This window comes from Lottia gigantea, assembly GCF_000327385.1.
Source record: "Lottia gigantea unplaced genomic scaffold LOTGIsca_7, whole genome shotgun sequence".
Taxonomy (NCBI): Eukaryota; Metazoa; Mollusca; class Gastropoda; family Lottiidae; genus Lottia; species Lottia gigantea.
In genome coordinates, this window is record NW_008710370.1 from 535,713 (window position 1) to 597,844 (window position 62,132).

The 62,132-nt window shown below is 32.8% G+C and overlaps 6 protein-coding genes across 6 annotated transcripts; 3 read left to right on the forward strand and 3 right to left on the reverse strand.

Annotated features, from left to right (window-relative positions):
- Window positions 1-1,610: 1,610 nt before the first annotated feature.
- On the reverse strand, window positions 1,611-6,049 carry LOTGIDRAFT_183801 (hypothetical protein; the record flags this gene model as incomplete). Its single annotated transcript, XM_009065398.1, has 2 exons — window positions 5,929-6,049; window positions 1,611-2,938 (listed from the first exon to the last, which is right to left on the reverse strand). A coding segment is annotated over exon 2 (1,185 nt), but the record flags the coding sequence as incomplete, so codon positions are not given.
- Window positions 6,050-7,548: 1,499 nt separating this feature from the next.
- On the forward strand, window positions 7,549-18,382 carry LOTGIDRAFT_229422 (hypothetical protein; the record flags this gene model as incomplete). Its single annotated transcript, XM_009065399.1, has 21 exons — window positions 7,549-7,714; window positions 8,236-8,384; window positions 8,761-9,201; window positions 9,404-9,493; window positions 9,771-9,868; window positions 10,088-10,218; window positions 10,515-10,629; window positions 11,379-11,481; window positions 11,769-11,798; window positions 12,079-12,147; window positions 12,593-12,625; window positions 12,759-12,803; window positions 12,936-12,980; window positions 13,115-13,273; window positions 13,622-13,711; window positions 14,279-14,349; window positions 14,782-14,904; window positions 15,597-15,690; window positions 16,102-16,292; window positions 16,876-16,980; window positions 17,986-18,382. The coding sequence occupies 21 exons, from the start codon at window positions 7,549-7,551 to the stop codon at window positions 18,128-18,130; spliced, it is 2,493 nt and encodes an 830-aa protein (XP_009063647.1). The 3' UTR covers window positions 18,131-18,382.
- A 100-nt stretch (window positions 18,383-18,482) lies between these two features.
- LOTGIDRAFT_183804 (hypothetical protein) lies at window positions 18,483-19,452 on the forward strand. The gene has a single exon (XM_009065400.1). The coding sequence runs from the start codon at window positions 18,529-18,531 to the stop codon at window positions 19,024-19,026; it is 498 nt and encodes a 165-aa protein (XP_009063648.1). The 5' UTR covers window positions 18,483-18,528; the 3' UTR covers window positions 19,027-19,452.
- A 5,417-nt stretch (window positions 19,453-24,869) lies between these two features.
- LOTGIDRAFT_229424 (hypothetical protein) lies at window positions 24,870-26,160 on the reverse strand. The gene is made up of 2 exons (XM_009065401.1): window positions 25,796-26,160; window positions 24,870-25,671 (listed from the first exon to the last, which is right to left on the reverse strand). Exons 1-2 carry the CDS (start codon window positions 26,121-26,123, stop codon window positions 25,142-25,144), a joined length of 858 nt encoding a protein of 285 aa, XP_009063649.1. The 5' UTR covers window positions 26,124-26,160; the 3' UTR covers window positions 24,870-25,141.
- A 12,744-nt stretch (window positions 26,161-38,904) lies between these two features.
- LOTGIDRAFT_229425 (hypothetical protein) lies at window positions 38,905-39,747 on the reverse strand. The gene has a single exon (XM_009065402.1). It carries the CDS (start codon window positions 39,547-39,549, stop codon window positions 39,016-39,018), a length of 534 nt encoding a protein of 177 aa, XP_009063650.1. The 5' UTR covers window positions 39,550-39,747; the 3' UTR covers window positions 38,905-39,015.
- A 4,319-nt stretch (window positions 39,748-44,066) lies between these two features.
- Window positions 44,067-60,545, forward strand: LOTGIDRAFT_107567 (hypothetical protein; the record flags this gene model as incomplete). Its single annotated transcript, XM_009065403.1, has 29 exons — window positions 44,067-44,221; window positions 44,619-44,917; window positions 45,239-45,359; window positions 45,719-45,851; window positions 46,163-46,322; window positions 46,880-47,133; window positions 48,188-48,267; window positions 48,501-48,609; window positions 48,917-48,987; window positions 49,197-49,323; window positions 49,690-49,767; window positions 50,565-50,702; window positions 50,935-51,003; window positions 51,233-51,412; window positions 52,034-52,110; window positions 52,749-52,847; window positions 52,969-53,055; window positions 53,330-53,586; window positions 54,315-54,430; window positions 54,871-55,044; window positions 55,486-55,534; window positions 55,813-55,982; window positions 56,408-56,531; window positions 56,772-56,848; window positions 57,304-57,408; window positions 58,229-58,332; window positions 58,805-58,895; window positions 59,360-59,419; window positions 60,405-60,545. The coding sequence occupies 29 exons, from the start codon at window positions 44,067-44,069 to the stop codon at window positions 60,543-60,545; spliced, it is 3,705 nt and encodes a 1,234-aa protein (XP_009063651.1).
- Window positions 60,546-62,132: the final 1,587 nt, after the last annotated feature.

Consider the following 62,132-nt stretch of genomic DNA (forward strand, 5'->3'; position numbering starts at 1 on the left):
CACAACAGTAATGCACAGTGTAGGTCTCGTTATTGCGTAAGAGTGTCTCCACCGAACTTTATTTTCAATAAATTTACAAAAAATGCGTGTCAGAATGCACTAATGCCGACTATGCCGCTAACACAGCATTTTTTAACTCAGCCCCGAAATTCGTCGGACAAAACACAATATATTCACATCACAATAACATTCTGAGGATCTACACCCGTCATGGTTATGTTAGGTTTCATGATTACCAATTATTTCACAAGTGACTTCCACATAATATGAACATATTTGAAGTTTGAACATCGACTTCTGAGTTTTGTAATTGAATTAAGGTTATTACTGTACTGTGCTTAAATTTTACTGTAGATGATCACTTATTGATAGATGAAACACAACCGGAAGTAGACGCCAAACAATGATCTATTATGCTCTATTGGTGATGATAAAGGTTATCTGAAATATAAAACCGAAACAGTTTAATGGCAAATAACGGACTAAGGCCATCTTCACAATGTTAAGCTATTACGATTTTCGTATTCTACCTTGCCTACAATAGCCACCGTTCTTGTATTACAGAAGTTTGTAACTGCAGCGATTTGATTAGACTTGTACGTTAGCGAAGGTGAATACAACCAATCAGAGGCCTCAACAGAAAGTCTGAAAGCAAGAAACTATAACTTTTACATTCTTTCTGTTGAGGGTGCTGTATTCTCTGACGTACAATCAAATCAAATCATAATACAGGAATAGTGGCTATTACATTCAAGGTATAAGACAATGTTTCCAATAACTTGACATTGTCAAGATGGACAAGAGCCAGCTGGTACAAAAATTATTATGGCCCTACATGCAATGTAAGAGTATTCTGTTTTACTAAATTTTTATAGATAAATTTTAAAGATAGAAAAAGTACGTTTAATTCGACTCATCAGAGACCTTGACATACAAGTCATTGTAGATTGTAGTCTGTAGACTTATTTAGTAATGATATTTTCTAGTCAAAGTTAACAATAGTACAAAAACATCAATTATTAAAAAAGTTCTAGTTTCGAATTTTGTGAATCGAATTCAATAGAAAAATACGGTTCAACAAATATTTAAAAAAAAACCTTTTGTTTTCAAATCCAATATTTGCATTATTAGATCAACAGCAATAAAAATAGTTTGTTTAAGGAAAAAAAACCAACAAAGATCTCTAAATTTAGTATTTCAGGACACACTTAGGATTCACCTTGTATTGATAAAAAGAACTCTATTAGGGTAACAGTCCCTAAAAATAGGGAGTGCAAAACCAATAATTTATACCAGATTCTCCATCTTTCGGTTTGTGAATAAAATAACTACGGAAAACCCCTCACAGATATCCTTAATCAATTGACCCCGAGTTAAAAATTCTTACCATGTTGATCGAAGTCGTAGACAGACGGATAGTCGTGGTGAATTGGGTCATCACCATTCTCAAGTATTCTTGTTACAGGTTGTTTCACAAGGCTAGGGAATAGCGTATTCGGATTCACGTTCGGCATCGTTAAGAAATGTCTGTACAACTTGGCACCGGAACTAGGAAGTATAGCAGGCGCCATCTTTGTTTTGGTATGGTAGACACCCGGAGCATACATCCTACTGTTGGTTCTTGATAAATCATGGCTGGATTCCTGAAATATACTCGTCTCCGATCCAGTACTGGAACGTCGTTCAGACGGCACACAACTTCTATAAAAACAACTTTGTCTTATAATCTTTTTGAAAGCTGCTCTAAATTCACTATTCTTAAAGGCATACACCCAAGGATTCAAACCACTATTCAGAAAGGCTAGCAAAGCCAGATAGTTTCTCAACCACTCATTCATTTGCTGCTCAACACATATGTCAATGACTAATAAAGCTAGGTAAGGCAACCACAAGCAAAGAAATACACCTATCACCAGTCCTAAAGTTTTAGCACATTTCGTGTCTTTAACAATGTACCTCATTTCTAGGTTGTGTCGTACTGATTGTTCAACAGCTGCGATGGCACGTGCGTGATGTTTGGCAACGGTGTAAATTCGTGAATAGCAGTAAAATATAACAAAGCATGCAGGACCAAACACCACACTTAAAAACAAAACGTGCGCAGTACTGTATAAAAGATTAAATGAACAAACACTAAACTTGTCTAAACCATCATGCCAGCGTAAAAATAAGGGCAACCAAGAAATGACAGCCGAATATACCCAGGATAGGAACACCAGAAACGCTACTTTGCCTTCTGTCATAATATTGACATATTCGAGGGGATACAGAAGAGCCGAGTATCTGTCGTACGCGATGATTGCTAGAGTTAAAATAGACACTCCACACACCATAACCAAGACTCTACTTGGTGCTAAACACACGTAAATATTTGGAATTTCATTCTTCAAGACTTCGACAGCCATGAAAAATGGTATGATTAGACCAATGAATATGTCCGCAGCGGACAGTGAAACGAGAAAATAATTTGTTGGAATTTGTAAACGTTTGAATCTTTTCACCGACAATATGACCAATATATTACTGATCAGAATAAATGGTACCATAACAGCAGTCAAGGCGATACCGAAGATTTGTTCAGGACCTATATCCTTGTCATGGTTCGACTGTGGATTGTCATAATCAAAATTAGAATATTCTGATAGAAATGAAATTTCTTCCAAAATTTCATTGTCAGTAATTATCTCCGAATAATCAGCTAATACGACCATATTACAATTGAAAAAGAACGCAATCAATAACAACCTTATATTTATCAAGGTTGAAGACCAATTTGAATTTTCGAAATACGCCATATTGAAATGAATTTTGCCGCGAATACCTGATGTGCCCCTGACCACATCGTTAGTAATATAAAGTAAACAGAACAGAGTTATGTCTTTGTGTTGGATTAGTTACTGTTCAAATCTTGTAGTTTCCTCTTCGCTGATTGGTGAATCTGAAATAAATAATACAATAAATCAATTTTTAGAATTATACACATAATATAACACGGAAATCATGTACCTAAGAGAGCATTTGAGGCCAGATTAGATGCAAAATAAGTTCCTCAGATCATGGCCAGTTACTCACTAAAGAAACATGACATGAACAATTAACTAAAGTGATGTCAAGTACAACCAATCTGAATGAACAATTAACTAAAGTGATGTCAAATACAATACAACCAATCTGAATGAACAATAAACTAAAGTGATGTCAAATACAACCAGTCTGAATAAGCACGTAGATAAACTACTGCCAAATACAACCAATCTGAACAAACAGGTAACTAAACTGATGTCAAATACAACCAATATAAATGAACAAGTAACTAAACTGATGCCAAATACAACCAATCTAAATGAGTAAGTAACTTAACTGATGCCAAAATACAACCAATCTGAATGAACAAATTACTAAACTGATGTCAAATACAACCAATATAAATGAACAAGTAACTAAACTGATGCCAAATACAACCAATCTAAATAAGTAAGTAACTAAACTGATGTCAAATACAACCAATCTGAACGAACAAGTAGCTAAAATAATGCCAAATACAACTAATCTGAATGAACAAGTAACTAAACTGAAGTAAAATACAACCAATCTGAATAAGTAAGTAAATAAATTGATGCCAAATACAACTAATCTGAATGAACAGGTAACTAAACTGGTGCCAAATACAACCAATCTTAATGAACAAGTTACTAAACTGATGTCAAATACAACCAATCTGAATGAACAAGTAGCTAAAATAATGCCAAATACAACTAATCTGAATGAACAAGTAACTAAACTGATGTCAAATACAACCAATTTGAACGAACAAGTAGATAAAATAATGCCAAATACAACTAATCTGAACGAACAAAACAAGTAGCTAAAATAATGCCAAATACAACTAATCAGGAAAAAATTAAAAAGAACGTAATTTGCCACCGAATCACCTGAGGAATGTCAGCAAAAACATGTACATGTATATTAAAAAATTAATAATAAACACACTTTTTCATCAAGAATATGAAAGCTCAAGGTTAAGTTTATAGAATTTTAAATGGAACAACCGTTGATTTAAAAATTTAAAATCTTTTTAGGTTAGGTCTACTGAGAGGTTGTTGACCTCCTTGGTAGCATATTCTAAAAGAAAACGATCACATCAGCTGATAATTCACCGGAATTATAAATCTTGAAAGTTCGAGTTATGTGACTTTCGAACTAATTCTGAAACACTTTTGGTCATATCATAATAAAATTTCTTTGATGTTTGTCCACATGCAGTTTTAGCACAAGTGAAGACATACAAATGCAAGTAATCACATTTTGCTAACATCCAAATTAACCAATAATCCAACTCTTGTGATTCTCGCACTATGAAAACTGCACAGAAAAGGTCTTACAGAGCGCCATTTTTCCAAAAATATTTGAAATTCCCCATGACATATATCTGATACCGCGTTCTAAGAGTGATAATTTTCACAAGATAATAGCAAAAATTAGAAATCACACTTTACGTGCACAACCTTGAAGACCTCTTTCCATAGGAGGAGAAGATCCGTAATCCAAAATAGGTGAACAGCGAAACATCTACCGTTATGATTCTGTCCAAAACCTCTATATGAAATGGAACAAAGAATTATATAATGGCCTTGTAAGGAAATATATCACGTGAACACAGTGAAGACCTAAATATTAACCATGACGATATATAGTCGTTCTATTTATTACTGACACATGTGTCCCATACATTCCCACCTGCTTTTTATTACGTGGATAATTTCCAAGACATTTTGCCAAAATAACTTCAGGAAAAACAGAAATGTATTTAATTTTAACTCTCTCAAACAGAAACGGGTCGTTTCGCAAACATAGCAAAAAATGTTTATAGCCAAAATAATTCACATCAATATTCTTTTTAGGTTCAGATCAAATAAAATGCGATCAAAATAGAAGTAACGGTTTACATTCGATATTAGTTTTAAATATTTACTATTGGAATATTGAAAAGCTAGTTGACCAAAAAGATTGTTGATTCATTCAACAGCATACCCGTATCGTATGAAATAATCGTAATGTTAGGCTTGTGCGATTGCATTGAAGAGTCGGAATTTAGATTGCAAGGCCAGGGTCTGAGTACATTGCAGTTTTGCCAATTTCTTGCATCGCAAGGTCGGAGTTTGATTGTATTGCATGGTTGTGAACTGGTTGTAATGTAATGCTACAGTTTTGTTGTATATCTGGGTCGGAGGTTGATGGCATTTAATTGCCTTGGTTGTTGTTTTGCTTCTATGGAATGTGGATGTACTGTACAATAGCAATGGGATTGATGTACATGAAAGGGTCAAATTTTGTTTGAATTTTATTATCGGGGGATGGTTGTATTGAATTGACACGTTTAGCATTGGTGATTTTGCAGAAATGGAACGTGTTTGTGCTGCATTGTTTGCTGTAATGCTCGTCAATATTTGGTTGTAATGTAGAGCTGGGGTTTGAAGTGGGTTGTTTTGATGATCAGAATATGCAGTTAAGAAGTTCCGGAAGTTGGTTGTATTGCACGTACAGAAGTAAATAGATGTATAGCGCAGTCGGAATATGGTTGTATTTGTGCCATATTTGGATTCTGGCTATATATTGCATATTACACTGACTGACTGACTTATACTGAAGTTAAAACCTTGCTTGCCGATATTAAAAGCTTAAACTATCATTTACGTCAGAAATGAAATCTCCCAAATAACAGTCTGTTTCGCCTGTAACACTCAAAGTATAACATAGTGATTTGTACTCGATGTCACTCGGCATGCAAGTCGGAATCCCTATTGGACAGCCCAGATCAGTTCCATATCTAAAGTTATAAGTAATATGTACACCACAATAAGGATAAAATTAGAATCAAGGAATATAGCGCTGACTGACACTTCCTCATAGAAAATTCGTTTCACTTACCTGTTTCGCTAATTTACATCCAAATAAACTGGTCTGAATAGGCTTTGGTGTCACGAGAAATGTAGAACGTGGCTAGAAGTTGGCAAAGAAATCCTTCAATGGTCCTAAAATAATCTTTGATTTGTTGTGGACGATGTCTGAATTTGAAATGTAAAGATTTTGCTGGCGAGATGAAGGAAGGTGTGTTTAGGAGATTGGCGTTTGTTTAAACCAAATAAAAGAAGAGAAAACATGGAGACTTAATGGATTTGGTGGGGAGAACATTAGCCGATAGTCAACAATAACATTACCTAACATTAAACATTAACACGTTGTTTCTAAAGCCCAAATCACACTATCTTCATACTGAGATTCGATTGACGTGAGACCTGAAGAGCAAGCATTATGTTTCTTGCTCATTTTAATCCTATCCATTTTGGAACCTCTTGACTTCCGGGGTGTTTTCACCCCTGGGGTGTGGGACTAGGGTGTCAGGGGTACGGCCAACTGGTATTGGAGAAGAATTTATTTTGAGTTGAGAGAGCACCTCACATCAACACATGCAGAAAATGTGGATGAAACAAATTTTTGGGGTGTGAAAGGTCCAGGTGATTGCTCCAGGGGTGTGAAAGCTGAGAAAAGTTGGGGAACCACTGCTCTTGACGAAGTACATAAACAACGACGTTAACATGTTAGCTACGTGGATTCTCTGAAATAGATTAAATCCACAAGCTGACAAAACCATTGGGTGTTTTGGAAACCTGTCCTGGCTCCCGAGAACATAGATCTTTGAAAGTGGTGCTCAAAAGCAAAAGCTTCAAAACATATTGCCGAGGTTGTAAGAGGTTGGTTTGTTTGTATCCATTGACTAAACTGAAGTAAAAAAATAATCTCTGACCTCTTTTGTGAGATTTGTGACGTCACAAAATACAACGTAACGTATATTACATAAGGAGTATTCCATGTATATGCATAATACAAGATCGATACAGTAGCAAATATTTACCTTATTTTTCTGTACAAAAAATTGTCCAATCATATTTGAATGGGACTAAAGATCACGAAAATAAAATTTGTGAAACCGTCTTTCTGGAAATGTGGGTTAAAGGTTTTTGATCGACTATACAATTTGTCTGTGTTTACTGAGATGGTCAAACATTTCTTTTTAATCAATGGTATTATCGGAAAAAGACCAGAGGAACATTCCTTAGGCACTAACTGGACGACTGTTCTATTTATTCTCAAAATTACAGCGGACTATCTCAAATAATAGTACATGAGACAATTTCCTAGGAGCAATTTTTCCATAAAAGAGCTGAGATGGAGTACAAATATCATGTGATATCATACAAATATCAAACTGAAAAACAAACTACATCCGATATGGCGTGGTGAGCAATTCAGAATTGCAACATGTTCTCATCAAAAGTTAAAGAATTGCATACAACCACAATAAACAGTTAATAATTTCGGAGCAAAAATAACCCATGGTTGTGTCTTTCGCGGCATACACACTTCCATTTTAAATTCAGAAAGTAAGTAAAAAAATTTACACTAAGTGGTCATAGCTAAAAGTGAAAGAAAAGTGCAATAAACGAACGCACCAATTGACCAAACGAAAGTTTCATTTCCGGTGATAAAATGGCAGACGTAAACAAAGAATGTCCCCAAACATTTCTCTCTTCTAGAGTGAAAAATATGATATGTCATGAAGGTGTCATTGCTAGAATAGAGCATACATCACTCACTAATCACTACACAATAGATTGGGTGCATTTAGAATCCATGATTAAAGACTTATTGCAAGGTATTAGAGGTGGACAATTTCGTCTGATTCCAATTGGTCATACATACAATCTAACACAGCACTAAATACTAGACACAGGCAATCATATCTAAGTAGGCCTAGAGCTATACTGTACTAGGCCTACTTAGATAAGAGTGCCTGTAATACAAGAGCAGCCTATTTTTTTTTTCCCACATCAACCCTTCCCATATTGCATATTACCTTTCCCAATCCGATGCAATCCATTCCTATTTTGCCCCAACCCATTTTGTCCCATCCATTTTTCCAAGTTGCCCATTTACCATAACTTATGACACCTTTTTCAGATTCAGACCTCTTCTCTTAGGCCTCTTATTCCCAATTCATCCCTTTCAAATTCGCCTGTTTCTTTGCAGATTTTTTTATGTGGTTAGGATATTTTGAGCAAAGATTTTGAAAACAATGTGGTCAGAAAGTTGTAGTGTTATATGGCTTGATATTTAAGTTATTTTAACATAAAGCGTATTTGGTATAACAGAAAAAATATTATTTTATTTTTTTAGCAGATGAAAACGAAGAAGAATTGCTGTTAGAAAATACAAGACAAATGTCATCATTGTTTTTGGAATGTGAACAGTTGCTTGAGAACCAAACATGTGAACAGTACAGAGTTACATACAATAATTTGTTAGATTGGATTGCCAATAAACAGGTTTGTAAATTTGATATTTAGCAGATCTCAACTTGAGTCTTAATCTTTATTATGTACTCCTGTACCTTATACCATATGGTTAAAAGAAATGAGGAAAGAAACATCTATTTTTACTACTCAGATTCACAAGGATCTTGAGGACCAACTGGTCCTAAGGCAAACCTCAATGGCATTGATTTATCCTAGACTATCCATGCCATGCCCTTTTTCAGCTGGTAGAACTGAAATAATGAGGAAAGATATTGACTTATTCAGGGTCACATTCTAATGCTTTTACCAACAGCTAAAGCCTGTTCTCAGGATGATAAGAATGGGGCTTAGTCTGCTACATTTGAAAAGACAATGGTTTTCATTCAGTTTAAAATTTTCATTTCAGATATTTTTTGAATGCCTTTCTTTGGTTTTGAAAACAAATATTGAATCTCAAACTAGGGAGCATTGTGATATGAGCCATCATGAACAGAAAAGACAAAATTGTTGTACAACTAACAGTGATACTTATTTTAGTCATGACGTAAAATTCAATCAAAAAGACTTAATGAGACTAAAAGATTTGGATAAATTGTGTGATAATGCTTGTGGTATTAATACTGACAATGATAAGTTGTATGATAATGTCAATGGTACCAGTAGTAGTAATGTGACAAGTGGTGATCAAGCTGACAAAATTGAGTTCAATGATAATGTTAGTGGTAATGATAATGATAATTTGAGTGAGAATGGTAAAGATGATAATGAATGTTCTGATAATGATAATGCTGATGAATTGCTATCACTCTTAGTGATAACATCATGTTTGGAAAGAAGTTTAGGAGATGTAAGTCATTCCACATATTATAATTACCATAATTTTCAAGATAAATATTCCATTTTGATTTCTTTTATGTAATGATTTTCATTTACTAGATTTGGTCCGTGAATGTATACTTTTTGGGATTCTAAAACAATATTTAACTTTGTTCTATTCTGGAAACCTCTTTTGAATCTCTTTAAAGGTAACATTATACATTCTTTTATAGGTTTACTTAATGAAAGGAAGACAATGTCCATCAATATTAAAAGATTTATTGAATACTGAGGAACTTAAACATATTCTAGGTCCTGTAGTGGTGAGTGAGTTTTCCAGTTTGTGTAAGTCACAAGAGAACATGGCCCCTGTCTCCCAATTAAGAAATAATAAACATTTGTCTTCTTATAAAAACTCCAAAATTTTCTTTTTTTAAACTGTGAATATATGCTGTTGTTTCAATTCCCCTGTGCCTCTCAATCATTAAGTGTGTCATAAATTTTTCAGCATCTATTGAGTCATAATGATGCTTTGTTTTGCTAAATGGACTAGAACTAGATCAGTACTTAAAACTGACATAACCTTTTTTTCTTATTTAGGTAAATGTATTGAAGGTTATAATTGGTTCACCTAAATCTTTAAATATCAGAAATATTGCATGGCATGGATTTTTCTCACCTGGGGAATTACCAAAAAGGTACCGGTAACTTGTATAATATGACTTTTCTGAACAATGATTAGAAATCAAATCAATGGTTAGATATTGAAGACTTATAATGCTATTAGATATAGATGCTTGACTTGAATAGCTAAAACCACTGAATAGATACGGAATACATGTATATGAATTTCTTAATATTTATTACTTTGTCATAATGGTTTTATTCAATAAGATTGCTGCTCATTTATTTTGTAGGTATGTATATTTTTTATTGGTACTTATTCCTAGTATTGGTGAAATTCTTAAGTATAAAAATGTTAAGCCAGAGACCATTCCACATAGACCACCAATACAACTACCTCAAGACATGTATGCTATATCAGTTAGTAAGTTGTTTTCTTTAGATTCCTATAATTTAGTCATGATATTAATGTGTGAAATGTTGAAGACTAGTTTTCTGATAACTGATTAGAGGCAATTGACAATGGTACTTTCATTATGTAAATACCATTTCAACTTCTTTTCTAGATTGGTTTGATGGAATTAGAATTAATGATATGAATTGTTTTTCTTAAAATAACGTAAAATATTATCTATAAAAGACCTTCTGACAACTAAGTGTGGTGGGTTCTCTGAATATGTTCAAATTTGTTAACTTTTTGATTGAATCTTTTCTCTTCAGATTTCACACAGATATATGAATGTTTGAATAGTGTGATTGGAGAAGATAATATATTTATACTTCACTGTATGATGCCATATTTACAACGATCTTTATTTTATTATGAAAGACAAAGGTAAATCAACTAAATTTCTCTATCAACCTCCTTCCAAATTGTTTGTCAGCTGATCATCTTGATGTCAAATTGTTTGTCAGTTCATCTTGAAGTCAAAATTTGTCAGCTTATCATTTGGATGTCAAATTGCTTGCAGCTGATCATCTTGAAGGCAAATTGTTTGTCAGCTGATCATTTGGATGTCAAATAGTTTGTCAGCTGATCGTTTTGATGTCAAATTGCTTGTTCTTATCTTAGATCATAACGAAATACTTGTACCTTTCTGTGTTGAAAAGTTTGTCAGCAGATGTCAAATTGTTTGTCAGCTGATCTGTTTGACTTCAAATTGCTTGTCCTTATTTTAGATCATAAAGAAATACTTGTATCTTTCTATGTTGAAAAGTTTGTCAGTAGATGTCAAATTGTTTGTCAGCTGATCGTTTTGATGTCAAATTGTTTGTCCTTATCTTAGATCATAACGGAATACTTGTACCTTTCTGTGTTGAAAAGTTTGTAAGCAGATGTCAAATTGATTGTCAGCTGATTCATCTTCATGTTAAATTCATTGTCAGCAGTTCATCATAATGTTAATTTGTTTGTGGATAGCATATGAATTTCAAATTGTTTGTCAGTAAATCATTAAATCATATTGGTAGGTATAATTTTTATAAACTCAGATGATGCTCTTTATGCAATGTTGTTCGTAATATAGATGTCGAATTGTTTGAATTGTTGTCATAATCTGACATTCAATTTTTATCCTAATTTAGATATGGTTACAGTCTGTGTTTATTGTGGCCATTATTAGAACACAGTTTAAGATGTGTGTTTGCTGATGCTAATAATTGTCAGTATAGAGTTTTAACTGCTGAGGTATGTCCTTTTCTAGAATCATTTTTTGTGTGACTGCTTTAATCTAGCAAATGCAGCTATTTAAACAATACTTCTCTGATGTTTGATAACACCTTGTTAATTTAATGATTTATTTTTACCACAATGCTGTGTCTTAAACCATATATGGTAGTGATAATGTTGTATTTGCCAAAGTAAATTTTTGTCGCAAGTCACAACTACTTGCTTAAATTCAGAATTGATTGAAGATAAGAATTAAACATTTCACATGATTAATCTCCTTAAATATCTTTATATTTTTCTTATAGTCAACAAGTTTTTACACTACATTTGAAGAGGTAAGTCATCTTTTAGACTTTTAACTATTTTTTGCAAAAGAGTGAAAAGTGTATTTGAAATGAATTTTGTGGCTGTAGCATGAATTTATTTTTTTAACTTCATTTACTTGGTTCGACTTGAAATAAAGTGGTCATGAGTTCTAATCTTTGTCAGTGCATGGCCTTGATTAAGAGATCTTTCCTCACTGTTCCAGTATACCTTGCTGTAATGGATACAGATACCAAAAACTATTGAGAGTTTATCTTTTTTAATAAACAATTTTAATTTGCATTATTTCAGATTTTGTGTAAACATATAAAATCAGATGAAGACAATAAACTAGTAAAGATAATTGGAGAACCATGTATGGTAAGGTTTTATTGTTAAAGATGGGTTCCCTTATTTTCATTTATAAAAATGAAAATGCTAAAACTTATATGAATAGAAAGTAGAGGAGTTCTAATGACTGGAAAATACAAGTTTGTCTCACATGTCCATTATTAATTCATAATTAGAAAAGAAGTACCAGCAGAATTCCAAGGAGTGACCGATCAAGAAAAGTAAAAAAGTCTTTTTTTGTTTATCCAGATTGTACTTACATGGACATTTATGAGAGATGACAAGGTGACTTACCCATATTTCATATGATATCCAGAATATTCTTAGGAACACTGCCATGACATTAATATCTCAGAGCTTGAGCCTCTTTAAAGGGAATTCTTGTCCGTGAACATGTCTGTGGACAGACTGCATCTTTGCTTCAACTTCAGGATTTATTATATGATGTATTAATGTATCTTGATGTATATTTCAGGATTTATTATATGATGTATTAATGTATCTTAATGTATATTTCAGGATTTATTATATGATGTATTAGTGTATCTTGATATTTATATTTCAGGATGTATTAATTTATCTTGATGTATATTTCAGGGTTTATTATATGATGTATTAGTGTATCTTTATTTATATTTCAGGATTTATTTTATGATGTATTAATGTATCTTTATTTATATTTCAAGGTTTGATTATATGATATATTAATGTATCTTTATTTATATTTCAGTATTTATTATATGATGTATTAATGTATCTTTATTTACATTTCAGGATTTATTATATGATATATTAATGTATCTTTATTTATATTTCAGGATTTATTATATGATATATTAATGTATCTTTATTTATATTTCAAGGTTTGATTATATGATATATTAATGTATCTTTATTTATATTTCAGGATTTATTATATGATATATTAATGTATCTTTATTTATATTTCAGGATTTATTATATGATGTATTAATGTACCTTGATATTTATATTTCAGGATTTATTATATGATGTATTAGTATATCCTGAAGGTCCTAGATTAAGGGATAGATTAAGTCATGGTGAAACTGACTTATCTGATGTATCTAAAGACTGGATAGATAAGACATGGTATATATTGATATATTTAATATATGAATTTCAATATAAAGACAAGGTAAATTGTTAACTTTTCATCTATATACAAGTTTTTTTTAAACTATCCAATTAATCTCAATGTTTATTTTTTCATAAAATTTTACCAAATACCTTTTTTTTTCGTTCATTTTTGAACTATATGAAAGGGACAGGTTTGCCATTTGTTTGACCATTGTACCTTAGTCTCATAAACAGGATTTTTTTCAGCTAAGCTTATCAGTTATCGTGCTCACAGCTCACCATTATGATTTAAGCCATCAAATCCATGTGTCTCCAGAATTACCTGTGTTAGACAAAATTTAACTGGCCTTGATGCAGTACACATTTCATGATATATGACAATTAAACATCTGTTAATTTTCTTTAGCATAAAGTTCCTGAAACTGTTACTAAGTTTAAAGATACAATAGAGAAATATGAATCTCAATATCATCCTATTGCTTTACTCAAGAAAAAGGTATGCATAATTTCTACATTTGCATATTTCCATGATTTTACTTACTGGAAAGTTTGTTCTGTTGTCTAAAATAGCTGTCCTGGACGTCTCTATTGTTAGTATTAGTTCATTAACGTTATGTTAAAATCTTAGGTGATACACGTATTCGAGTTAATTAATTAAGGAATAGCCTGAACATTTTTTCAGTTCATTGATGTATAAACAGAAAAAACCTGTGTACACTTGCGTATAAACAGCTACGCGGATACAGTGTACACAGGTTTTTTCTGTTTAAACATCAATAAACTGAAAAAATGTTCAGGCCATTCCTTAAATAATTTCTTAATTCTGTAGTCGTTTTGTTTTATTAGTATGTGTCCTTCTGTGAAATTAAGCCAATTTCTTGGTGCCATTGTTAAATGTTGTGTTTTACAATTTCTATAATCAAAATGATCAAATTAAAACCACATCTTTTAAAATTATAAAGTGTAAAGATATTCTATCTTCATTTGTTCGTTAAAATGTATCCTTCTATTGTTTTTCTGTTCCTGAACATTTTATGATCAACATGTTTTATATGATTTTAAGATCCTGTGTGTAGTTAATTTAACTTGTAATATGATAGAATGGATAAAGATAGATCCAACACTCAAATCTTGGTAAGATCCTAGATTTTTTTTTTATACTGTAAACTGATGGGTCGACTGTATCCTTTCTTATGTTTGACTTGGATGACAATATGCTATTTTTCTGATATTTTTTTTTACATTGTAATCTAACAAGTTTTCTACCACATACAGTTCTAATAATGTTATTTTTATCCAATCAAAGCATCTCATTATGATCTGTTTCTTGATAACAATGACAAGTTGTGGGAATTGACAACCATGATAGGCCTTGATTGGATAAAAATAACATCATTAAAAGGCAATTGCATTAGAAATCTTGTTAGATTACAATGGTGATGAAAAATATCAGAATAAAAATGAAACTATGTTGTAATCTAATTTTGATTAGATTTAAATAATCCATATGTTTTTGAAATTTTCATCATAATTGAATTTAGAATTACATTTGCTCTCAAATTTCAGGAAATCAACAGCTGATGGTTTTGAAATATTTATAAATGATAACCCAAGCTATAAAAAACTAGAAACTGGAATCAAGCAATTTATTGAACATCAAATATCTGATGGTTTTGATGCTCATGTCTGGTAAATATTTATCTATGTATCACAGGGATTGATTTCCATTCGTTCAAAAACTGCTGATTGTATCTGGTTTCTGATAGTTGTTGATTGGCCATGAGTCCACAAACGTCTTATTCAGATATTCTTAAAGGGACAGATGCACCATTCATATTTGATCAATCATATGTTTGTCTCAGAAACAGGAATTTTTAAGCTAAGCTGATTGGTTATAGTATTCACAGCTCACTGTCGAAATTTGAATTCAAATCAATTGTGTGTCCAGAATTATCTGTGTTTGAATGTTAAGATTTTAAGATACTCTGTGATATATAGAAAAGACATATATAGAAATAGTGAGTAAAATTCATAGTTTGAAGTACTTTTAAAGGAATTATGCGATTTTCGTACATTTCTAGTACTTTGAAAACTATTAACATATATTCAAGACTCAAAAAATTGCGCATCTGTCCCTTTTAAATCTGTTAGTCTTTTAACTTTCAAATTGGAAGAACTGCAAAAAAAAATTGTTAAATGTAAAGGTAGCATCTATAGAAGAATGCATAGTAACTGACTTTATGAAAATCCAAACTTAGCTACTACTGTTACAATTTATTTAGCTATGTGTCAGTGACCCCAATGAAATTATCAGGGGTTCTGTTAGGCAAATTATATATTGAAAAAGCTGACGACCACAAAATATTTTGTATTTGTTCTAGGTATTGTGAAATATTCAATAATAACAAAGATATAATAGATCAACTATTATCAAGAAAAATATCAACACTATATAGATTTGATGATGTCATACAGGTACACTATGTTTTATTTATCACTTTATTACAGCTCAGCACCATTTTCATAATGTCAAGGTATTATGAACTCTGTCTAGTACCTTGACATCCTATGTACTTTTCTTCTAAATATTGCATGCATTTTGATTGGGTTGTTTACTAGCAAATGTAGAAAATTCTACAAGGTTCTTATATGTTTTTAGATAATGTCTTTTTGTGATTTTCTTGATTCAAAAGTCATTTCTGTCCTGTGATACAGTATATACTGATGGACTTATAATGTGTAATATGAGGCCCCCTTTTACCAGTCATATACAAAATAAAACCAAAAGCAAGGATGTACACAATATATATTTTATTATGCCACAAGATAATGACACAAATGTAGAGTGGCATTCAAAGTTTCCATAATGTAGTATTGTAATTTCAGGATGAAGAAGTTCAAAGTTCAAGGAATACGATCAAGGAATCAGAAATAGTTACTTTATTACTAAGAATAAATATAGAGCTAGAGACAGTGTTGATACAGTTACAATCTATAACATTATCAAGACAAGAGAAATTATACAGTAAACAACTACGTTCCAGACAGAGAGATAACACACAGAAACTTCTATACTGGTAAGCACTTTCTCAAATAAAAATATATTAATAAGAATGTTGAGTTCTGAAAAGTGTTACAGGTAGCTGAAGTTGATCTATTATTAGCTGTTGAATCATATATTTAGACAAGGCAGACCCGTAGCGCCAATTGTTCAGGGGGGTAAGTAATATATGGAGGGGCAATGGTGTATGGTGTTTAGTTGCAGTAACAGCTATCCATTTTTTCTGCTTACCCCTCTGTAGTTGTGTCAAAAAAGTTCTGATCTAGACTTGTATAGGAAGTTAACCTATCAGTTTGTCCTCCCATTTGAATTTTGCAAGTAAGGCATCAGAACGGGTCAATCTCAATAGTTGATAAATTCGCTTATCATTGCATTTTCATTATTCATCTCATTGTTAGTTTATATTCAAGATAATATTACAAGTTTTTAATCAAGAATCATCTCTATTCAACCAAGCTGTGAGTGGTTCTGTTTGCTTAAGTCAGAAAAGATCTTTTTCAAACTGTTTGGCATTGGAAGACAGGATCCCCACATTCTGTTATGCTTTACAAATAACTATTGGTATAGTAAAAATGTTTCTTTCTTTTTGAATATTTCAGTTTGCCAGTGATTCATGTATCAATACATTTTATATGTATATTTACTGTGTATCAATTATATAAACTACAGAGCTATACGCAGAGTCATCTGAAACTATTACAGAGGTAAGATTGTTATAATACTCAATAACCATACGTCTTTAAACAAACGTTCCGAATGCATCTCGAAACATAGACATGAGAATAAGTTCTACTTGTCCAACTTCATTATGGTGGAAAAAGGTCAGTTGTCTGAAGATCACATAGTGTGAAACTCTGAGCAAAAACAACATGTTTTTTAGGTTCTGTTTTAATATTTCAATACTCAATTATACATAGTTGTACATAAACCTTTATAGATATCACAAAATTGCCTAAGAACCCTTAACAGTAAGAAAGCAGACAAATGTGGCTGTCCTGGCAAAATGTCCTGTGCAGCCTGGTGCTGCCTTTAAGTTTAATCCAATGGTTCCAAATTAGGACATGAAACTATATTTCAATTCTGCAGACACCAATATAAAATGAAATTTATTTTCAATAAACATAAAGTCATACAGATCTATTCATCATATTATTGCTGATTGAAGAGTTTCATTCACACTATAATATTTTTTGGACACCTTGTATATACCATAAAACAACATTTTAGCGAAATATTGATAGCAGTTTATGAATTTTTCACAGGAGTTCCTCATGAGCTGATAAATGTTAATAAATCAATATGACCTTATTCATACCAGAGGGTATTGTGATAAAAGATATTTTGCGATTAGTTATGTTATCAAACTCTTAGTTTAAGTTTAAGGAACCACAGACATCTGATTAAAAATTGGAATGGTGCAAATTGATTATATCACTGTCCCTGATGCACATAAAATATTTAGAAAACCTCTTTACATTCCCTTTAAAACACAAAGAGTTAGTTGTATATTAGTTATTCATAAATATAACCATTTGATCATCAAAGGGATAGCAAGATTTTAACATAGATAGATTCGACATTCAATTCAAAACATCTAGATAATGTTTTAGTTTACAAAACTGCCTACATCACAAATGCCAGCAGTCTGGGGAAAATGTGATATCAGAAAATAATAGTTTGAATTTTGGTTATTTACTCGTTTATTTCAGATGTTTAAAATTAACTCTTAAGTTTTCTGAAAATCTACGAACTTTTACTGGAAGTGATAAAAATAAATGGCAGGAAGCCATGGAACTATGTGTCAAAAATATTGAAAAACTGTGTAACTTTCTAATAGAATTTTCTAAAAGCTGATTAAACTATTAATTCCTGGGCAAAATACAAATCTATTTATTTTAAAGATTAAAAGGTGTTGTGAGAACTATTGTAATGTTACTTGATTTAAGTGTGCCCTGGAGTTTATCTTATTTTGTTATCTCCCTTGACATGAAAATCATTCGGTATCGCAGAGGGATTTACGATGCAGGCAGATGTTTATAATCTTCATAGTAATTGACCTTGTATGGAAAGTTGTGTGTCATTGATTAAATTCGTTGTAAAAATGTCTTATTTATCTCCAAACTTCCTTCTGAAAGTGCTGGGAAATCTTATTGTTTTCAACGGGAAGTATCGAATTAAATAATAGCGTCTGGATGTAAAAGAATATTGCAAAATGGCCGAAATGTGACGAAAATAAATGCTGAAGTTTAAAAATGACAACAAATTCAGCCAAAACTGAAAACTTTCTAGAGAACACTGAAAATGCATCGAACAAGACTCATAAGAAAGGGTTCAGCCGCAGCGAAAAAATAATTGGAGGCTTATTTCTTGGTTCTTTGACCTCATTTTCTCTGTTAGCCGGGTTCGGGGTGACCCTTTCATCAGCAAGAAAGCAAGATCCCGAATCATTTGCTAAAGGACTTATTTCATTCTCTGATAAAGGGCTAGCTGAATCTGGTGGTACATTGGCTCTACGTGCTCTTGGAAAGGCCACATTATATACCGTAGGAACCTTTGGACTCTTGACTTTTATTGTTGCTAAAACGATGGGTGTTAGCAGCATTCACGAATTTTATGTCAAAGTGGACGCTTTTGTGCCAAAATTTAAGAAGAAAGAGCCAACTGGACGACAAGAATTTGACTCTATACGGGAATTATTTGAATATATTATTGATGAGGATGAGAAGGCCAAGAATGACAAGAATAAATGAACTTAATTTTCGGATAACTAGAAAACTAGATAATAGTTACGTCTGTGCCATACCATATATAAAAAGGCTAGAAAATAAATAGTTTGCCACTAGTTAATCGTGTGCTATAACTATCATAACTTTGTGGTTGAATTCAACTGGTGCTATTTCACTCGAAAAACCACGTGCTGTTTGTTATGGCCAAAGTTGAGAAATGTTTTAATTGTGGGCTGTAGTATAAATGGGTTACCTCTCTTTAACTATCAAGAGAGACTAGAAATCGCATCAGGTAGACCTTAAAAACTGTTCATCTTGAAAACCTAAGTTGTTTTATCAAGCGTATGGGGGAGGTATTTGCAAGCCAACGGACAGCTTAGTCTTGTCATATTCCTTATTTACTGTGTTACACTTATTAGACAATATCTGGATTAAAATGTATACATATAGGCTCTATTGTCATTTTGTCAGTGGATAAGTAAGTTATCGCTTTGCCCTTGACTAAAATTCCAATATTAGATTACATCCGATAGCAATATGATATGCATAAAAATGTATGCTGTCGGCAACTTTTGTAGTTCAAAGACATGTAGGCTATTAGCCTATCGATACGGCCTGATAAACTGATGAAGACTCGGTTATAATTAACTTCCAACAGTTGATGAGAACAACTTATTTGTAGCAACCGCCAATTATACCGATTTTAATAGATTTCTACTTAGATGTCGTATAGCCTATTACGCCACAGAACAAAGATAAACCGTGGTAATCACAATGTAAAAAGGGGATTTCTCACATTTTGACCGCCACTTGAGATAAAGAGGGGTAATAGCGGGGTGTCAATGGACGGTTATTTAATTGTTTAATGAAGGGTACATCCCGTCGTGCTAATCAATGCTAATGTTAAAAGACGTTACACATTAACAGTAAAGCGATAATAAAAACATCACAATTTCTGTCTTATCTCCCGCTACGTTCCACTTGACTACGATTAATCTTTAATCCGATTGAATATTTTACTATCGTTCTTTGTGCTAATATTCTATAATAGTAAATACATTGTCCTGAGCAGACGTTTTTATAACGGGTTTTTATAATCAGTAACTGCCATAGAAAATGATAGTTCATAGATTGACATTAAAACAACTTTATTTCAATAAGCATTGCTATCTGGTTTCAAAACATTTTAACATTGCTGTACAAAATACTATAGTCATATAGTTGATCGGTTGATCTGTGAAAAAAGTTCTAAGCTTTACCACTTATAAAAGTACTACGCATGATTTAAGGTGCCAAAAATTGGACCTTAAGCTTTCCCGAGATAGATGGGGCAGATGGTTTCAGAATCCAAAAATAGTTTTGATAATTACTCTTTTGCTTTATGTGTAATTCTTCAAGAATAGGTTTTGAAAATTTCGTTTTTTTTAGAAAACTTTTTAATAATCCCTTTAATCTGATCTTGACCTAACTGGATATAACAACAAATTCGAATGCAACATTTTGCATTAAAAAAATATACTCGTGTCAGACCGGATACGAATTACCTACGAAACACCTGAATGTCGGTTCAGTTATGAGAAATATGAACACAAGTCTATCTCACCTGTCATGTTGTCGAAACTTTCAATAACATTTTTTTATCTATATCTCGAATAAAGAAAAGAACAATCTTAATTGAAAACATGTTATTTGGCCTTCGTATATTATGCCTATGTGCAAATAGAGGATACAAGGTACATATGTGTCCAACAAACATACAAACCTTTTGTATCTCTATAACCTTTCAGGATACGGGTTGGCATTCAGTCTTAACCACTACACCATACAAATATCCCTAACTGAAGCATCCAATCTAAATTCCCGAATGTTGGTTATGCTTCTACCTTAACGAAATAAATGTATTAAAATTAAATGAACCATCCTTGATGTATCGAGGATTTAAAAATGAAACCGACGAACAAATATCTAGTTTAAGATGGCGTTGGCACCATGAAGTATTTTTCTAAATTCATGTACTCGGACCAATGTTTGGAAATTTACGATCCGAAATATTAGCATTAGCTTTACGTAAGAGGCAGGGGGTGGAAGGAAGATTTTAAGATGACCATTAAAATTTAATCTTAAAATTTACTTTTTCAAAACAATTCGATAAGAAAGGAAGAAGGTCCTTCTCGTTTCTAAACTGCCATTTTCCGATGGGAAATAGGTGTATTACATTCTAAGGAAAGTAATTTCCTTGATAGATTTGTTAACAGGCCTATTTTAGTAGCATATGACAGAGGATAATAGTGATTATGAGTCAAAAACAATAGAAAAAGAAAAGATGTAATTTTTCGTTATTTTGGTGACAGTGAGTAATGTGTAGTTCAAGTCATATGATCATAACCAGTTTAGTTATTTACGATTCATTACACCCAATTTAACCAATATTCTCATTTGCTCCAAGTCATAATTCGTGAGTAAGTAACCAGGGCAGTCGCAACTGTCGTGACACATTTGATTTGCCAACGTGGAGGCCTTCATAATACTATTTCATCAGACTCACATGACCATGAATCGACCCGTTTAACCTACCTTTATCAATGAGTAATTTAGAATATATATATAGATTTGTTTGTGGTTTTCCCCAACGACCTTCGCCTTAACAGTCTTTTGTGATTAATCAGAGCACGTTAACATTGAGAAAGATTAGTTAAATATAGGCGGTTTCGAATTATGATACCTAGGGAACCTAAATTTCGAAATAAGATTGAGTCCATGATAAGATGAAACATTTCATGCATATATCACGTGTGTAAGAATTTTTTTTTAAAACAACGTATTCAAGGGCTGTTTACACGAAAAGTCTGCCCCACACCCATCTTTTTAATCTTCTCATCAGCTTACATAGAGATTATGGTGGTTGAAAGGTAACACGTTACTATTCAAAACAAGACAATGGCAGACTTAACCATAGAGGGAGAATTGCCTTTGAGCCCCCTGACAATTTTGTACTCTCGCCCCTCTCCCATAGGGTGTATGATCTGACTTTGCGGTAGTTTAAATTCTTTTCGTGTATGGAAAGAGGGGTAGGGTATTTTGTTATTCTTTCTGTATTATATATAATTGAGTTTAATTATCTAGAATATCAAAAACATTCTCGAATAAATAGACCTGCCATGAAATAACTAATTTATCTAATCGGTCCAATATCAAATTTGAACCGGGTGATATTATCTGTTTAAATACGTGTATTGAGTAAGAGGGAGGGGTAATGCAGGTACAGATCAATAGCTGGTCTAATTATAGGACAAGGATAATTACATACAACATCAAAAGACTTGTATCCATAATTACATGCCCAGATTTATAGTACACAGGATGTCATTTTTAACAACGACAGACTTGACTTTGTACAAGTGTCCACTTGACAGGTTTTAATGACTTTTTAAAATACCCTCAATCTGTTTTTAATGAGCGCTATTTGGAACAATGAGGTTGTTATTAAAAGATAAGATAGAATGTACATGAAAGCAACTTATTATGAGTGGAAATATCTGATTCCTTGATAATAAGAGAAAAACATTTATTCATTAGATGTGTTTCCTTTTTCATTTTAGTGTCAAATTAAGCAAACTGGTGTTTCTAATGAATTATTGTGTATTCTTAATCATATCATTATGTTCTGATATTGCATATAATAAAGAGTTTTCAATCATAAATGTCCATGTATGTATAGTCTGGATAAACAAAAACTAAAAAAGACTTTTAACCTTTCTTGATTTGTCACTCATTGGAATTCTGCTGTTATTTGGCTAATTACGAATTAATTATGGACACGTGAGACAAACTGGTATTTTTCCAAGTCATTAGAACACATCTACTTTCTATTCATATAAGGATTACCATTTTGATTTTCAAAAATGGACATAAGGGAATCCATCTTTAAAGGACATAACATTTATCTGTCGTAGCTTGGTTGGGAATTGAGCAGGTCCTTCTTCGAAACTTTCAGTAAAAAAAAATTCGGGAAATGGAGGATTATTCCAAATTCTTTTCCCAGTTTGTCATTCGACCCTTATAAAATCACAGATTGGCTTTTTGAGGGATCGTTTTCTGTTGTTCTTAATTGTTTCATGGCTGTGGCTGTGGCTGTCCAACTGCCGAGATACTTGCTATAAGCAGAAGATTCAGAGTAGTCAAAACGGTGCGATAAGATTTTCCAAACAGATTTCCCTTCTCAGCAATGAATGTTTAAATGTCGACTTGTAGTAGATGTTTTGTATCTTGAGTTAATCATGTGGGTTTATGCCGATGTCTTGGTAACATTTACCTCTTTGACACAGCTTGGTGGTGTCCGCCTAATATTCAACATTTCATTTCCAAACAGATTCGTGCCAACGGATCTCTTTTTTCCTCGGTACATAAACATCTTTATACTTGTGTTGATTTCCATGTCACAGTGAATAGTTTATTCTGTTCGAATCGATCTGCTTTTCTTTATTTGTAATATTGTATTGAAACGAACTGTTTGAAATGTCAACACGTCAAGGTCGTCTTAAATGGTTCTGACAATGTCAGGTATATTATTCGATTCACAGGGTCGGTTTCATGAATATCTTATTGATAATCCCAGCGGTCGAGTACGGAGTCGAGATGTTGAAAACAGTGCTTATTTGTATTCCCCAGTGGTCGTGGAGAAGGTCGAGATTTCAATTAACAACGCCTGTCATTAAATATTCCAGCTTCAGTTGGAAGTATAAATTGTTTATCAGCATCTGTTCAATACATCGTGTCATGAATAGAGGAAGCTCTCTAGGGTGCTATCAACTATTAATTTGCTGCGTGATTTGAACTTATGGCATCTCCACACGGTGTCAATTGGACTAAAGTAGACTTATTAACACATCAAAACCATTCCTTCCTTCTTGTGATACACAAAAGCAACAATATGTTTAAACGCACAAATATGTTTCATTTGCGATTCTTGTTTTTCATGACCTCCACATGATATCGTACGTCAAATGTCATTAGTAATTCACAGTTCTTCATATCTGTAAAATATTATTTCAGAAATAGTGAGCAAACTGGATGAAAATTTGCATATGATATTGGCATTCAATCCAGTCGTTTCCTGGATTTCTTGTTTTACTAATTCCTGTATATTTTTAGTGTTTAACATTAAATTAGCATAACCATCAGTTGTTGTTCTATTTAAATTTTGATATGATTGTTAAGATTTCTTACAAATGGTTGATGCACGTGTAGAACCCAGAATGCATTCAACAAATCCTATATAGTGATCAAAACCACCCATAAATATTGGAGGAGATAAAACTCTATGAACGATAGCATTTGATATCCTGTACAGATGCTTGCATAATTTTCATCTGTACATATCTGCCCTATCATATTTTAAAGTGTTTTTAAAATCCTACCAAATCCATTATTATTTACGTAATTCTTTGGTTTGTGAATATTTGGTTTCGCATGCTTGCTAGTATCAAAGATCATGGTACTCATGTATTCAAAGGTTTCAAAAGAAACACCCGTTATTCAAGTCAGTTTTCTTCACACAGTGCGTTTTGATTCCCTATTGAATTTTTAAAAGAGTACGGGACACTCCCTCAATTGACTATTCAGTGGAAACCAATGCCTCATGTCTCTTTATATAAATAATTTGCACTTAAGAGATAGTTATCGCATTCTTTCATTGTTCACATGTACTTGTTAGGTAGCTGGTGCGTAGCTTATTCAATTTGTGGTATACGTCATAATAAGACGGCTTATAATTGAATGTGCTTGTCTCCGCTATTGTGTTCGAAGTACAGATAATACTGTTATAGCAGTCAACCGCTGATTTTTAAACAACATTAAAAAGACATTTTAGAAAACAACATTATATTTATAATTTCTTTATAACGATTCAATAAACAACAACATAAGGTAAATAGAGCAATATCAAACAAGTATAAATTGCTTCAAAGCAAATGAGACTTTGGGATTTGGTTCCCATGGACGAACAAATGGTCGTGGTACACTAACCATATAGAGATTCATTGAGCACATTTTGAAATAGTACAAAACAAAATAAACAACAGAAGACAAAACAAAAATGAGTCTCTTGGCACGTTTGGATGATTATGAATGAAGTAGAACATTATGAAAAGCGCGTCATCACGTCGTTTCTATCCGTTGAGCACATGGTGTTTAAGTGTCCAAAATCACCGAAGCAGTTCAATAAGATGTCTTCCATTTCATCCAACGACCTCTGTCTTTTTCTAAACGATTTCGATTCGGACTCCTCGGATAGTTTCCTCTTTCGGCGTGAAGTGTCATGAACAGCGGGAGAGTAAAGTCCACCATTGTGCACTAAATCCTCGATGATGCATGAAGTGTCTACAAGAACATCACCAAACGTGACGTCTAAATCGTTAACACTGGGAACTTCCTGTTCACAATTCTCACAGGATGTGTCTTTCTCGAATAACGAGTCTAACTCTGTTGTTTGTATGGGTGACAAGGGTGACAATTTTGGTAAAGGTGATGACAAAACGTTCGTTACACATATGGAAGTGTCTTGACAAGTATTACTGATATCACTGTCAGAACTGATGAAGTCTTCAAACATAGACTGTACTTCTCCTGAGCTTTTTGAGCTTTCTACTTCTGTATCAATGTCACAAGATGCTGCAAAAGAAAAAAAATGACATAAATTTTCTGGGTGATCTTAGTACCATTATGCACAAATGAAGTTTTACGTCCCGCAGTCGTGGTATTAAGGTATTTTAAAGATATTAAAAATGATATTTACCTATAAGTGAGAAAAGTTCATCTGTAGATGTGTTAACTTCTTCTGAATCAGCACTATCGTCTATTAATCCGTAATATACACAGAAACCACATGGCTGAGACAAGACTGTTGTGTATGGAATGAGATTCCCACAAAGTTCACAAACACGAGGTACTGGTACTTCCGATTCACTAGATGATGAATATGATGGTGGCAAAAGTGCCAACTGCTGCATACATTCTGGATCGTTTAATCCTGGAAACCTATTCATATCCAATGTATAGTCTATGTTGGTATCCACACATAAAGGGGAAATCAAGTGTGCAGGAGCGTTCGTATAGTCCAACATTTTCGTAGTAAATTTAGTTTGAGAATGTGAACGTATAGTAAGATATTACAACTGCCAGAGTACCGCGTGTTATATACCATACCTTCAATTACCAAACACGTGGTTTGAATTCGTCACGTGATAGGTGTTTACCTTGTACAAATAACGTGAACCTTACGTTCTGTCTTCTCATTGGTCAGTAAAATTAGTAATACGAGATAATCGATAACTGATTGGTTACTGCTTTAGGGCGTGTATAATAGGTATTGTCCATCAATCAAGCGTGTCGGGATTAATCTTTGGCGGTGACATTCATTGTTCTGTATTGATGAAACGCCCGAGTTACTAGATTTAATCCGCCGTCGTAGTAATCTTCAAAGCATTGTGAGCGGTTTATCACAATGGGATAGTGATTAAGGACATAAAGACAATTGATAACACGAACACTGTGTATACTTTGTCGATGGTCTAAATACAGACTGGAAAGTGTTATGTATTAACTACGTAATTGAATTTCATTCAGAAACACATAGGGAAATCCCGCCAGCTGTTTAACACAGGATAATTGATAACTTCTCAACAAAGATTAACCTGAAGAGATTAACTTTTAAGCATTCTGATTGAGTGGCTGAAAATTGTCTCAAAGGTCTTAGAACAGTATTATCGTTTTTTTTTTGTCATTTCTGAAGAGCTAAACCACGAATATAAGATACAGGATTATCTGTACAGTAGAAACTATGCAAGACGAAAAAGGACATTGCCCTGAAACGGAAGCATGCATTGACTAATGAATCTTAACATTTTACAGATGGCCATCCTTACTCATTTACATGTAATGTAGTAGATATGATACTTGTTGAAATTGTGTGGTTAGCACAGTGGTATTGTCATGACTTCTTGTAAATACATATCGGAAGGCGACATATTAATATCTCTGAGTTTCCATTTTCGTTGTAATGTGATAATTTGATTTTCATGTTGGTTTTCATTATCAGGTCGATGCCTTAACAGTATATCCGCAAAATAAGTCATTTTGTGATTTCTCGCTCTGTATAAAGTCGCAACAGAACTATATTGTGTCTATAGAACCTGTAATAAGTTATACGGCGCTTTCCTTGTCAATCTCTGCAATGACTTGACTTTGTTTCGTTTCTCGCTTTCTCCTTTTAAGGGACTGGTCAAGAGAAATTACCAACATCCTACAGAAGCCACCCGATCCTGTAAAATTAGCTCTCTAATTCCATCTGGGATGGTCACTTGGACACGATTCGGGGAAGGGTTCAAGGGTTGGTTAATTTCTTTTGTTTTTTGGCCTAAGCACGTGGATACGAGATGATACCAAAAATACCAGCTTACAAAACATGACTAATAATGAACATCATGTATGTTATAACAGTTTTATTGTCTACCTGACATGTACTATGAAAGGGATATTTGAAATAAAAGCATGACGTCAGTGACATAGTAACATCTGTCACAATCAATATCCTCGCTTGTATTATAACTCTGACATGTCAATCATTGATTTGTGATGCCACGATCTGACGCATCATGTCATATATTATCAGGGTTTATATTCAACTATCTCACGTTTCATATATATCTTCATCATTCTTATTAAATTTTAAAAGGATTCTTATTAATTTCCAGACCGCCTGTCTTTTGTTCTATTAAGGTATCTGTTTATGTCTATCATGAACATGTTTTTCTTTTTTTAAATGAAAGCATGATTTCGAGTGCACCTTAAATTAAGTTCTGTTTTTCTTAAAGGTAATTTTAGAAGTAAACTTTTATGTTATTATTTGGCTTGTGTTAGTCAGGCTCATGTATCTTACAAAACATCGTCATTTGAAACTTTTCCGTAGAAGGAAATAGCTACAAGACCACGATGGCCATTTAACAGAAAAGACAATGTTTTTCCATTTAAAAATTTGTCGAGTATGGTCATTTGGGTGTATTTGTTTGTGTAGAATGACGTCAGCAACTATTCAATCACCTTAAAGTATTTATCAATCAAACAGACTTAATTAATTTCTTAACAAAATATTAAAAATGGATGCCGTAATTTGATGTCATAAATTTGTCACATTGACAAGCCCCTGTTGATGGTTTAAACATCTTGAAATTTTGACATACCAATTGTTTCCCAATGAGTTAGCTTTACGCCTATAAGATATTAGCACAGCAGATAACCCGGTAGCCTCTCGGGGGAGGTCGTTGTAAAGTGATTCAACAGGGCGATGTTTACAACGTGTCTGTCATACCCAAGTGTCAATCAATTGTCTGTCATCCTTTTCAATGTTAGAAGTTACAAATCATTAATAGCGGGAAAATAAAATCAGTCATGCACGAGTGTAAGATAAAGAAAGTAAACAATGCCAGACGATAAACTTCATTGCCGATATCTTTTGCAGGTCCTTTTGACAATAAGTCCTTTGTTCGGTACTTAAGATTTAAATCCATTCGAAATAATTTCATTTTCTTTTGTCTGGGTAAGTGTTAATTAGCTGGTAGGTGTTTTTCAAAAACACTTAATGACTTGCAGACGCTGTTTACTGACGAGAGTTTTATGAGGGCATTATTAGCCATAAACACCTCAGGGATACAGTTTAAATTTGAAATTAAAATTGCCGACACTTTTGATGGGTGTTTCCTAATTATCATTAAATGAAAGGTTATATCTTTGACTTGAGAACAACCGACACATATTTTATAATGGTAATTAAGCTTTAGAAATTGACGTCTTTGTGTACAGAAAATAAAATGGATCATATCCTACGTTGTGATTTCCTATACCTAATATTAGGCTAATGAGGACTACTAACCCTATTCAGTGTGCATTGTGGAATTTTTGCCTTTTGTGGAATCTTAAATGAGCGCAGCATATATAGCTGACACCGGTTCATTGCATCCGATATATGATGCTCTTTATATGAAAATATAATAATACGTATGAAAAGGAGTTGCATTGTGCCATTTAAACAACTGGTAGCCTATGATATTCAATTTTGAATTACAGGTTTTTATACAACCTGCATGATCTTTATAATGATTATAAAATGAAGGTAATATTTATATTCTTAATAAATGGAAGAGCTTTCCAGCAATGGGAGTGAATGCTTTTGTTTCCAAGCGATGTAGCATTACTCAGTTTATAAATGGATTTTCATAAAACTATATGTTTAGAATTCAGAATCTTTAGACTAAGTTGGAATCGGAGCAGTTGACAATATTTAGTACGGATTTGTACGTTTATCTATGAAATAAAAGTTTATTTTACTGCGGGCTGCATACTTTATCTAGATGACTATAAAACTACGCATTAAAGATGGGTTCCCTTATTTTCATTTATAAAAGTGAAAATGCTAATTGTTTGAAAAATACCAGTTTGTCGCACATGTCCATAATTAGCTAAATTAGAAGAGAATTACCAGCAAAATTCCAATGAGTTACCGATCAATTATTGTCAAAAAGTATTTTTTGTTTATCAAGAATGTACATAAATCAGCATTTATGATTGGTTAAAACTCTCAATTATATGCAATGATTAAGAATACCTGATAATTCATTAAAAACACCAATTTTTCAAATAGTTTGCTTATTTTGACGCTAAAAGAATAAGGAAGCCCATCTGAACTTAGAACGTTATATATTATATATAGAATAATTTGAATTATATAATATATTAATATAATCAATTGAATTCTTCAATCGTTATAATCTGATATATATTGTTGATCTGCGTTTGTTGCACTCTACAATTGAAATAAAAATAGGCCTACATGTACTACAAACAAGACAGCCAATGTCATGTCATGTACTTCATTGTTAGGTCGATATATGTAACTAAACAGAATGCTAATGGTAGAGTCAGGGTGAAAACTGCAGTGGAACTATGTGGAATCTTATGGAACCAGAGCAAAATACTGTCCCCGTTTCGCAAGGATAATATTTTCTGTTCCAGAAGTTTTTAAGGGCACAGACGCGCCATCCTTTTTGACTAATCATACTTAAGTCTCAGAAACGTATTTTTTTTTTAGCTTAGCCAATCAGTAATGGTGTTCACAGCTCACTGTCGAAATGTGAGCCTTCAAATCCATGTGTGTTCAGAATTATCCGCGTTTGAATGTTATTCTTGGACTCGTCATTTTAAGGTACTCTATGATATACAGTGGTGTAACCTATTTTCGTGGATATAAGGATTCAACACCAAATTTTGTCAAAGTTAAAAAAAACGATTTTTTTTTTCATGTCTTAGATATTTCCTCAAATATTCTACAAAATAATTAAAATTGGTTTATTGGTTCACCTCGACCCATATTTCATGAGCAACCAACTCGGCAACGGCGGCAGAACGCGTCACCTATTTTCGTGTACAATGTTTCATCTATAAATAAGTCTAGAAAAACATGTCGTATGGATACCCGGTGGTATAAACTTCTTTTAGTATTTATCTTTAATATCAATTCATTATAATTAGTGACAATTCCTTCAAAGAACCACGATTTAAAAAAAAAATAGTGACTGACAAAATAAGATACGTAGCGTGATTTATTGCTAAAAGTCACTGAAACAACATAAGAATATGGTCAACTTTGTGTTCCTTAGAAATTTTCTGACGTAACGTTTGGTAATAACTGAAATCCGCCATTTTGTATTTGATCAAAGTATACATTAATACATTTTACCTTGCTTGAAACTACTGGATTCATTCTACTAGCTGATATTGTAGAGATTACAAGCAAATGCGGAGGTCACACGAGGTCACACATGTAAAATATTAATCATTTCCGGAAATGCACGAAAAATAGGTTACCACGAAATTAGGTATAGAAAAGACATATAGAGAAAGTGAGTAAATTTCCCAGTTTGAAGTATTTTAAAGGAATTATTTTCGTTCAGTTCTAGTACCTCTGAAGACTATTGAATATATTCAAATCCAAAATGGCACATCTGCCCCTTAAAGGAAATTCATGCTGAAGTATCAACTTTTCATGCCAAATGAAAACACAGCCTACAATCGTTGGGTGTATGTTACCTTTATGGCAAGTCATCTTAAGGGCCAAGTCAACAATCAAGTGTTTTTGTCTTTAACGTTGATTATTGTCTATTGGTACAGGGTTACTTCCCTTGATATAATTTTTATTGATTTTCATGTATTTTGTGGGTTATTATCTCCCTTGATCTGGAATAAATTTATGATTCTTTCCACTTAACCCAGCTTTCTATTTCACTTTCTTTTATCGCATGTTTATTCGGCTTTTGAAAGCGTTACACTTATAATGAACAATTGTGAAAAAAAATACAAATTCAATGGATAACTGATCAATGATAGCCACAGTCAAGGACAATAACTCAAAAAATGTAGTTCTGGACCCGATTTGACGTGCAGATAGTAGGTTATGATCCCATTATACATTACGATATTGTCAGAAGTTATCTCAAATCTTATCCTTACGTCTTTATACTCGACTAGATAAACTGTATATTACGTTTTAAGTCACTCGATCATTGACACTAAAGAGTTGATTACATTATCGTGTTACTTCAATCAATTACTAAAATTTGGACATTTTGACCTTCATATATATATATATATATATAAGTATGAGAGACCTAGACTTTGTACATTAGCATCCCATCTCTTAAAACACGGTTACGGAGCCGATTCGGCTCATCGCGTTACATGCTTAAATGATAACTTTAGATCGATTTTGTTTTTTTAACCAGGTTCCACCAAGCTTGTCAGAGACTTTCAAAGCTTCTTAACGTGTAGATGGGACATTACTATATGATCTTTAACTATATAGGCTGTGGATTTGAGAGATTGAAAGTTTTAAGGCCTATGTGTCAATTTCTTTTCAGCAGTTTGCATCGAAAATATAATTTCAACCCCCTTATGCTTGTATTACCACTGGCAAAACGATTGTTGATGTTAACTTTCTCTCCATGGGCAGAACCATCTTGAGTAATTGCTGACTATGCTGCATATCGAGTTTTCTAGAACTTTGTACAAAATTGAAGGCGTTGTTGAAATATTTATAACATGTAGGTTACAAAATAATCAGACCGATCTTGTCGGGCGTAGTGATATCAATGTCGGTTGACTTTGTTTATGTTTGTTTCTATATGAAATGACCTCGTCCATAATGATGTCACTTATAGGATTGTGGTCTGTATATTATGCAGATTGAGTCCGACATTTTTTCAGAAGAATCCCATCATGACGATAACGGCATCTTCAAATTCATTGCTTAAACCGTATTGATGAGAGAAGTGAATTTTTCAGAGAAAAGAAATCATGTTTCGGTAATGTAAACGGTAAATAAAAAAAAATCGTCGATGTAATAAATGCTTAACAAAGATCCGAGATTGTTTTGAAAAAAATGTATGTAGTCTTATCAATTTGATAACAGCTTCTCTCATGTTAATAGAATTCAATTTACACTGTGACGAGACCATACCTAGCCAATTTGCCTTGGATTTGATTTTATTCAACGTAAAACCCTTTCTTGATCGACAGAACAATGGGTGACATTAGCAGTTTTCCTTCAGTTTTTTTCATAGAGGGAAAAACTATTAAGTTAGTTAAACGCTTTGATTGTGGTTATTTATCTTAACGCTGAATTGTTTATCTGATAGATTTGAAGAAAATAAAGTTAATAGACACAACAATTAAACTAAATTGGCATCTACTGTAAATTTTAAATCTATCGCTAATTGGAAATAGGATGATATTTTGGTCACCTTAAAGCTTGATTGTTACAGGAGATGTTTGCCAATTTGTGCGCTCTATGTAAATAATGTCCAATCCAATGTGAGTGTTAAGGGAATAACAATACGCTTTTCTTGGTTGTAATTTTTTGTGTAAGATGGTGTTGAGAACATAGTCACATACATGCACTTGTCTAGGTCACAAAGTAAGATTTAGGACAAAACTGGACTTGGTTGGTTATGTCTACTGTAATGTAGTTTTTTTTATCTGTTAGGTTGGTTTTGTCAACAGGAAGGTTTGTGATATCTTTTGTATTATTGATGTTGTCTTCTGTAATTCTGATGTTGTCTTCTATAAGCTTAGTTTTGTTGGTTTTGTCTTCAGTAAGGTTGGTTTTGTCTTCAGTAAGGTTGGTTTTGTCCACGATAAGGTTGGTGTTGTCAACGGTAAGGTTCATTTGTCTTCTGTAAGGGTGGTTTTGTCTACGACAAGGCTGGTGATGTCTCCTGTAATGTCAATGTTGTCAAAAAAAAAATGTTGTCCTCTGTAAGATTGATTTTGTCTTATCTAAGGCATGTGATGTCTTTTGTAATGTTGATGTTGTCTTCCGTAATGCCGATGTTGTCTTGTGTAAGGTTATTTTTGTCTACGTTCAGGCTGGTGTTGTCTCCTGTAATGTCGATGTTGTCATCTGTAAGGTTGATTTAGTCTTATCTAAGGCATGTGATGTCTTTTGTAATGTTGATGTTGTCTTCCGTAGGGTAGCTCAGGTAAACAACACCGTAACACGCGTGTTAATATAAATAAAACGAAAAAACCTCATGAATCTGGATAAAGTAAACAAAGTCAACGTGATACACGAAAAGAGATGAAACGAACTACACGCGGACACTGATCACATGTTATAAAAATTGAAAATCAAACGATGTTGTTGATAATCATTCTCTGATCGAGACAAGCGCAATGAAAAACAGACCTTGAAGCATTGGGACGAATCAATAAATCCAGAAGTTTAAACTAAAATAGGTCGTATGAGACAGTATAACTCAAGTCTCTGTAATTAAATTGTTGTGGGTCCGAGTTGTAAACAAAATTGCCTTCTTATAGGATGGGTTCGTTTATCTTTGGTTCTAAATGAAAAAAACAAATACAAAAAGAAGAAGGGGTGGGTTTTGCAGTAATATTGCTTGTTGAGTTTTTCGTATATGTAAGGTTTGTGTTGAGTTTCTCTTCTGCAAAACCGTTCATAGGAACTTGACCAATTGATTAAGTTGATTCTTTCGTTTAAACGAATTGATTATTTGGTGTAATGATAATGTTTGTGTTGAGTTTCTCTTCTGAAAGGATGGTGTTGTCTTCTGTAATGTTGGTGTTGAGTTTCTTTTCTGTAAGGATGACGTTGTCATAATGTAAAGTTGTTGTTAAGTTTGTCTCCTGAAAATGTTGGTGCTAGTTTCTCTTCTGTAAGTATGGTTTTGTCATATGTAAGGGTTGTGACGAGTTTCTCATTTGCATGGTTGGTTTTGTCTTCTGTAATATTGGTAAAGAGTTTTTCTTCTGAAAGGATGGTGTTGCCTTCTGTCAATGTTGATGGTGAGTTTCTCGTTTGTAAGGATGGTGCTGCTTACTGTATTGTTGGTATTGAGTTGGGTTTGAATTCATTTCCGTGTTTCTGTGTTTCTTCTTGTGTAAAGATGACTTTTTGAAACATTTCCAAAGACTGGATAAGCTTCTTGCACTGCCGATAAAGATATTTTTCAAAAATCTGTGAAAATAGTGTGAAGTATATTACATTTCATACAATTTGTATTAATTATTAAGGCATATTGCATGTATTAATGTATAAGCTATGATTGAAGAGGTAAAACACGAAAATATATTACGGAGAATATTCAATTAACGTTGTCTTTGAATTCTATATTTATTAGTTTGTATTATGTCGTAGTTTTTTTCTTGATTTTTTTTAAAATATATATTTAATATAACTGACACGTGTCGGCCATTAGCATTGATTTTCTATAAGTAGGAGACTGGCTTCATTATTTGTTTCTTTTTTGGTTTTAAATAACGAAAGCTTTCACTTTGAAAAAATTTTCAATATTTCTTTACATTATCAAATACGTTTCATCTTTCCTAAGTTATATAGCACCAAACAAATACATAGCTTTCAGGAGTAGCTGCAAATTGTACAGTTAGTTTCCACCAACACAAAACATTACTACAATTCTTTGCTGAAACAAAGATATTCCATGTTCCTTAGTAACGATACGGTGATGATGATCATCTAGCGATGTGAATAATCATCCTACCGTTGCTAAAGGAACATGCATATGATCAGGCAGCCAAGTTAGTTAGTTGGTGACAGGTTCTAGTAGAAGCTGTTATTGCAGACTATCGGTAGATGTTGGTAGTCGTGGTTATTAGAGCCTTGTACTGTGCATTTGGTAGTCTCAAGTTGGCAACCTAAATTATGATAGCTCTCGTAATTCAGACGTATCAAGCAGATGCCGAAATTACTTGTTAATATTCGGCCAACAAACGTCGTCAAAAGGGAACATTTGCATGTGACTACGCCTTAACTTGTACATGTACATTAACCTACTTTGTAACCTAACAAGTTTATTGGATACGGATGAACAACAACGCCTACAAAACAACATAATTACTTATCATAATGGCCCGTGGCCTTAGTTAAATATGTAGATTGATTTACCATTCATATTCATACATGCTTTAGGAATGTATATAAAATATTTTTAAGAGTAAACAAAACATAAACTTGAAGGCGATAGCGTTTTTTATCATTATAAATGCCTTTTAACACCCGTCAAAACATGTTTCAATAGAAACACTTAACCTGTCCGTAACTTGTAAAGGGTCGAACATTATCATATCAAGACAACCTTCAAATCGGAGGTGAAGGTCACCTCGAGGGAACATAGCCAGCATCGATCGAATTTATAACTGTCTAGTAATTTTTCAACAAATGCATATTCCGTTCCATGTACAAGTCCTAAGACACATTTCAATATATTTTGTACAGGATATGACGTATCAGCGTTGATAAGGACGTTACCCTACCTCATTGACAGTTAAATTATGAAAATCTGGAAATCACGGAAGTTTATCACTGTTGGTCTGAAATAATATGATGTAAATAACGAAAGATGTTTTTGTCTTTCACTTCGTGAAAAATAAAAAATTGTTTACAGTTAACTTACACGCTTCTTCTACTTAAAGACAAATTTAGCTTCAAAGAGTAACTCTCTCGATAATTTTAACAATTAGTTATAATAGTTCTATTGTTGCTTGATAATACCTTCGGATTTTTCAACCAGGTTTCCCACTGTCAGTGATGCAGGTAAGAGGGACTGACATGGAAAAAGCGTCTAGTCGTTCGGATGGGACAATAAACCGAGGCCCCGTGTGCTAATAGGCTGTGCACGTTAAAGATGCCTCGACAGTTGGAAATCGAAAAAGAGCAGGCTAATGCCACTGTCCTGGCAAAATTTCCCTCATGGCACCCTGCATGGCTTTGCCCGTCTTCATTAGCCCACAAGGTGCAGAAGAGTAGGACGTAAAACTCCATTCATTTCATTTCATTTTTTCTATTGTTGCTTGAATGAATGGACATGGTTGACTCCAGTCCAAAACTATGTCTGATCCGTATTCTTAGTGTCTGGGTGACCGTGACTGTGTGTCTGTGACAGTGTATGGCAAAGTCCAATAGCATCTTCAGTTTTAAGAACAGTTTTGTTTGACTAGAATTTGTTTACGGTCAGAAGATTGTGTATATTATGTACTTCCTGTACTGAATATATCCAGGAAGAAGTTATGTTTCCATGACCACGGATTGTGTTAAATACAGCTATTATGTCTTTATCGACAATTAGAACATTATTAAATGTAATCGGATTGCTATTAAGCAATATAGATATTTATATATATAGATATATATTATATGCCAACGAAAAAAGGGATTGTTTTAGTGATAATGCAGTCTTTTATGATCACAAGTTCGAATTTGATGTTTTTTCGATGAACGGTTTTTGAGTTATTGCCCTTGACTAAGGAAAAATGCGTCAAAGGATGGTAGTGAACACAGTGGAGACTACAGTTTTGATCTGAATTTAATGAAACTTTTTGTGATCATTTATATTGACAAAAAATTTGACATTTTTTCTATGAACAGATTTTAAGTTACTGCCCTTGACTTAAAAAAAACGCTTCAAAATTTGATCATGAGGACAATAGAGACTATTGTTAATCTGATTTGAATGAAATATAGTGTGATGTGATATCTTGGTCAAGTTCAAATTTGACGATTTTTCGATGAGAGGTTTTAGAGTTATAGCCTTTGACTAGATAAAGTGCTTCAAAATAAGCACAAAATAGAATACAGTTTTCACCTGATTTTTTTAAATTTTAGATTTATGTTGATAAAGGAAATGAAATGAATGGAGTTTTACGTCTTTTTATTATGTTGATGAGATCTTTTGACAGTTTCTCTCTTAACAATTTGTAAGTTTTTGCCCTTGATTAGAGCTGTGTGATTTAATAATTTGAAGTATTTGGGTTATTGATATTGATTTTAAAATATTTTGTGGAATTACTCAGTATAAATAACTGGCAGTAAATATATATATCATTGAATTCAAACTAATAAAAAAATTTTAATATGTGAAAATTTGTACTTTAGTCATTAAAGACTGTTTTATCATTTCTGACAGTTGCCAGTGGGCGTATGTTACTTTGCCTGGCGAACTGTCTTGATATCAGATCTATATGACATATTCCATAACATCAAACCCTCCCTTCCCCAAAATTAACTAATGGTGCTACCCGATCAAGCCTCGTTTTGTTTATAGGAAACCTCGCCCATTTCCTTGTAGCAGAATTAATTAACAAGCAAATGTGTGAAGCAACGTGAAGATTAGTCAAACTGCCAAAATCTATTTTAATTTGCAAAAGGAAATGTCACGATGACAGTTGCTATTTGGCGTTAAAAGATGTTTACGTCCGTCCATTGTGGCTTGTTAACACCTTGTATATCACAATTTTTAACGGATTCGAACAAAACATAATGGAAATGTTGCCTGTTCTACCCAAACAAAGCACCCCGTCTCCCCATACGAGGCTAAGTAAATCGTGGAAATGAAATGAAATGAATGGAGTTTTACGTCCTACTTTTCTGAATTCTTACGTGGAGATAACAAACATGAACGTAGTTCACCATTTTGAATTGTTACCTCTACTTATTAAGTCGACTGATGTGCCATTGACCAATCATACTTTAGTCTCAGAAACGGGAATTTTTCAGCTAAGCCAATCACCTTCGAAATTTGAGCCTTCAAATCCATTATGTCCAGAATTATCCACGTTTGAATTTTAAAATGACGACTCGTCATTTAAGAAATGATATATAGAAAAGACATGTATTGAAATAGTGAGTAAAATTCCTAGTCTGAGATATTTTTGAAGGAAGTAATGATTCCGTACATTTCTAATACTTATGAAGACTATTTACATATTTTCAGGACTCAAATCAACCCCCCAAAGCGGCGCATCCATCCCTTTAAAAAGGCTAAAATATTTCAAGAAAGCCTTCAAATCACATTGTAATGTGAATTGAAGGCTCGGTTGAAATATTAAAAGATTTCAAAATTTCGACTTATTAAGTCGAGGTACAGATTCAAAATGACTGCAAACTACGTGTTATTTCCATGTAAGAACCATAGTGCCGTATGCCCTTCTCCGCCACAGTTTTGCAAAAATCTCTAGGTTAAAGATTCGGGCAATCTCAGATATCTCTCCTCAATGTTGAAATATTATTATCTATGCCTCTCTTATCACTTGTGATTTCCCTTTGACTCAGACTTCAGCTGCAAATAGACGAAATACTGTACCCGGTGTGATGCAGTAGACAATGGATGAAGTGAATGCACTAGATTCACCGAGTGCGATAAACGTCTTCTGTTTTCTACGGCATGAATACTCAACATCTTAGACTGCACCGAACAATGAACCATGATAAACGGATTCAAGTCAATCTCAAAAGAATATGGGTGTGCCACTCAATTCACATATTAATTATCGAGGTTTATTAGCGTTATTAACATGTTGAAATATGTGTGTTCACAGTTATCATTAATATCGGTGATTTCAACAGTATAAAAAAAACATAATAAGTTAACATAATTATCGTCTTCTGGCTGTGGCTTGATCATCTTCTGCAGTCAATGTTTCTAACAATTTCAAGGCCTCTTCACCATGTTCAGTGTCACGTAAAACATTGGCGGCCATAAAAAGATTTTCAATCGACGCCGAACTGACTCGTCGTATATCCCTTGCCGGCGACAAACTCCGTTCACGTCTACGAGCCTCCCTTGTTCTTATGTTGTCGGACAGTTTTTCGGACAATATGAGATTGTGTTTGGTTTTGATTTTCAGATGATCACCCTCTTGGTAATGGGAGTATTGGGGTGCATTCAGAGCTGCTGGTGAAACTGAGATCGTTGGTATTGATCCGCGTCGACGTGGGTGATGACCTTGCGATGTCGAAGCAACGATATCACCTAGCTCTTCTTGAGTTGCCTTTATTTCTTTATCCATGTATCTTTGGACTCGTAAGGAATGTCTGTCTTGAGCTTCTTGCTCCATTTCCAACTTCTTAGATCCATGAAGCTGTTTCAACTGGAATTCCAACTCCTTTTTAGACACGTTCCCAGACATTGTGTCGGTGACAGAACTAGTATTGTTATAAAAAAAAACAGGAATGCGAGTCTTAAAATTATAATATAGTACTTATATCGGAATTTCACAATAAAATTGTACTTCAGAAATTCAAACAGTGAAGCGTTTGGTGATCCTTGAACACATATGTCACTATTTTCACTTTCCAAAGAAGTAATATGACTCAACTTAATAAATGCGACTTCGTTATTGAGAAAAAGAGACCAGCACTTGAAATCCAAACGTTAATCTGGTTAATCCTGAACCAATTATAAGATTTTATTTCAGTTAATGTATTAAGGATTATGTTCGGCGTGTTATATCATCAAACCAAAACACTTCCAAACCAATGTCTCTGCACGTTTGTTACTATCTGCGTATTATCAGAGCTAACCATGGGCGGATACCACGAGGAGGTCGGGCCAAAGTTTTGTTTAAATTTATTGAACATTGCATGGAAAATCTTCAATATAATAATATATACCCGATATTTAGGTTTACTTATTAAGAAAGAAAGAAAATATAAACAGCTAGCCCTTTTCAAGGGTACCAAATTGGGTTCTAGAACGTTTTATCTGGTCTTAGATCTACTGGAATAATGAGAACAGATGTGTATTTCGAGGTTTCTGTACTACAACCAAGATTAGAACCAATAACCACCATTTTTGTTCATTTTCACCAAACCCCTATCCAAAAAAATTGTGGAACCATGAAGGTGAATGCGTTTAAAGTACATTAAAATACACATATGATTGCATCGGTCAAAAACGTTTCATAATGTCCAAAAATCAATTGAAATCGGGTCTTCATTAATACCTTTTGTGACTCACAACAACATAATTTCTACTTAAAATTCATTTCTTATTTGCCACATGTAGGCCTTCAGTTGATGTTTGTCCGAGGTTTCGAAGGATCACATTACCGATCTGAAAAATTCATTGACTGTTCATGACGTATCGGAAGGATCTGCTTAGCTATTGCTTTTTCCTTTGTTGAAATGAGCAAAGCTTTGATTGTGAGTTAGATCGGGACTACAGCATTAATCAGATATAATATTGATTACGAAGTTTATTGGCTAAAACTCTTTGCCGAACATCGGTTGTTGAACCCTATTGTTCTCTAAACAAGATACGATTACGTATAGACGATTACTCCAGTTTCTCTAAATAGATTATACGATTTGTTTTTTTTTTATCTCAGCAGTGTGCTGGTTTCAATCCTTATCAACGTCCGTTCATAGATATTTTTATACACCCACATGGAAACGTGGACGGATAGTGCCGTCGCCCCTGTCCAACCATCGGTCGGTCTGTCCACATTTCTAGTATGTACGATATAGGCTACAGCTTTAATCTGATCTTGATGAAACTTAGTATGCATGTATATATGGATGAGATCTTGGTCAAGTTCGAAATTGGTAATAATCGGATGAATGATTTTAGAGTTATTGCCCTTAACTTAGTATAAATACATCAAATTTGGCTTGTAGGCACGATATAAATTACAGTTTTTATCCGATCTTGATGAAACTTGGTAACCATGTATATATTGATGAGATCTTGGTCAAGATTGAATTTGGTCATAACTGGATGAATGGTTTTGGAGTTATTGCCATTGACTTAGAAAGAAAACGCTTCAAAGTTGGCTTGTAGTCATGATACGGGGTGCAATTTTTATCTAATCTCAATGAAACTTGGTATGCATGTATAAAATGATGACATCTCAGTTAAAAAATGGTAATAATTGGATGAATTTGTTTTTTTTTTTGTGTTATTGCCCTTGAATTAATTCAATAGTCTAATTTAGCTTGTAGGCCTGATAGAGACATTTTTTTTTATCCGATCTTGATGAAACTTAGTATTAGACCTTGATAAAGCTTGAAATTAGTAACAATTGGATGATTGGTTTCACATATTAAACCACTACAGACTTTGTTATCATTTCTGACGGCTGGTAGTGGGAGTATTTTAGCCTGCCTGGCAAGCTATCTTTTACTAATGATAAAGCTAATAGAAACTCTAACTTTGTATAGGTCAGCATACGGTCCATTACAGTTACTGCTCTATATCAGTCTGCTCAAAATAAAGATCTCAAATCAAATTCTAAATGCTGTGATTTGGACTTTTTTATATGTAATTTTATTGGCGGTTCACGCCAAGGAGAGGTAATAGTCTTTTTAAGCCCTTTGGTGCGTGAATACGACTTGGGTCAATAACAATAATATCGATAATGTAATAATCGTAACTAAAATAAGCATTATCGTGTATGCTGTATTACATTAGCGCCGAACAAGGAGATTACGGATAATTTCATGTCACGTGTATTATGAATTATCATCGGTTAAACCAGACAATAATAATATTACAGCTCTAAAAGCATGACTCTATTAATTAATTAAGAGAAAAAGAGGGTTTTATGGAAGCTGTCACGTTTTTTTTTCCGAAATTCACGTGCTAGCAGGCACTATGCCATGCCCCCCCCCCCCCCCCCAGAGAGAAAATAACTCTCCATGTAATTGTCCCAAATTGATATATCGCTTAAGCTTATCTAATAACCTGTTATCGCCAGGTTTCATCCGGGTCGATTTGTTTGGATATATCCAAAAAGGGCGAAAAACTGAAGGTTCTAGTGTGTTGTCGGGGAAATGTGCAGGAAAGGGGGGCCGTGTATGACAGACTTGATTATCTTTGTATATCTAAATTGCATCACATGATTAAACGTTCATATAAATTTCATCAGTTAGTTCTTAGGTCCGCAGACACAACGGTATGTGTCTACAATGTAATACGGGTGACATCAAGAACATGTCCCTCCCTCCTTCGCCTGTGAAAGGTCTTATTTTTTAAATGAAACATAAGGCCTCTAAATACATCTCAGGCCATCAGAAATTCGTTGACTTGGAAGCTGCGAGAGGCCCTCTAACTTTCGTGCTGCAAGGGCCTTTGGGCCTCTTCTCGGAGCACCCCTTCAGACGTTTTCGAAATAGGACCCTTTTTAATAGTGTTTTAAAGTTTTTGATACAATACAGCCCATCATTTGAATTTTTCATTAGAAAATACATTTTTGTTTTCGGCTGAAGGGAAACAATGATATTTTTGTTTTGATCCCATTGTTGTCTGAATCTAATGATTGATAGCTGAATGACCTCCCTTTAATAAGATGACTGGATGATCGATCTACAAACGTTGTTATGGGAACGTGAAGTTCGGTGTTGTTATTGTTGTCTTTTAAAATAAGAATTTAGGTAGAATAATGCTTGTTTAAATCGACTTGAATTGCCATATTAGATTTCAGGTAGTTATTTTCATGTTTTAGGCTATACCTTCACTTTATTATTCATTGACTCCATGATTGAAACGTTCTCAATATTGACACAAAAGTTGTTTTTTGACAGAAGCTGAGGACTGCATACGGTGTCTTTAATTTGTCAACTCTAAGCCAATTCATATTTTGCACTTGCAACAGTTCTGGTGTAATTTCGTTTTGCCAATATTGAATATAGTAGGCTAATATAATTGTAGGCGCATGACTGATCTATTGATTTCTTAGTCTTCTATGACTTTTACATGTACATGTACTTTTAGTTTTACTTATACTTAGGTCCAATCGTACTTGTGTTGATTGAGAAACAGACAGTAGCCTACATGTCATTAGACTAGGCTTTTATTGAACATTTACATTTCTACTATCACTCCCTTCAATGAACCAGTTGTTACGCAAACTGCTGTTTAATTTTCGATAAACTGTAGTTTGTCACACGATACTAGGCTAACAATGAAAGTGCAACAATGACGCAATTTAAGATTTGTGACAAATTCAAGGAACCGATCATATAAAGAAGTGAAAATTGTGTTAATAAAAGTTAAGTATCTAAATATGAATATAAGAATTAAACATTGGTCTCACCAGCATTATGCATTGGTGTGTAAACACAGTTGATCTCGCCACAAACATGAACCTGATAGCCTATTACAATTCACACACTTAAAAAGGTGGTAAATATCCCTTGTCCTTTTTGCTTATTTTCCACTGAATTAACATCTATATGTGGAATAGTTTTGAAATAATGATAATCTTAGATTTGTCAAAATGGTTTAGATTTAAGGGGGGTTGATTTTAGTCTTGAATATATGTAAATAGTGTCCATAATTACTAGAAATGTGTAAAAATGGCATAATTCCTTCAAAAATATCTCAGACTAGGAATTTTACTCACAATTTCAATATGTCTTTTCTAATATCACAGAGTATCTTAAATTGACAGTCGGCATTTTAACATTCAAACTGGGATGATTCTGGACACACATAGATTTGAAGGCTCCATGGTGAGCTGTGAACACTATTACTGATTGGCTAAGCTAAAAAAAATTCTGGTTTCTTAAATTAAAGTATGATTGGCCCTTTAAGGCCAAAAGTATCTTGAATGTCTTTTTCTTTTACCACTTCGAACACTTATATATTTTTGACTGTAATCTTGGCTTATATTCTTATTTCAGGTAGATACCAGTAGCAATTGCAATGAGTGGAGATCAAAACACAAGTCGTTTAGAATCTGTTCCTTCACAAGTGATCAATGCAAGACGAACAGAATCACTAGATGCTCCTCATATAATTAAACTAGCTCAACAGACAACTAGTGAACTATTTGGTAGAGTGGATGTTGTTGAAATTATGTAAGTAAGCTTATAATGTGATGTGACAACTGAAATATTATGTAGGAATCTCTATATTCAGGGGGAGCCACGGTGGCTCAGTGAGTTTGACGTTTGCTAACCTAAAGGTCGAGGGTCCTATCTTGGCATAGGTCAACATTATACCTTATTCAACATGGTTTCCCCCGTGAGTGATGCAGGTCAAAGGGTATGACATGGCAAGAGCTTCTTATCGTTTTGGATAGACATTAAAGCGAGACTCTGTGTTACAGTCTGTGCTTGCTAAAGATCCCTCGACAGTTTGAAGTAAAAAAGAGTAGGTTAATGTGGATAATTATCTTCATTGCACACTGCATGGCATTGCTTGTCTCCAAATTATTGTCTCAAACTCTGTATTCTGCTTTCTGTTATTTTTCAGAGAAAAGGCTGTACTTGCTATCACACTAAACAATGAGAAAGACGAGATTTTAGGCCATGCAGCTTTTTATGATTATCCAAACACTAAATCTATTGATCAAGCAGAATGGGTAGACTGGATCAGAAACAATTTTGATGAAGTACAGAAGTCTTCAGCTTTCAATACATTATTTCTGCATTATTTCGTGGCCAGACCAGGATATGCCAATGGATGTGCCAAAGAAATTATGCGCACAGCCTTCACTGCTATTCCAGATGTTCATTTCATTATTTTGATGGTACCAAATGGAACATTTCCAGGTAAAAATGATATTATGCTCTCATTGTAATGTTTTTTTGACCTTTGTACTTTAAAACTGAATGTAAAGGCTAATGATACTGAATGATTGATCAGGGACCATTTGGAATATCCGACAGTGTCTTGATGGACTCATTATTGGTTCAACTTTGTATAGATACCAACATTTTTGCAAAATTTGGCTTTTAACATAGTGAAAATTTTCAAAAACTGGATCAGAGCAACTTCCATTTACACATGTTGATAGATCGGAGCATCATGTCTGAAGAGCAGTCAGAACCAGATTTGTCAGGATAATTTGGTATTTGTTTCTTTATTTACAGATCCATCATTATCAGAGATTTTTCAACCATTAAAGAGAATTAACAGTGTTGGTAGTGAAGTAACAGCTTTTGTTTGTAAAAGACATGATCATGTTCCAGTTCTACACGTTAGACAGGCCAGGTAAATCTTCTTCCATACTTATTTATTCAGACTGAATATCTCACACAGCTTTGACTGAACAGGAGCCTCATTTAGTTAATTCACATATAACAGAAACTTAATTTTAGGACAAATAAGACTAAATTTGAAATCAATTTGAGAAACACCAATCTTTTCAGTTAATCTTTTGTAAATAGTCCTCCAGGATATTTCATTGGCTGAATCAATTTTTTATTTTGAACATAATCATGCAAGTCAATGTAGTTAGATTTAAGAGACAGTTTTGACCCTATTCCAAATAAATAGAATATATATGAATGGTAGAAAATGGGCACATTGTTAAAGAAAAATTAGTAACATATATTTTGATATTATTTTAGAGTGGAAGATAATGATGATTTAACACCAATATTTAATAGACAAAGTGATATGTTAAAATCTATTTATGGAGACTTCTTTCTAGCAGAATTGATAGAAGCACAAGATGATGAAATGCAATGTTTAGTGGTTGAGGTAAGAATACTGATAGCTGCTTTTAGCAAGCACTAGTAAGTACACAATAGGCCACTTATTCACACTTTGGACTTAAAAATGAAAAGCAACATAGGAGAAGAGAAGGCAATGTCTAAAACATAAGGGACATTAGTGCAGTATTTGTTTGTGGTCTGAGTCCACATGAAGAAGATTTCTAAACTACCAACTTATCTTACCTTGCTCTAACTTTCTGAGGTTCTAGTATTTTCTTTTAGCAATCTCAAACATAAATTAAGTGTTCGTCTCCAGCACAGATATTTGTGTGACACTTGAATTATTTATAATTCTAGGCAGAAGGTACAGCTTGTGGATTTACCAGTTTGAATAAAAATGTAAATTATGATCTACTAAATGAATGTTTTGAGTTGGCACCATTCCATGGATTAAGGAAACCACACGATGAAGATGATTTAGTTCCACCAGCAACTCCTGTACCTTCACCAATTACTGGTATGCTGACTTTTTGAGTTTTATTTTTGGGTTCCTTTTATATCAAACAACTTTTTGTGACCTGATAGATCATTTGCTATTTATTTCAAAATTTCAAAAATTTCCCAGAAAGTTATTAATGATTTCAAGCAATTATTTTGAATTTTGTTGTATAATTCTTGAAGTGAAAGATATTTTAATGAATATACTTATATGTCCACCTTTCTGAACCTGATTGGATTGGCAATGCCATGAAGTGTGCATTGAGGAAATTTCGCTTGGCCATTTGTGTTGGTCAACTCTTTTTCATTTATTGTCCCATCTGATGTCTAGACAATTTTTCCAAGTCCGCCCCTCCAACATGCATCATTGACAGGACTGAACTGAACTGGGTTGAAAAATCTGAAGGTATTATCACGACTCCTGCAGGATTGAACGCTAGACTGTTTTGTCAGCGAGTAAATTCACTAAGCCACCATGGCTCCCAGATTTAAGACATTGCAATCCAAATCCAACTTTTGAAAATAATTTGAAACATGCCAAAAAATAACACAAATATCTGTTCTTTTATTTTGTAGTAGAAACACGAAGAGAAGATTCTATTCATTCAAGAGAATCTAAAACAGAAAGTCCTAGTTTAGATAAAGATGAAACTACTCTTAAAACAGAAACTAGTAAACTAGAGACATCTGATAAACTCAAAACTAGCAGACAATCTAGTGCTGCTTCAGCTAGAGGTTTGTTACTATTCAGTTTGATTCTTTTTGATACTGTTGTGTATTCCAGAGCTTCTGAGAGAAAAAAAGGTTTTGCCTTATCTGAACAAAGATTTGTCTTTCGTGATTTGTTTGATTAGTGGATTTCAAACTTTTTATGATCATAGGATATTTTATTTTGTTAGGAAAGCAGCTCCCTTTGACCTACAAATGCTGTTGAATTTTTTTCATGTATGGCAGCAATTATAGAAGCCATTGTAGAATTGGTTTGAAATATCATAGAAAGAAACCATTTTTTACATGGATAACAGCTTAGTTTCACATTGAAGGATTCTTTCTACCAGCCGGTCCTTGACAAAACCTCTTGGCATTAATCTTTTTGGGAACCATTTTCAGATGGGTTGACTGCAATGACATGAAAAGATGACTTATTCAAGGTTACCAGAATTTCAACTTGTAACAAAGATAAGGTGTCAAAGAATATTATTACTCTTGATAATTCGTATGTAATTGCTCTGTCTTATCTCTTATAGGAAGTATAGAGAATGCAGAAAGACTGAGTTCTAGACAAAGTGTTGGTTCTCAAGTCAGTGCATCACAAGTATTAAAAAATGAAACTGAAGGTATTGAAACTCAACCAACATCAAGTACAATGTTTACTGTAAGTTTTATCTTTTAGTTTTTGGATTCATTAACTGCATCTTCACAATATTAAGATATTACTTATACCTTATACTTACTTTTTATTGGCTGTATCCATTAGCGTACGATCCAATCAAATTGCTTAATGAGAATTTGATTTTTTAGCAACCAATCTTAATCTTAAAGGCACAGAATCAATTATTATGCTATTTAACAACTGATAAGCTCAATTTCAGCAATCTACATCACTTTTAAGAGTTGAAATCTGAGGTCATGTTTATATGCAATTTATCAAAATGAAGTGCTGAAGTTGACACTGTTGTCCCTTGTCACAGGCAGTTCTGAATTATGTCTATAGTTGATTTGTCTTAAGAGGAGTAATATATGCATTATTTAATCTGATTTTTGCTTTTACTTTTTACTAACTCATCTTAAACCTAAGATTTCAATGTAAGTATAAAATATTTTTTTATTTTTTGGTAGACTGCTTTAAGTAACAATGTACAACCATTATTTACATCAAAGAAGAGATTTGTACCAACATATAAAGGAGAAGCTAATGCTTTCACTATACAATTATTTTGTATTGATGAAAAATATGAAATGAGGTAAATGGTTTTAATTTTAGATTTCACCCCAGAAAACTACCAAATATTGCGTTAATGGTATTATAAATGGCCCATTTTAAAATGTTCAATAAAAAATGGTTCTAATAGACCAAGATATCCTTGTGTCTTGCTAATGATTTTCATTTGAAAAGTGAAAAAATTCATAATCAATGATTAAAGTTAGAAAGAAACTGCTCATTAATGAAAATTTCCAATGTATTTTTTACTTGCAGATCAAAAGATATTCTATCTAAAGCCTTCTCATTGTTTCCTCACTGTGATTTCTGTATTATAACAGTACCACATTTAGTTCCTGAATTTCCATTATTACATGGTTTTGTGGTGAGTCTTATTTCTGTATCAAAATTTTTTTGACAGATTTTTGTATTTTATTTACAGTCATAAAGATTAGCATTTAGAATTTTGTACTGTGAGATCTCAATTGAATCAATTCAACTCTTTCAGTCAATGTTCTTACTGATATATTTCTACTTTTAAGTGTGCTTTGGGGTATTGATAATGGACAGCAATACATTCAAAGACATTGTTGGGCTTTATTGGTACCAGCTTAAGATTTTCTTGTTTCTGACATAGTGAAGACTTAGTATTTCCATTAATATAACATGTGATTAATTGTTTTCTATTCTAGAGAGTTACACCTAGAAGTCCAAGTACATTATCTCAAGAACTTTATGTATTTCACAGATCTGGACTTCTAAAGTAAGTATTTATATGCAACTTACACAGGCACAGACTGAAATAGGTCAGTTGTCTGAAGATTGCAAAACTTTAAAACATGAGTGACAACATGATTTATTAGGTTCTGTTTTAATATTTCTATTTCTATATCTCTCTATAATTGATATATTAAGCACTATTTTAACAGTGAGAATTTTTTGTTATAGACAAACTAATCCTTTCTATTGTAGAAATTTCAATGTACGAACAGCCTGTACTAAAGATATACATGGTGTAGAGAATTTAGTGAAAAGTATACATTGTCAATCTGATTTATTGGATGATTTTAAACAGTTTCGTGCTGCAAGACGGGATGAGGTTAGTATCATTTCATGTCATTATTTTGTTATTATTGATTTAGATGATAATAGAATTTGATGCAGGGCTTTCAGCATCAGCTATGGTCTTTGCAGGTTAAAATAAAGATGCAAAATGGACCTTAAAAGCATTTTCAAATGCTCTCCCAACTTCTGGTCATTTTATTTTAAAAAACAGTTAAAACATCTTTAAAAATGTTTTATTTGTAGTGTTCTATTTTTACCCATATCCTCTTTGAATAACATTTTTTGTATGTAATAAGCAATGTTCTTAACCATTTTTAATTCAAAAGAAAAGCCAATTTTGAATCACACAAAAAAGTCTCCCTTACTATTTCATGATTTTCTTTTACATTTGATATGATAGGATGGTAAAGAAATTCAAGCTTTTGTAGCAGAATGTTCAGAACAGATAGTTGGTGTCTGTATTGTAAGGAGAGAAGAGGTGAGTGAATTGTATATTTTCGATGACATGGGGGCTATGAAATTATATTACAAAATCACATTAGAGTATATGATCTATAGAATTTAGTATTTAAGATCACATTAATGTGTATAAAGAAAGAGTATATAAAATCACATTTAAGTAAATCAAGGATCACATTATGATATAAGATTTATAATATTTTTCTAGGATAGAAAATTCTTAACACAACAAGGATATATAATTTAATATAACTTTCTAAGATATAGAATATATAAGATCACATTATGATATTGAATTATATATTTTTCTAGGATATAGAGTATATAAGATCATAATATAGAATTTACTATATTTTTCTGGGATATAGAGTATATAAGATCATAATATAGAATTTACTATATTTTTCTGGGATATAGAGTATATAAGATCATAATATAGAATTTATTATATTTTTCTAGGCTATAGAGTATATAAGATCATAATATAGAATTTATTATATTTTTCTAGGATATAGAATATATAAGATCATAATATAGAATTTGTTATATTTTTCTAGGATATAGAATATATAAATTCACATTATGATAGAGAATCTATAATATTTTTTAGGATAAAAAATTCTTAACATAACATGATATATATAATATATTATAGTTTTCTAGGATATAGAATATATAAGATCAAATTATAATATGAAATTTTATATTTATTTCTAGATAAGATCACATCATCATAATATAGAATTCATTATATTTCTCTAGGATATAGAATATATAAGATCACATTATGATATAGAATTTATTATATTTTTCTAGGATATAGAATATATAAGATCACATTATAATATAGAAGATTTTATATATTTTAATCATCACAGAAGAGAAGATCATGGTCATCTTCACCATTTTGCTCTGAATCCAGTTTTCTCACATCTTTCTAAACATTTCCTCAAGGTAAGAGTTCAGTTTTTGATAGAAGAAGAGCCACTTGCATTCGAGCCAAAAAATAATTTTTCTGATTCTTTTTGAATGGGTTTATTTTTATGTTTAGTAAAAATATTGGAAATATTTCAAAACAGATGTCCTTGTAATCAATAAAAAAAAATATTTTTCACATCTGAGTTATTGTTTATTAGGTTTAAAAAATTAATTTTAAGCTAATTTTGAATTTTTATTTTATTTTTAGGAAGTGTTAAGATTAGGACATAAAACATGCTTATATTACCCTCTATATCCACCTTATATATCACACGAGGTAAATCTTAATTTTTATTTGTTTGTTTTTATTTCAAATAGTCTTAGATAAATGATTTAAAAGCAAGAAATACCTAAAGTCAATTTCAATTCTATGGATTCTATTTTCCAGCTGGATCTTGGCCAAAGATATTTAGAAAAAAAGGGAAATTTCGTATAAATTTTACTTTATTTTAATTTTTTTTAAAAAAAGACTGTTTCCAACAAACTTAATGAATATTATATTGTAGCTTACCACCAAAAATACCATGATATCAGCATTAAATGATTTGGTACCAGTAAGAGCTAGAAGACAAGTTAACTATAATATTGATATATTAGGAGAGAATTCACCATCTGATAGAGTGCTGAAACAAACACATCCATTTGCTCTATGTCATATTAATAGAAAACTGACTCTCGAACCTAAGGTATGGTCATTGGTTAAAATTTCTATTTGATTGCAAGTGTTTATGGTGTATGATTTTTTTATAAGCCCACATCTCTCTATGTGGACGTATATTGTGTGCACCCCTGTTTGTCCGTCAGTCCGTCAACATTTGCTTGTAATCGCTCTAAAAACTCGGTATGTGTATACATATTCATAAAACGAAGATCAAGTTCGAATTTGAGCTATTTTCGACCATTAGAAGCAGAGTTATTGCCCTTGCCCCAAAATCTTCAATATTTATTAATACGCCGTGGTGGGCGATATGGCTGTGGTCCACTATCTTTCATGATCTGTTTAAATCATTGTTTAGACCTTCTTTGTCAATATTTCTCTTTTGAACCTTTGTCATACTTTCTATCCTTACTAACCTTTGTCATATTTATGTTATATCCTGACTTACTGACATTTTAGAATATCCCCCATCAACCCTGACTGACCTTTGTCATATCAGTCTTGTATGCTAACTGACCTTTGTCATACCTTTTAGTATTCTTGGATCTACATATCTTTTTTGTTAACATTGACCTTTTTAGAACTTATTTTGTACCTTTATTGACCTTCTGATATAACATTATTTTGTATATTATAATTTATATTTTAGGTCACTATCAATGCTAGAATTGTAGTGGTTGGAGCATCAGATGTAGGTGTAGCATTTTTAGAGACATTGGCTTACTGGTGAGTGGCTTTTCGATTATTTAAGGAATGAATGTGGATCTTGTTATCGTTATGGGGAAATAAACGCTGGTTTATCATGTGACAAGACAAATGACCCTGGGAAGCGTCATTTACATTGGTTTATCTTTTCTGATAAAATACGCCAAAATTGTAAAAATACCCGAAACCATTGTTGCTTAAATCACCTATATCTGTCAATCAATTTCACTGCCCGCCCCTAACAATATAGTTCTATAAATCAACAGTCTTATTTGGATGATAGAATTATCAAATATTTATTATTCCATTGAAATATTAGCTACAATTGTAAATTTAAATAAATTGTAAATCACTTTCCAACTCTAGGTAAAAAACTTGGGTCAATCCTTGTTTTCGATTTCAATGTATTCATACACCTTATTGTCACGTGACAAACTACAGTTATTGGAAAATAAACACTGGTTTGGCTAACTGGTTTATTGAAGGGAGTGATAGTAGAAATGTAAATATAAATTCTTGAAAGAAGGTTTTCCCTGTATTTATATTCAGTAACAAATCAAGTTTGTTGAAGTTTTGTATTTTGTTCCTCAAGGAATAAGTTGTGCAGAATTGCATGTCCAGATTATCCTTGAACTTATGCGTTCATATTTCTCTTTCAGTCCTCATTTAAGATTCAATAATGTAACATTGATATCCCCGCATGGTTTTCCTGGTGAAATAGATCCAAGTTTATTACAACATCCAATGTTAACTAAAAAGTAAGTAATTTTATAATTTAACATAGTATTTATAGTACCAGTTGAACTTCCTTTTGAATCCCAGTAAGTGGTTTAACATTGTGACATCACATCATTGATTGCTGTATTAATTTGTTTTTAGCTATCCTACCAGTAAAGATGAAGAGATATGGTCGTTTTTAAGAACATGGATTAGTATAGTTTATGGAAAGATGACTGGAATTGATAGGTATTTTTTCAAACCCCATTTCTTTACTATTATGTTTTTGATAATCTAAATAGAAAATTAGTGTAAAAATGATATTTTTGACTTTAGAATTGAAAGTTTGTGTATAACCTATGAATCTAGCCAATTGAATAATAAAAAATGAAGATTCCGTGTGGCTGCTCTTGACAATTGGAAATAAAAAATTCAAGCTTGTTGCAAAATTTTTGTGAATGCTATTGTACACTGCATTGCCTAGCTTATCTGGATATAAAACACATTTCTTTTCATATTTCAGAACCAGGAAACAAGTCAAAGTAAACTCTAGCTTCATAGTTCCTTATGACCACCTCATCATCTGTACTGGACAACAGTATCAAGTACCATGTCCCACAGAAGCTTCCTTAGAACACGGCGTAACCAATAAGGAACTTCCCAACAGTCCTGATAGAAGATATAAAGGATCCCAACCAAATAACCTGTACCTTGTTAATGATTATTATGATAGTTTAACTTTACAACATGCTATACAGAATAAATTGATGCCTTCCAACAGTAAGTATAGCAGCTATGATTGGAATTGCGATCACTTTTCTGCTGTAAAATTGTCTATTAATGTGCAAGAAGTTCGAGTGCAGACATTTGATTTGCAAGACTTTTGCTCGACGGACAATGCTTATCAAAGTAAAGAGAAAGAGGACATTTGCTCACCGGACATTTGCTCACCGAACATTTGCTTGCTGGAGAATAGCTGACTGGACATTTGCTTTCTGGAGAATAGCTCACCAGACATTTGCTTGCTGGAGAATAGCTCACCGGACATTTGCTTGCTGTAGATTAGCTCACCGGACATTTGCTTGCTGGACAATTGCTCACCGGACATTTGCTTGCTGGACAATTGCTTATCACAGAAAAGAGAAAGAGGATATTTGCTTACTGGACAATTGCTCGCTAGACAATTGCTCACCGGACAATTGCTCACCGGACAGTTGCTTGCTGGACAATTGCTCACCGGACAATTGCTCACTAGACAATTGCTCACCGGACAGTTGCTTGCTGGACAATTGCTCACTAGACCATTTCTCACCGGACAGTTGCTTGCTGGACAATTGCTCACTAGACAATTGCTCACCGGACAATTGCTCACTAGACAATTGCTCACCGGACAATTGCTCACCACAATATTCCTATGGATGTCATGCATGTTGGTCAAATTCAGGTTAAGAAGGTATTTTTTAAGAGATGAGACTCAAGGTTTTAATCTGCTACATGTATTATTTTAGATAAGATACTGCTATATGGTAACAATATAGACACCTATACTTGTATACAATCATTATTGCAATATGGTATTACTGGTGATAATATACTATTAGTTTTACCACCTCAAGCTTATGATGTAAGTTGTTGATATCTTTTACCTACCTTATCTACCTAGAATTCATAACAAGTTCTGATCTTTTCATTTTGATACATTTTCGAACTGAAGCCAAACCAACTCTTTTAGATTACCTTAAAGTTTTTAAACTGAGAAGCTCTGGATATGAATAAATGTAAATTAGTATTTTAGTACTTAAATGTGATCCCATTCTATTGACCTGAGGTCATCCTTTACCCATATTTTTTAAGGTTTTAATCCAAAATTTTATTAACTTTGAGAAATGGTAGATATAGCAGACAAAGCAGGGCATGTTCACTATTTTGGAACTTTCTTTTCAGAGAGTCCACATAGCTATTCAAAATATTTTTCAAATATTTGATGAGAATGTCTTGTAATACACAAGTAAAAAATGTTTTCTTTGTAGCTAAAAAATAATCCAAATTTGTTTATATTTGAAGGTGACTTGTTTTAACAACAAAGTAATAGAAGATACAGTTCGTAAAGCACTCAATGATAATGGTATTAAGATATATGAGGGCTTTTTATTAGCTGAATGGACTCTAAATGATGATACTGATATTACATCTGTCAGTTTTACATCAGATGATGAACCACTAACTTTATCTTGTCATGTAAGTATTTGTAAAATAGGGTTTTCTCCCAAAAATGGAGTAGTCTGTGAAACTTTTGGCATAATTTTTTTTACAAACTTTTAAATATTTATTCTGAGATTCCAAAGTTAGTACTTGCAAATTTAGAATGTTCTTCAAAAAGTGGTTTGCTTTTTTGAGCAAATTGCGATATGAAGCTTGCGAAAATTTAGCTTAAAAACGATCCTCTTTTGCATGTCTGTCTGGTTTAGCATAAATTAAAAAGGGATTATGAAGAGGTTTAGCGATTAGTGACGCCATCAACACTAAGTTTTATTGGAATCGCAGGAATTAAAGACGTCTACTGAAAATTGGAATGGTGCAAATTGATCAGTGTCTCCAATAACACATAACAAATGTAAAAAAAACTAACAATTGCTTTAAAAAATATAGTAAATTTTTTCTCATTTTTGACTTTTTTAGGCTTTCTTCTCACTCTACAAGAAAGCAGTTGATATGGATTCTTTCAAAGGTAAGAATATAACACTAATCATAAACCAAAATAAATGGGAAATTTCCTATAGAATAGGAAAAGAAATTCCTAGTTTTTTGAAGGAATTGTGCGATTTTTGTACATTTTGGTACTTCTGAAGACAAATTTACATATATTTAAGAGTCAAATCAACCCCTCAAAATGGCGCTCATGTCAAAGGTTTGAATGACATTTTGGACCAAGTTTACTTCAAAATATTCTCATAAGACCAGATTGTTATTCCTTGATCTTTACATTATTCTGTATTATTATTTCAGCTATCAATGATGCTTGTTTAGTATATGATGGTAAATTAGTAGTGGATTCATTATTTCATACTAATGATGTTAGTATACGTGGAGCTGGTACTCTTACTAAATACCAACGTAAATACTATGGTAATAAATGGTCACATGCAAACTTTAATTCTAAAGAAATTGGTATTGCTGTAAGTTTATTATAATTTTTCGTAGAAGGGTGTATCACATGAATATTTTCCCCGTTTTAAATTATTATTGGTGTACTAGAGTATGTTAACTCTGTTTCTCATGGTATTGAGAATTCTGATTGAATCTCAAAGAGTGGGAACAGATGGGTCATACTCTTTCAGAAAAACATGCTTGTGTTGTTTTATTTGAAAAATTGCATATCTGAACTACACCTAATACGATAGATGGTTACTTAATTTCTTGTTGTCAAAAATACAAGTTGGAGAGACTGCTAGTGAAAAATTATTGAATGTGGGTTATTTTGATACTATATATGCAGTATATTTTGTATGCATCAGAAGTCGAATAGCGAAAAATTAAATTTATACCGTATATATGGTATATTAGTATTTGACATTAGATCTCTTTTTTACCAATCTTTCAGTTGGCAACAGAAATTTTAAAGTTATTTGATCCAACTGTTGAACCTGAAGCTTATCCTAGAGAAGAACAGTTTAATTTGATACCTTTATACCGAGCTCCTAAAATACAAGTTACTATGTTACCAGGTAAATAGTCTTAAACAGTAACCGGCAGATACAGCTCCTCTTGAGCTACCTTTAACAATTGATATACTTAAAGTTTGACACCTGGTTTGTCTTCAATTCAATGAAAAAAAGCTGCTGCCTGACTGTAGTGAGAATAAGTATTGATGATGGATGTCCATAACATTTTTTAAAAATTAATTAATAATTGCAATGATTTAGTTAAAAACTTTAACTTCCATTTTAATCGGTTTTTATTTTCAGGTGGCTATAATTACCTTCATGTAAAGAAACCAGGATTAGATGTTCCCTTGGAAATACAAATGGCCAATGAAGATTATGTAAGTCGCAGCCTGAAATTTTTCTTACATTTCAACCACTTTCCTAGTTAAAATAATTGTATAGAGGATTTCAAGAAATTTTATCTGTATTGTGGACACTGATAGCATCAGTTTGCATCATTCCAATTTGTGATTCCTGCAATTCCACTTAAACTAAGTCCTTCTATTTAAGCATATTTTGCGATTAGTGACATCATCAAATGCTTAGTTTTAGTGGAATTGACACCTAATTGAAAATTGGAATGCTTCAAATTGATATTATCTGTGTCCCGATACACATAAAATTATTAGAAAACCTCTTTACAATCCCTTTAATACACTTCAAAGAGCTAAAGAACTAACCAAAAGTAAATTCATTTATGTTTTTAAGTTGATTGTGGCAATGATTTTAGAGTATAGAAAAATAATTGACAACTTTTGTTAGTCCTACTAAGATATGATTATTGTTCTTTAAGGGTAAAGAATTAGTTACTGGTGAACCAGATTCAGAGAAAGGTTATTTTAGATTACATGTTAATCTATATAACAGTATTGAAACTATAACATGTCTAGCAAAACAGGTATTATCAATATATTTTCACAATAACAAATCAACTTTTATTATATTTTTATTATATGTTGTTATATTAATGTATTATTATATTGATCATTATTTTTCATTTGGTATTTACAACCAAGTTTTTAAAAGCTTACATTGTAATAATGTAATAATAGAATCAAAAATAAATATATTAATGGGACAGGCATCCATTTGAACGTCTTACAAACAAGAATTATTTTTGGCTTAACTAATCAGTAATAGTGTTCACAGCTCAATGTCAAAATTTGAGTCTTCAAATCCATGTGTGTTCAGAATTATCCGTGTTTGAAGGTTGAAAAGAAATTAGTCTTTTCTCAAGATTCTGCCATAATAGAAAACACATATATAGAATAGACAGTGAAATTCCTAGTTTAAGATATTTTTGAAGGAATTATGCGATTTTTGTACATTTGTAGCATTTATAAAGACTATTTACATATATTCAAGACCCAAATTTAATCCCAGAAAATGGCAAACCTGTACCTTAAAGGTGTTGTATCAGATATTAGTGATTATAATGGATCAGTCAGTTGAAGAATTTTTGTAGTATTTTTTTGTATATTATGGTGTAAGCTTTAATATAACAGCTTTACTATGACAAGAATGTTACATCATGTCTCCTCAATCATGTAGGCCATTTATAAACACATATTTATCCATTTATGTCAACATCTTTAAACCCTTCTTAATATTTCTTTCAAAGACAGAGGTTCACCACATCAAGGGTTGATTTGGGTCTTGAATATATGTAAACAGTCTTCAAAAGTACTAGAAATAGAAATGTATTTTATCATTGATAGGAAGTCACCTGTAGTAATTTGCTATGTCTGTATGGTTTACATGAGAAATATCTGAACAACTTGGTGTCCAGATTTGATGAAGGTCTTATTACAGACTTTTACAGGTAAAATATATCATACTTGGTCATCTTTATAGAAGGAAATCGTGAGCAGAGCAATAAGTTGTAAGCACTGTTTGGTATAGTCAACGATATGTATGCATATCAATGGCAAACTTATGGTCATCTTTAGGCATTGTGATGACTTTATTTATAGTAGCTATGTAGTATCTCTATATTGATGTATATTGTCCGTCAACATCAATTCACATTTCCTTGTAAATGATGTAGTTCTTAAGTCTGGCAGTTTGGGAAAATTCCGAATTTTAAGCTCTTGTCAACCTAGCAAAAATTCCAAGTTTAAAATTCTTAAATTTTATGTTCATTCTAAGACGTATTCCTTTAACTGAAATACATGAAACCAGTTGAAAGTTTCTCAGTTTGACTGCTTTCTGAAGTGTGTGTATATTTATGAATTATTTGATTTTGGATGTAGGGAGTTAAAAAATGATATCTGAATAATGATATATGATTTCAGTTATTTTAAAGAGAGTTGGTGTGTAGGTCTATATCATGATAGATTTTCTGATTTAAGAGATGAATTGAGGGAACTTTTGATCACCAGTCCTGTAAGTAGTGGCATTTTATTTTTATTCTATCTCTGTTTCTTGCTCTATGTTTGAAGAGGACTTTTTCATCTGGATAAAAAGATTGAAAGAATCGATTAACGAATTAATGGTCGCTAGGAATATATGATTTCAGTTATCGATTATCAAATTTCATAATCGATCATATGTCAAACTTACATTTTCTCTACTGTCCTTGGTAACTTATAGTAATCCTTCCACATAGGTTCCCTTCAGCAAATAACTTACCCACAATAAGCCATAATAACCGATCAAAGGAAGATTATGCTTCTATGACAGACAAATAACGCATGAAATTAAGAATTTTGACATGTTTTTAATTTAGTATTTACAGGGTTTCTTGCAGTCAATAGTCAATCTCGATTTGGAAATAGATACCCAGCCCTACCGTCAATACAAGTTTTTAGGAACTTCTTCACTGTATTTTATATCTAAACTATTTTTAGGAGGAAGGTAAAGAGACATTAGAAGATCAAATAAGACAATTAATTGATGAAGAAATGTCGGTATGTACTAAATTCTTATCTTTGATTTAGACAGTTATATTCAAAAAAATATAGACTCCAGATATGGCTATAACCAATTATAATCCATTTACAGCCAAACAGAGCCTTATGGCTTGTATGTCCTGGTCTTTGGTGGGCTGTATTCACTAACGTATAATCTCACCTAATCTCACCTAATCGATGCATTAACAATCTTCTGTGATAAAAGAAAGGTGGCTATTGCTGTCAAGGTATAAGACAAAGTTTGTAATAGGTTGACATTGTGAAGATGTAAATTGTTAAATAAAATGCTCTGTTCACCCATAGTTTAAACCCCACTTCTTTGAAGATATTCAAACATAGACTTGTATGGTTCACACACACTTAACTGTAAATGATTTTATCAAACAAAGTTACTCTTTTTGAGGTGTTAAATCTAGAATGTTTGAAGTACACTTTATTCATTATATTTCACTGCTTTTAAAAATATGTCAGAGAGTATTACCTTATCGTGTCAAACTAGCTAGTCACTATTGAGCCATCTTCACAATGTCGAGCTATTACGAACTTCGTACTTATACCTTGATTGCTATAGCCACCTTTCTTATATCATGGATATTTGTAAATGAAGCCATTGGATTGGCTTTGACAGATAGTTGGTGAACACAAAGCAATAATGTTTAAAACCTTTCTGTCGAGGCATCTGAATGGCTGTATTCCCTGGCACACAATCCAATCAAATTGCAGCATTCCATGATAAAAGAAAGGTGGTTATTGCAGACAAGGTATAAATACAAAGTTCGTAATAGCTTGACATTGTGAAGATAACATTGATCTCAATTTTTATTAATACCAGTATATACTAAACTGTGTTTGTATAATTTGGATGCTCAAAGCTGCTAAGAACTGTTTTAGCTAACTAGCAATTCTGGTACCCTTTTTAGAGACCCAAGGTGCTAAGATGAAAGTAGAAAAATAACTGTAATTATAATGTTTCTCTTTGCAGTTAAACAGTAAACAACATGATGAATTAAATGAGATATATAAACTTAGTGGAGCGAAACAGGCTGTAGAAACTAGACTACTCAATTTCTTAAGTTATAATTATTATCATTTACCAATGTATGCCAAACCTGGCATGGTGTAAATCACAAGGCAGATATCTGATATGTTTCCATAGGCTTTCAAAAACTCAACTTCTACAAGACAAAAAATATAATAAATCTGATTGGATAATAAAACTAAATTTAAAATCAAATTTAGTGATTGTCCAATCAGATGACTTGAACAACAAAATCATCTCAAGTAAAGTTCTAAAGGCCCCAGGTTGATATGGTCTCAAAATTGCCTTAAGTTCATTGGTTTCCAACAAATTCAAAATTCACTTCCCTATCTAAAGCTTAGTCTGAGTGTTTTCTATCCCATTTCTCTCATTTCTCTCATGGATATAGCCATGCAAAATATTTTAGCTGGCTATACCACTTTTCAGATGAGCAAATTGGCATCTGATTTGTCTACAATTAAAAAAAGCAAGACTGCTGTAAGGACAGTTAAATTTGATCTTGGCATTTTCCTAAGAATCTTACTCTTTTCAAATGACGTAAAATAACTGAAGTTAGATCAAAGCAAGTTGTTTTGATTTAATCGTAGAAGAACATGAAGCAATCTATAATCCAAATTGAAGTTTTATGTAACTGAATTATTGAATAATAATAGGTATATAAAATGGATCTTCTAACACCATACTGTTGAATAATAAATTTATTAGTATATCAATAATAAATGTGATAATTGTATATATTATTTATTTTCACTTATTACCCTATTTATTACTCTGAATATATCTGAATATTGTGAAGAATTTATATAATCGAATTCAAATTGAAATGAAATTCTCAATATAAAATATTTGCTTTTTGTTTGTTTTATTGTTATATCAGAGGATTTCAGAAAATACCTAGGATCAAGGGGTTTTCTAAAAGCAATTTGGAAAAAATTGAGACTGCCTAGGATTAAAGGGGAAAGAGGGGTAATGGTAAGGTTTTATAGGGGAAAGAGGGGTAAAGGTAAGGATTAAAGGGGAAAGAGGGGTAATGGTAAGGTTTTATAGGGGAAAGAGGGGTAATGGTAAGGTTTTATAGGAGAAGAGGGATAATGGTAAAGTTTTAAAGGGGAAAGAGGGGTGATGGTAAGGATTATATGTGAAAGGGGGGTAATAGTAAGGATTATAGGGGAAAGGGGAGGGATAGTAAGGATTATAGGGGAAAGAGGGGAAATGGTAATAATTATAGGTTGGAAGGGGGGTAAAAGTAAGGATTATATGGGAAAGGGGGGTAATAGTAAGGATTATATGGGAAAGGGGGGTAATAGTAAGGATTATATGGGAAAGGGGGGTAATAGTAAGGATTATAGGAGAAAGGGGGTGATAGTAAGGTTTAAAGGGGAAAGCGGGGTAATGGTAAGGATTATATTGGAAAGGGGGTAATAGTAAGGATTATAGGGGAAAGAGGGGTAATGGTAAGGATTATAGGAGAAAGAGGGGTGATGGTAAGGATTAAAGGGGAAAGAGAGGTAATGGTAAGGATTATAAGGGAAAGAGGGGTAATGTTAAGGATTATAGGGGAAAGAGGTGTAATGGTAAGGATTATAAGGGAAAGAGGGGTAATGGTAAGGATTATAGGGGAAAGAGGGGTTATGGTAAAGATTTATAGGGGAAAGAGGGGTAATGGTAAGG

Coding starts and splice junctions, on each gene's coding strand:
- LOTGIDRAFT_229425 (XM_009065402.1), bottom strand. CDS start 39,549: ATGTCTGGGAACGTGTCTAAAAAGGAGTTGGAATTCCAGTTGAAACAG.
- LOTGIDRAFT_229424 (XM_009065401.1), bottom strand. CDS start 26,123: ATGTTGGACTATACGAACGCTCCTGCACACTTGATTTCCCCTTTATGT. Junction 25,672..25,795: donor TGAACTTTTCTCACTTATAG/GTAAATATCATT, acceptor TTTCTTTTGCAG/CATCTTGTGACATTGATACA.
- LOTGIDRAFT_183804 (XM_009065400.1), top strand. CDS start 18,529: ATGACAACAAATTCAGCCAAAACTGAAAACTTTCTAGAGAACACTGAA.